General features: G+C 42.6%; 5 protein-coding genes across 5 annotated transcripts; 3 read left to right on the top strand and 2 right to left on the bottom strand.

Annotated features, from left to right (window-relative positions):
- The first annotated feature begins 3,534 nt into the window (after nt 1–3,534).
- On the top strand, nt 3,535–6,209 carry LOC149282127 (peroxiredoxin-1-like). Its single transcript, XM_089498548.1, has 5 exons — nt 3,535–3,640; nt 4,236–4,389; nt 4,584–4,706; nt 5,308–5,438; nt 6,124–6,209. The coding sequence occupies exons 1-5, from the start codon at nt 3,535–3,537 to the stop codon at nt 6,207–6,209; spliced, it is 600 nt and encodes a 199-aa protein (XP_089354674.1).
- A 10,080-nt stretch (nt 6,210–16,289) lies between these two features.
- Nucleotides 16,290–21,290, top strand: LOC149282126 (aldo-keto reductase family 1 member A1). Its single transcript, XM_089498561.1, has 8 exons — nt 16,290–16,379; nt 18,714–18,833; nt 19,071–19,222; nt 19,420–19,615; nt 19,821–20,020; nt 20,430–20,502; nt 20,679–20,765; nt 21,225–21,290. The coding sequence occupies exons 1-8, from the start codon at nt 16,290–16,292 to the stop codon at nt 21,288–21,290; spliced, it is 984 nt and encodes a 327-aa protein (XP_089354687.1).
- Nucleotides 21,291–23,957: 2,667 nt separating this feature from the next.
- On the top strand, nt 23,958–29,820 carry LOC149282125 (histone-binding protein N1/N2-like). Its single transcript, XM_089498574.1, has 15 exons — nt 23,958–23,998; nt 24,934–24,981; nt 25,122–25,232; nt 25,332–25,412; nt 25,650–25,756; nt 26,514–27,032; nt 27,380–27,435; nt 27,700–27,779; nt 28,141–28,214; nt 28,291–28,479; nt 28,699–28,850; nt 28,952–29,008; nt 29,316–29,399; nt 29,520–29,633; nt 29,776–29,820. The coding sequence occupies exons 1-15, from the start codon at nt 23,958–23,960 to the stop codon at nt 29,818–29,820; spliced, it is 1,758 nt and encodes a 585-aa protein (XP_089354700.1).
- Nucleotides 29,821–31,215: 1,395 nt separating this feature from the next.
- Nucleotides 31,216–50,507, bottom strand: LOC149282124 (uncharacterized). Its single transcript, XM_089498573.1, has 29 exons — nt 50,349–50,507; nt 49,420–49,551; nt 48,302–48,364; nt 47,720–47,840; nt 46,232–46,385; nt 45,830–45,949; nt 45,203–45,339; nt 44,486–44,608; nt 42,803–43,020; nt 42,443–42,528; nt 41,699–41,914; nt 40,649–40,871; nt 40,441–40,551; nt 39,335–39,492; nt 38,192–38,324; nt 37,901–37,993; nt 37,237–37,432; nt 36,768–36,871; nt 36,314–36,454; nt 35,983–36,137; nt 35,541–35,661; nt 35,199–35,315; nt 34,758–34,855; nt 33,954–34,134; nt 33,215–33,397; nt 32,350–32,418; nt 32,004–32,087; nt 31,788–31,922; nt 31,216–31,314 (listed from the first exon to the last, which is right to left on the bottom strand). The coding sequence occupies exons 1-29, from the start codon at nt 50,505–50,507 to the stop codon at nt 31,216–31,218; spliced, it is 3,930 nt and encodes a 1,309-aa protein (XP_089354699.1).
- Nucleotides 50,508–53,337: 2,830 nt separating this feature from the next.
- LOC149282123 (vasculin-like protein 1) lies at nt 53,338–58,728 on the bottom strand. Its single transcript, XM_089498615.1, has 10 exons — nt 58,669–58,728; nt 57,929–58,058; nt 57,517–57,806; nt 56,591–56,657; nt 56,188–56,381; nt 55,723–55,863; nt 55,132–55,309; nt 54,526–54,649; nt 54,087–54,189; nt 53,338–53,490 (listed from the first exon to the last, which is right to left on the bottom strand). The coding sequence occupies exons 1-10, from the start codon at nt 58,726–58,728 to the stop codon at nt 53,338–53,340; spliced, it is 1,440 nt and encodes a 479-aa protein (XP_089354741.1).
- Between the last annotated feature and the right edge of the window lie 2,220 nt (nt 58,729–60,948).

Below are 60,948 nucleotides of genomic sequence, written 5' to 3'. Positions count from 1 at the left end.
TCTATTAAACAGTATCTTCTTATACAGATCAGCCTATAGCATTCACCTCCTTGGCTTCTGTATTAAAACTCGGTCAAAGCAAAGCCATTGAGTGAGTTTTGTAGTTTGTAGCAGAGAAGTGGACAAAAGTCACATTGAGTTCTTATGATGGTCATTATTAATAATTGTGTAGATATTTCAGCAATGTTAGAACAGACACAGGGGATAAAATGTAACAGAGATGGATCTTCGTTATATTGAGGATTAACTATTTTTTCTTTTCAGGCTGGATGGTCAGCATTATTGCCGCTGTTTCATTACTAGTCCCTGGTTCTGCCGTCTGTATTTACTGCATCTTCCGCTCTGCCTGTGGGTAAGAAAATCCCTTTAATGGACATTCTTCCTTTTGGGATCTGGAGGGGTAAAGACGTCCCCGCTTTTAGGCGACACATAGTACCATTAGTTTAAGTCGAACACTCCTTAAGCACATTCTAGGATTATTGTCAAAGATCAAGAGGAGGTCACATAGGTTTTCAAGAAGTACGAGGTCTCTTCTATAGAACGATGCGGCATCAGAAATGTTGTTGGACTACGGCAGGTTGCATCACTTTGTTTGTGGGAGTATTTATAGGTCTGGTACCCGGGCATCACCCAGGATGACGGTGGTCGGGTGTTAGGTTTTTAATTGTTTTAATGGGTAGTAAATCGTAGAGTCAGATCACAACTTTACTGAATGTGTTATTTGGGTTACAGGAAATTAAAGGACAAATTGTGGCCGCCTCTGCCCAATCTACACCGCGTACTGGACACGTTCTTAATGGAGATTCAGAAACAGTATCAGGTAACCCACTGCAATTATTTTGGCCAAAATAAATTATTTTCCGGTAGAACGGTGCTGGACAATAGCTAATTTCAGCTCCTGATTTGCACCTGATTTGACCCTCCAGTGATCCATGTCTCTCTTCCCTTACTGTCACAGCCGAAAACGCTGCTTGAACACAAAATTACCATCTTTACCTCTATAGAAGTTGGGTTTTTTTGTAACGACAACCTTTGGTTGTCACCAATAGTGGGTTACTATAATAGATTCTTTGTGATGGACTATTAAAGGACTGATTCCACTTTATTACATATCATAATATCGTACATGTCACTGATTCTGGTGTTTTGTGACACTAGCCAAACTCGGTGCTTTACGAGAAGCCAATGGAGGAAGCCCTTCAGCCGTCGTGCCTGGAAATTTTAGGGGAAGAGGCCCTTTCCACCGAAATGCTCCAGATATCTCGGGATTATGTGCAGCTGTCTCCTCCATTATATCAGAACGAGGATTTCTGGCCACATCTCAACCTAACCCTCAGCTTGACCGGCGTCAACCAAACCACCAACGGCATCTCCAACCAGACGTACTTAACCACCACCTGGAACTTGTAACTCCTGGGACATTAACACGCTGGTTACCTGTCTCCTCCAGGTTTCGTTTTCTCTGTTTTAAGATGAATGAAGTGCCAAATGGGTTAAAGGGATATTAAATCCTATGAACTAGTGTAGCCCCCTTATGTAGCTCATGGACCAAAAATCACCAAATGCCACTTGGCTGTAAATAGCACCATAGACTTTTCCAGGTTTTATACAATAAATGTGTACAATATATTGTGTTACATTGACTGCTGTTCCTTTCACTGCCCTCCAAATAAATATAAAATAATTGTCTATATATTCTCCATGTTTGCAGTGTTATTATTATTATTTTTACCAAGGTCAGACAGAATGATCAAATGCATGGAAGTTCTTCAAGTGACGTTCTTCAATGGACCTTCAACCAAAGTCAATCTTGGCCAGATTATGGACAAAGTATCCAAGGGCAGGTATAGAGAGACACCTTAAGGGCAATGTCGTAGAGACCATCCAAAACTATCATCGTCGCGGCATTCACGAAGAGGCTTATCATGAGCTCCTCCAAAGAGACCACCATGGAGTTAGGTCCTTTTTCTAGATTGCACTCGAGTCTCCCAGGATATTGGATTCTTGACCAAGCATCTCAAATTTGAGGTTGAGTAAACAACAAGAAGGGAAGAGTTTACCCTGCATGATGCATACATAATATGAAAAATGTTTGCTCGCTGACTTAGCTATGAATTATATGGAGTCCTTGTCTATTTTATGTACACAGTGGTTGCACACGCACATCTTCCAGCAATCCTGTGATTTATGGCACAGGCGAGAACCTGGTTGGCGTGACTGTTGGCAGCTATAGGTCATGGGCTCAGTGTATCACTTAACTCACATTTTGCTATCAGAGTCTAGAAAAATATTTTTTTTTAATTTTATTGCCGATGATAAATAAATATCTGGCAAGAGACGCATGTTCCTGGTAAAGTCTCGGTGCAATTTCTACACCAGAGTATAACGCTCTGACTTCTTTATCTCCAGCAGGTGGCGCTGTTTACTCTAAAATAAACAACACTAATATTCACAGTTTTGGGGGTGTTTTTTTCTGTTTTCCATTTGTTTTCACAAAGAGGGATTGTTTAGAAGTAATATAAAAAGTTTTTTTTGGTGGATTCACAAAAAAAAAAAGAAAAAGCTGCCCTCATGGCCTCTGATTCCAAGCCTTCTATTGTACCTTAATTATAAATGGGGGGGGAAATGCTCTGAAGATACTGTTAAAAAAGGGAAGTGCCTACATGGAAGGGGTGACCAGCTGGACCCTTTAAACAGAGATACTTAAAGAAAATGTATGCTTAAGGGTGCGTTATAAAATCAGCACACGTGTAAAACATGCACACATCTGTAACACGTAAATTGTTGGCGCTATATAAATAAAAGATACTAATAATAAAAAAAATAATAATAATAATAAAGCCACACAGCGGCAAGATAGCAATTGGTCCAATTCATAACATGGAGGGCCACCGCAGTCCTGACCCCCCAACTCCCTGCAGCCCTGACGGGGGAAGGGAGGGCACAGGATGACGGAGAGACGCTTCTGTAAGGATTGGGGGAGGGCAGCAGGCGGTGCTCGCGATATTTGCCGCATATATAGCCCTTCCAAGGCTGAGATCTTCTCCTCCCGCCTCCTGTACTGATTCGGAGCCGTCTCGGAGTACCCAGAGCTGTGTAAGTGGAAACCCCCCTAATACCACCCCATCTCCCCACACTGCATGCGCTATGGACTGCTCATCCCACCTGCGCTGTATCAGGCCGTATGCTGGGGGGGCACAAGGGGGGTTATTTCATTTTGAGTCTATCTGAAACCCCACTCCCAAATCATCAGGTTATGTCTTTAAAAAACTTAAAATTTGTGTGTTCATATGAATTACAATATTTCTCTAAATCTCTATTTTTGGTAATAATCAAAAAATCAAACTGCGTAACTTTTTCCAAATATCCAGTTCCTTTTTAGTAGTAAGAGAAAGAAAAAGATGAGTTATTTTGTGTTTTCATGAAAAAAATACAAAGCTCAACAGGTCCTAATTTTCATACCATATATATGGTACATAATCCATAATAACAATGTATTTATTTTTTTGTTTGCTTGTCTTAATTCCAGATACAATGTCTGCCGGAAATGCAAAAATCGGGAAGCTTGCGCCTGACTTCACAGCCAATGCCGTGATGCCCGACGGACAGTTCAAGGATCTGAAGCTCTCCGACTACAGAGGTCGGTATTTTTGTCATCCCCTAGAATTTTCCAGCAGACCAGATCCATTCGGACCGTTTTCCCTGCTGTAAAGATCTTAATCAGTCGTTGGTCTCGTCTTCGATTCAGGAGCCGTATGTCTATCCCATACATGTTTAAATCCCCTCACTGTATCACCCTCTACCACTTCTGCTGGGAAGCTTTTCCACTTATCTACTACCCTCTCTGTAAAGTAAAACGTGCTTACATTCCATCTAAGCCTCTGACCCTCTAGTTTTCGAATAATGGTTTCTAGTTCTAACATTTCTCCTCCTTTAAAATAAATTCCCTCCTGTACTTTCTTAAGTCCCTTTAAGTGTTTAAATGTTTCTATCGCTTATAGATTGTAAGCTTGCGAGCCAGGCTCTCTTTACCTAATGTATGGATCCATCTTGGTCTCTCGGCTCTAATTGTATTTTAGACCCTTTGAATGTATGGACTGTAAGAAGCTCGGTGTGTATAAAAGATAATAATTGTAGTCAATTATCGTTCAAAATTGGGCAGTTATGACAGTATTTAATAATAAATAATTTCATTTTCTGTATAGACCCATACAGTATTTTATTTCAATCTATAGGAAAGTACGTTGTGTTCTTCTTCTACCCCTTGGACTTCACATTTGTCTGCCCGACCGAGATCATCTCTTTTAGCGACCGGGTCGAGGAGTTTAGGAAGCTGAACTGCGAAGTGATCGGCGCCTCCGTGGATTCTCACTTCTGTCACTTAGCTTGGTACGTCTTATCGACGCTGGATTTTTATTTTTTGACATAGTAGTTCTTGATCTGAATCCTTTTTCAATCACGATTGGTACGGCCCACCCTGGACAGCACGGAGATAGAACTGTAACAGCAACTAAACTTTAGATCAGGATCCGCTATATGAGAATAGTGTTATTTTCCAAAAATGTGCATTTTATCCCTTATAGGATCAACACTCCACGTAAAGAAGGTGGTCTGGGCGCCATGAAAATCCCTCTGGTGGCCGATACCCTGCGCACCATCTCTCAGGATTATGGTGTCCTCAAGGAGGATGAAGGGATCTCCTACAGGTAACTGTGAGGTTGCAGCGATGACCTTTTCCATTTATTATGGTTTTACATATTTATTATGTTGGGTTTTTTTGTTAATTAATTACTATCCATCAGGATCCCTCAGCTCAGACAATGTAAGTGAGACTGATAAGTCTTTGGAGATCTGTATGGAACATCCAGTCTGGAGGACCTTGGGTTGAGGAGAACTCGGTTTGGTTGCACATGTGCTTCGTTATATTATCTTTCATGGAAACATATTATACTTTCGCTTTTAAGTAGGATTTTATTAACTACAGAGTTTTCTTTATTCTGTGTTAATTGTTATTCTACAATAAATATAATTAAAGATAGCCAACTCTTCCTTATCCTTCTTGTATTGTATCTTCAATGTATTCCATCACTTCATAGAATGAGAAGATCTACCTAATGACATTGTTGCCTTTGATACACGTATGATCAGCTCTGGGTAATACGGAGTAATAGGAGCAATAAGAGCCATAGCTGGTTCCAATTTAGTTTATAAAATTAGTATGCAGGGCTCAACTTTCCATGAATTCCGAAAATACTTTGTTTGAATCATTTTGTTTAATAATGCTTCTGTCTTTTTGCTTTGTTGCAGAGGTCTCTTTATCATTGATCAGAAAGGAATCCTGCGCCAGATCACCATTAATGATCTGCCTGTCGGCCGCTCGGTAGATGAGACTCTTCGGCTCGTGCAGGCGTTCCAGCACACAGACAAATACGGAGAAGGTAGGCACAGAGGAGCACTAAGGCAGGTGACGTGCACCCAGGGGCCCCAATAACATTACGTGACCCCGCTGTAGGGTAAAGAGTGCAAGCTGCAGTGAAGACAGGGCTCAGCACAAGGTTAAAGTGAAAAGGAAAGCTGTACTGATGATGATGATGATGATGGGAGAGATTGTGTATGTATGTGTATGGTGTCTAAATGATTGTGTGTTAGTGCATGAGAATGTATGGTGTTAGCATATGTGACTGTATGCCGTCTGGTGTTACTGTCTGGTGTTAGCATGCGTGTGTGTCATCATATAATGTTATTGGGTCTGTGTATGATAGTGTATGGTGTTAGCATGAGTGTGTGTGTAAGCATATGGTTTTAAGAATGTGTGTATGGTGTTAGAGTGTCAATGCTGAAACTAGGGGTGGTGTGAGGGAGAGGAGGGAGAAGTTTGAGTGGCTGGGCATCAAAGAACTACTTCACCCCACACGACTAATCCTGTGATCACCCCTGGGTGGGTACTCATGTTGGCTCAGATGGTAAGAATGCTCCCCATTCAGCTGGGGGATTTGCTGCTCTGAAATCTATAAAACTTGGTGTATCATCTGCAGCAGAGGGGCAGCAACGTGTCCAAACACATAATATGTGTATATATCAGATATATCAGAATCATTGGTAATTATCTGCTCTTTCTTCCAGTCTGCCCCGCCGGCTGGAAACCGGGAAATGACGCCATCAAACCCGACGTCCAGAAAAGCAGAGAGTACTTCTCCAAGCAAAAGTAAAGGTCGAAAATGCCTGCAGTCCTAGCGAGACGCGGCCCTTGTCTCGTGTTATGGGGGGGGGGGTTAGTAAACCGTTTTATCTCTGCAGATACGGGTTCTGTTAGGAGATGGTAACGCTGTGTGTGTAGCCGAGAGATGTGCATTGCATGAGAGTTTTATTTGTCTCTTCTCCCAGACTGTTGTTTGCTACTAAAACAGGTTGTCTAAGCAAAGACTCCTCTGTGTGTAGTAACGTTCCTCACAACCTTAGCTACGTTATCATGTTTTGTACTGATTATTATCAGGGATGTATTTATTTATATACTTTTATTTATATTTTTTGTCATGAATGTAAACTCCTTAGAACGCAGTACACAAAATAAATTCCTGGAAAAAAAAATGCTTTTTCTATTTGGTGCTCTTTAAGCTGGTTTTTAACTTGGCTTCTCATAACAATGAAAATCCGCGCTAAGTGTCTACCAATGAGACCTTGCCTTACTGGGAGGTTGTGATGTTGGTTAAATCCAGAGCTTCTTGGCACCGCTGACCTGCAGTGGTGAGTAGATCACGCGTGGTGGTTCCTGCAGATACACGGTGTACATATCGGAGTTTAACTATAGTGAGTCTGTATCACCAACCCATGGTCATTGGTACTCATTGGTGTCCTTTTTTATTTTATACAGTATATTATTATTATTTATTGTTTTATATAGCGCCATCAAATTCTGTAGCGCTGTACAATGGGTAGACAGGACATAAGTAGTATGTAACATAACAAATTGACTAACAGAGACAACAGGTGAGGAGGGCCCTGCTCAGAGGAGCTTACAATCTAGAGTATATATTTATATATAAATATTTCTCTTCCATCTTGGTGACTTTGTGAGCTATCTCTGTTTCTGAACAAGCCTCCACATGATCCCGTAAAGGCACGCTGCGCCGTCACTACTTACAGCTCATGGATCCACATCTTATACACGTTTAAAAAAATGTATAACACCTGAATATTATTGATCGGAGTTCTTTCCGCTCCTTGATTAGCAAAGTCACTAAAACAACGGTTATTTTATGCTGCAACTACACATATTCACCTGTGAAGAAGCCAGTGTTGGCGAAACGCGTTAGGAATTTTTGATGTATTTGATTCCTTTTTATTGAAAGAATTCTGTTAAATATTGATTATTTAATTGACTTTTTATACTCCTACTGTCTAGTTGTTCCTATCAGCGCTCACCCCGAATACATTTTACTATAAAGAATACGTGCGCCACATTAACTGTAGGACTGCATTACTGCGGGCCGCAAGAATAATTTTCCCTTTAAACACTAAACAACAGGTTTTTTATCACAAAAAGGAAAATAATTAATTTAGTAAAAACAAGCTAGGCGCGGATCTTTGTACATGTGAATGTTAATGAAGGGTCCTTGATCAATGATGGAAAATACATTTTTTTTTTAAAAAATGTGTAAAAGGCACATAGGTCACGCACGCGTAAAGATTATGCCCCAATGGGAAATGTTCTTATGAGGTCTGTGCATTATCAGAGCCGCGAAGATAAAACCAGTAAGCAGATGTTGGCCTTTAATGGAGAATGTGAGATGGAACGTCGATAACATCAGAATTCTTATAAGAGTCACATTTTATGGGTTATCAGAACAGTCCGGTGGACACCAGGCCTCCATTCAACCTAAACCCCCATCAGATAAAAATGGGAATTTAATTTCCTTTTTTCTCATTTAAAAGGCATCTGTTTTTTTTTATCTTTCTTACCTTAATTTCAGCACACGTGACATAAAGATTAAAGGGAAACTGCTAAATTTTGGCATGACATGGACGTTTGATATATTTTATGGCACTACAGTAATTGTAGCCCAGTATTTAGAGACTTGGGGGGATTGCAGTCATAATAACTATAACACAATTTTCTTTTTATTGTTGTCCCGGAATATTTTGCAGTTTCTGTGGTTCATGTGTCCCTGTCCTAGATCTATGCTGGTCCTCTTACCAGCCTTACTACCAGAGGAACCAAGATGGCAACGTTCAGCAAGGAGAGATCGAGGACATGATGGCCATCAAGACATATAGGCAACGCCGGCCCTGAAGACCACTCTCTAAAGGGAGACATCGGATTTAGGAGTGCACTCAATAATGGTGTTACATATATTATTCCTCCCCTGATCCAAACCTGAATCTGACTCCATCCCAGGTTAAACCAAGGATAGGCAAAGTGTTGATACAAGGATACCAGTATCCGTGACAAGGATTGTGAAGGCCCATAGAACATCATTAGATTGTCCTCGGTCCACAAACCTCATTAAATATCCACCTTGAGCAATGTTGGTGTCCAACCCCCGGGTTAAACCCGCCAAAACTTACTCGGTAAAGGCAAGCGCTGATGTTCCTATACAGATTTCTGTGGCTTTTTAGGCCTGTAGAACCCTGAGAGACCCTCATACCCAGCAGACATTCTGACCTCCTAGAAAAAGAGTCCCAAAGAGGGTCTGGTCCTCTTAAGTAGGGACACTTGGGAAGTATGGATTCCCATGATAACATAATGCAGGTTTTGCGAATACATGGCCTGTATACCGTGACAGCGGGTGATATGTCTCATTAACGCCAAGCGTCGGTCTATCTGGCGTATTCAGCATCCTCACTTTACAGCAATTAATCTTAAGTGTGAAACGTTACAGGACTCGGAGAAAGCCCTAATGAGAGGGTTGTCGGCGGATAACGATGTTATGTTGCTTGTTGCGCATGCAGTAACATGTTGCCTTCCCCGGGGTATTATAGCAGTCAGGAGGCAGATTTTATTTCTACCAAGACATCTATTGCCCATCAGTGTGCACCATTTCACATACCCCCTGCAGGGCATCTGCCCCGGCCCCCGGTGCAGACCGTCTGTCTGATGCTTTATGTGCACGCGATACTGATATCCCGATCTAAATCCATGGAAATACATTATATTCTCTAATACTTTATCCAAATAAAAGTAATGTTTTTTCAATAATATTTTTTGCATTGGGGTTTTTTTTTTTATTTCTGTATAGATTTGAGACATCAAATACCCTGCAAGCATTAATATTATCTCTGCCCACGGTCTATACTCTACACCATTATATAGCACTGACTGAGCTGTATTCAAATATACGTTCACCGTGTATAGAATAACTTATGTATCTCGCCCAGGTAGAACTAACAGTATTATCCACCCAGTTTCCTCCCATCTCAAGTCCCGGTCTGAAGGCTGCCTGAACCAATCAACATCCATCAGCAACTCAGCCATGGGGAGAGAAGCTTTCACAGGGAGTAATAATCCCTAGAGCAGAAAGTCAAAAGAGCTGGTCCTATAGGATACCCAAAAGGAGGGATTTTTGATATATATTATTATTATTTTATCTTTTCTTTATACAGCACCAACAACTCAAGCACAGCTTCTTGCTGTCCATACATTCAAAACTAGAACCGACAAACCCATACATTATAGCTACATATATGTATATAAACGTATATAGCTAGACACATATATATATATATATGTATCATCTTTTATTTATATAGCGCTAACAGTTTACTGTATGTATGTATATATATATATATATATATACATACAGTATCTTTAGGGGAAGCGGCAGTGCAACACAACTTCTATGGTCTCCCTTTTGCACCGCTATTCATTGGTTGTAGCAGCAGAAAAGCATTCTTAATAAAGTGAATGGGAGAGCTTTATTTGGCCGGACACATCAGCACCGCAAATTATTATTATTATTATTTATTGTTTTATATAGCGCCATCAAATTCTGTAGCGCTGTACAATGGGTGCAAATAGCTGGTGGGTGGTAAAAGGGGCAAATGCGTACGGCCCTCTGCAGAATCCCCCCCCCCATGTATTTGCAAGAGAACTCCACAGAAATGTAAGATGACTTGTTTGGCTGTCGTATGTATGGCTGGATTGTCCCTTTAAATGGCCACACGGTGGGGAGGTAGATAAATGGAGCAGCCTCCCAGCAGAAGTGGTAGAGGCTTAATACAGCAAGAGGATTTAAACATGCACGGGATAGGCGTATGGCTCCTGAATCTAAGACGAGACCAAAGTCTGAGTCTTTATATTAGAAATAACATGCAGAGTAGACGGGCCAAATTCTGTGTTTAGTCCACGTTCACCTGGTCCAGATTACGATGAATCATCAACCCTGGATTTAGTTAACAGATCCCTAATTAACGCCGTTCCCCTGATCTGATACAAAAACACAACAGGGTGGAACATTTTGTCCGCTGGTCACGCAGGGATCCTTTTTGCAGAAGTGCCCTCTGATCTCTCCCTATTGTTCGCAACTTAACCCTTTGACTGCCAGTGATTAACAAGCACTTTTTTTTTTGCTGCTCTCAGCATGACAGCCGCAAAAACAAATAATACAAAGAGTTAAAATCCAGTCCCTGTTTCCTGAATAAGCTGACGGGCAGGATGAGATCTGGTTACAACGTTACACATTATGTGCCTGCGAGGCGCGGGACCTGCCCTCTCCACTCCCTCCGCAAAGCCCCACAAAACGACCGTGCCCAGCGGCAGGCGCCCTCAGAGCGAGAGGCGGAATCAGAAGCCTGCGCAGCCTGACTGATTGCCATAAATAGGGTGAGTTAGAGGGTGTTGTGATCCTCCTCCTCCTGTCGCTGGGTGTTCTGGGAGTTGCTGATTTCAGTTATGAGGGTCCTTGGTCTCCTGAGGTCCTGTGCGAGGCTGGGGAGAAGAACAGCCTCCTTTACTGTAAGGAAAGCAAGCAAGCAAGCAAGCAAGCAACAGGCAGGCAGGCGCAGGGATAGGCAGGGTTTGTGAAGGTCCATAGAACATCATTAAATTGTCCATCGCAGACCCCAGTAAAGGTCCACCATGCGCAATGCTGGTGCGGACCCCTGAGACAGACAGAGAGAGATATGAGGGGGAGACAGTTCCCTGCGTCACGTAGCTGCCTGCAGGAGATCTGGGCAGGCAGTAGTACCCCCCCCCCCCCCCCCCCCCCCCCCATAACCCGGCAGTTACTTTGTTACTGGGATGTCGGGGCTCCTTGGTTATGGTGGAGAGAAAGTTACGAGCTGAGGGTCGCGTTATAATGTTAATTTGGTGGAGTTCCCATGTGTTTCTTGTTACTGTCAGATTACTGCGTAATCTCTGATACATAATAACAGATAATCTGTGTAATGGTTCATCGGCGGGCCCCTCGTGCACCTACTAGACCTTTTTAAATAGGGTATTGTATTTGTTCTGCGCCTTTCAGGAAGGATGGCGTTTCGGTCCCCGTGTCTTCAGAGCTGCAAAGCTGCAGGTTGAATTAGACCGCGGCTGCTGCAGAAACTCTTTAGTGGCTCATGTCATGCAATTATGTGGCCAGCGATGAGCAGGGCAGACCCTCCGGCTTTCTTTATTGCTCAATATGACAAAACTCTAACATCACTGGTACTTACAGGGTTAACGCCTTGGGGAAACCATCACACCGTATAAAATAATTTATAGTATTAATAATAATTATTGCGTCGACCGTCCTTTGCTGTATCCGTTACATAAGTTAGCTCCGGTGTGTAAAGGGTTACGTTGGAATATAGCCTCTGCCAAAGGGTGTAAAACATCAGAGGCTGTTTACTCCATGCTAATGACTGGTCCTTTCTTACTACTGGCTTCGGTTAAACCGCGCATGTTCCTTTTATTCAAAATGTATAACGGGTAGAATCCAATAGCGACTCGGCTACGCCGAAGCCTGATCATTATGTTACGGATTAATGTTATATATATTTATTTTTTAAATATCCTTTTGGATGTATCCTGTCCTAATTTGGGGATTTATTCACTAAATAGCAAGCAGTAGGTCAGCCAAGATGGAATCTCGCAGACGTGGGGCAGTTTATATATACACTACTCGTTATGTCTCGTTGCCCCACTGTACAACACTGCAGAATATGATGGTGCTATATATTTTTTTTACACCAACCACCCTTATATGAAAATTAAGGGTAGCTTGTGTAATAATTAAAAATAAAGTTTATTATTATTACTATATACTGTATATAGCGCCATCATATTCTGCGGCGCTGTACAATAGGTCAACGAGATGTAACGCGTAGCGCATCATATAACAGATTCCTGCCCCTTGGAGTTAATTTAAAGGGCCAGTGCGTTAATATATACTTAAACTCTTCATCTCGTTGATTGAGTTCAGTTCGCCGTTTAGTGAATAACCCCCACTTGAGCGTTTTGAAAATACCAAATATACCATAATATCTATAATTTATTTACAGAAACCTCCTCGTGGGGGGGGGGGCAAAATTATAAAAATGCTAGGTATTGGGAAACAAATTCCGATGGGATTGGGTAACGTTAATCATTACACGTTTTACTCTCTTTTACATGTTTTTAGTTATTAAGTGATGATTGTGCGGAATCCTAAAGTGTTTTTGGAAATCATTGACTGCGAACAACGATGACAAATCCCTCCTATCAAAAAAAGTTCATTATGGGCACAAAAACATATTTTGTTATTAAATGTTATTCATATCTAAACTATAGCTGCGGGAAACGGGGCCGATCGGTTTCCTAAACGACAGAATATGTGTAAATGAGGGTCTCTATGTATTATAATTAGGGTGGGACGCATTTATATTGGAGTCACAAAGTTAGATTAAAGAGGAAGCCCCCCCCCCACGCTCTATACAGCAGGGGCGTCCAACCTGCGGCCCTCCCATAATGTTCTTTCAGGGGCTGGCAGAGGAGTATGGGATATGTAGTCCTGCAGCAGCTGGAGGGCCACAGGTTGGACACCCTTGCTATAGGGTAACGTGTCTCGGCATTAACAAAAACCTGGCTTTTTTTATCTCATTTTGCTCCAACAAACTCCCTTTATCTGCAGACCTGGAGGCGGCCATTGCTGTCAGTCATGTGATATTTTGGGTGACTTTCCCGGCTCAAACACCGCACTGAGCTGATGCTTTACGGCAATGCTAACATAGTCCATTCCTCCATGGACTTTGCTTAGTCAGGGTGTCCAGCTGGTGATTAAGACTGAGGCACTCTACGGTTTATTAGAAGGCAGTATGATAAGGAGTCGGCGTGTGTTTGGGCAGAGCTAGAAGGAGTTAAAATGCCTAATATGCATGAATGGAGATTTTATCGCAAAATAACCCGAATCGTTTCCACCCGGCCGTACTGCGCGGGCGGCTGATCCTGCGTGACGCGGCAAATTCATGAAAAAGGACTAAAATTTCCCGGAATCCGCCCGCACCTGATAATTACTTCATGGGATAACAGCCTAACGGGATCAAGACAGAAACGTTTAATCCAAACAAACGCAAGAATTTCGGGAGCGCTGCCAAGACGGGCATAAAACTTCACTGTTCCCAAACCGAGCAAAACGATTTTTTCCTTCTTCTTTCAAACTTGAAATGTTTTGCCTCGGGGGGTTTGGAGCTGGAAGTAAAAATATAACAGATATGGATTTTATTACAGAAGATTTTAAATATACACCTAAAAGAGGCAGCAAAATGCATATTTAATGCTTAACGGGGGGGGGAATAAGTTTACCTTTACAAAAATGTTTGCAAACTTGTAATATTTAGTGTTTTGTAAAAAAAAATATATATATATAAAAAAATACCGCCGGTATGAGATAACGGGCAGCAGGTAACGATCGGAGGTGGGTAAAGTTTCTAAAATGTCTCTTTAAAACCATAATGTAAAGCAGTCTATGGAAGTGCTTGAGCGCATGTCCGGGATCTCCGAGGGTTTGACCCCGAGTCTCTGGGAGAAGCGCGACTTCTCTGGGTAGACAACTGAATCCCCCGGGTTGCGGGGGCAGGCTCCTGACACGCCCCACTCCCCACCCATTTCCCGCCTTTAAAAAGGGTGTGCCCCCCATGACGTTGGCGGCTAGTCCTGGCGGCATCACGCATGGTATCTTTAAGGCGGTGCAGCGCCCCTGTCGCGGTTTTGGGTGCTCGAAGAAGCCAATCGTGGCAGGAAAGCGCTCCCATGGAAACCAATGTAAGTGTTTTTTTGCTCGGGGGGGGGGGGGTCCTGTTGGTGGGACTCTCACCCAACCTAAAGCTAGCTGGCGGTAAGTATAAGTATACCTTGGCAAGCAGGAGAATGGGATGGGGGGGCGGTTATTCCTTCCCATTATCTTCCACTCCCATTCAGGATTATAAAATATATCTTGTAGTGACTTGTCTTCTTTGTCAAGGAAGCCGGCGGAAACCTGATCTCCACGTCAACAAATTCAACATGGGGTTTGGTGACGCAGAAGGTCAAATGAGGACCAATTTATTTGGCCAAAAACAAGTTCTGCGCACTGACTAGCTGGGGGGGGTTAAAGGAGCAAATACATTATGGGGGTTCTGCAGAATCCCCCCCATGACTCGCCCCACTCCCTACCCATTTCCCCTTTTTGATGGGGGTGTTTCCCGCAATGTCAGGGACCGCCCATCAGCGTCAGTGGGCGGTCCAGGCCCCGTCCTGCAAGGGTAGCCTTCAGGTAGAGGGAGCCAAGAAGTTCCCAGGTATGCGGATTGGTGGCTTCAAGCAGCCAAAAGTGGCACAAAAACCAACTGCTGAAGGTAAATACGAAGAAATAACTTTTAGATATTTGTCGATGGGCCTGTATTTATGTAGTTTTTTAACTAAAGTACACCGTTGCAGCATATGATGGCGCTATATAAAGCAATAAATATTATTATTATTATTTATTCAGTTCCTGATTGGTTCAAGCAGCGTCTGTAAGCGACGAGACTTCAGGGCAGGAAATTGATTGGATAATCCCGGTTTGGTGTATCGGGTGTGAAAGCGTTAAAGGGTTACGGCCGCACAGTATTCAACCTAATAATATCTTTACGTTCCGCCGCGTCTGATTATACAGCATCGCGTGCGCGCCGCCGGGAAGTGAAACCGCACCGGACCGCGGCTGTCTAAAGCCTCAGGGTATGAGGGTAGAGGTTTCAGAAAAGAACATGCGCAGCCAAAGCATTTATGTTTGTCGTACAGTTCTTTTGCATGGTGTATACGTGTGTGTGTGTGTGTGTGTGTGTGTGTCTATATAGTGTATATACTAGCTTGAATGCTTGTGGTTCTTTTATCTGTCAGGAGTATTAGACTTGTGCATTCAGATTTTAATAAATTTTGTTAATTTCTGCGACTGACCGTAAAATCAAAGTTAAAACGAAGGCAAAAGCTCTGAAATTTCTCATTCTTTCCCAACCTTCTCCATCGACGGCTTCTGTGTCTTCAGAGCCCTTCGGCCACGGACCAGAGCGTCCGCGCACGAGGGCAGCCTTTTCCTCCATTCCTCCCAAGTGATTGAAGGAATGGGGAAAGCGGCATTATTTACCTCTAGGTGGGGGAAAAAAAGGCACTTCCCTTCAGCAGAAGCTGCAGCTCCAGAGTTGAAGCCTGGTTTTATGTAATGGTTAGCACTTGTGATTACTCTGGCATCCTCCCAGTAGCTGACTGTACTCCGGAGCTGCTGCCAGGGAAATAAATACCGTGCCCCAAGTCACTTTGTGGCTAACACACGCAGCTGGGCTCATAGGTCAGTTCTTTACCATAATCTAAGCCCTAGCTGTTGCATAAAGGCGTTTTACTGAGGGTGGTAGATAAGTGGGACAGGCTCCCAGCAGAAGTGGTAGAGGGTAATACAGTGAGAGTATTAAACATGTATGGGATAGACATACGGCTCCTGAATCTAAGACGAGACCAACGACTGATTTACAGCAGGAGAAACAGGCGCCTAGAAGGGGGCCAAATGGGGCCGATCTGCTGTCTGACTCCGTTTCTGTATGTAAAGCCAAGGTGGGAATAATGTGAAATCGTTTACATACTTAATTGGTCGATACAAACCCGTTAACGGAATAAAAATATGAAATTCTGGATGCTGTATTGAGAAGGCTGCTGTCGCCGGACTCGGGATCAGATCCCTGGCTGATCTGAATGAAAGTTTATATAAACTGTTTATAACGAATCCGAATCCGTGTCGATGGAGTGACGTCGTTCCTTAACGGCTGTTAGGATTAAAATGATCATAATAATAACCAATCACACTTTTTCCTCCCCACAGTGCAGAGCAGACATGGCCACCGCCGTTCAATGTGTGACCTTAAACACCGGGCAGAAAATGCCCCTCGTTGGTCTGGGTACCTGGAAGAGTGCCCCGGGTCAGGTAAGCGCGGGGTCTCGGGGGCTATCCTAGGTGACGAAAAGTCCGTACATTTACATTTGGAAATATATGAATATGCCATGCCATACCTCCCAAGTGTCCCGCATTTGACAAGACAGTCCCTCTGAGTTCAAAATGCTTGGTTGGTAGAAGTGTAATTACCTTTTTTTGGTTTCATATGAAAGCAGTTACAAAAAGTATCAGTAAACCCCACTAACTGCACCCCATTAACAGAACGTGCCCCTCCCTTTGGCCATTTGAAATGTTGGTTTCAGGCTGGATGGCTGAGGGTGACCAGAGCTGTAGTCTTTTTCCGTATGGTAATGATTCTTGATTGTATATTAACGCCAGGGCAGGAAATATGTTTCCACTTTAGGTTCTATTGTTGCGAACGTGAATATATCCAATTATTTTGCCGAATAGACCCCCGCTCTGTGAAGCTGCCGCTCAGAAGAGGCTCTTCAAAAGCAGAATGATTTGCATTTAAACCACACAGAAAATACGTGAATATTAGAGCGGCCCCTTTATAATAACCGTCCTCTCTCATCACGCCGCCGCGTCCCAACGAGCACCAAGGATTATAGATAATGTAATTATATATAATATAATCTACCACTTCTGCTTGGAGACTGCTCCACTTATCTACCACCCTCTCAGTAAAGTAAAATGTCCTTGCGTTCCATCTAAGCCCCTGGCCATGTACTTTTAGTTTATGATCTCTATCTTTGTTAAATCCCTTTTATGAAGTTAAATGTTTCATGGTATAGTAAGCAGTGGAATATTCCAGAAGAAACCACTTTTACTTCTATAGATCTTTAATTCAGAAACCCGCAGGTAACGCTAGTCAGGTGAATAGATTAACGCCATCTGAAAAAGAGGCCTTTGAGCTCTATGAACGCAGTAAGCGTCCGTTCCCTCGTGTCCATGCGCAGAATCCTGAATAGATCCTGCATCTGCAGCTGGCGGATCCTATTATCAGACCCTTGAAACCGGCATCGGGTCTTCAAAGCGAAAATGAAGTTAGAATAAAAGTGCCGTGAATGAGGAATAGAAAATCACAATTAATCATAAATGGGGGGGGGGGGGTTGTGGCAGACTTTTCCCAGAATACATAAAAGCCAGAAATTTGTATTCCCCCCCCCCTGCGCTGTTGTAATGTAAATATACAGCAGGTCGGAGGAGCATCCCCTAAGGGGTCATCCGGTACCCTAAGTGTAGAAGGAGAATGGATTACCCGGCAACACAGCCTTAAGAATCTTACTCCCTGTTCCAGTATTCTCTGTTCTGTTAAAATCGGGGGCTTATTCCGTAATGTATACCAATAATTCCATGCTTTTAGAAAACAGAGACATAGCATTACGATAATATTACAACATCGGGGGTAAACCCTGTCTGTAAGTAACATTCTTCAGGATGCCTCCGAGGATCAAACTTACTTGAATTTGTTAGGATCGGCCCGTATTCAGTGTAAAGCTTCGTCTCCTATCTATCTAGCCTCTTTATGAAGGTTTTTTTACCTATTAATGTTTATTAACAGATGTCGGCATTACTGGTTTTATGCCCCACTTTCCGATATAACTGTAAAGAGGTTTTTTTTAAAGACTTTTTTTATTGCTCTATTGATTAATGTTAAGTTCTTATCAAACTGAGACTTATTCTATACCATAAGGCAGTATGATGGGTTTACCTATTGTGTAATACACCCTAAATCCCTCTAGATTGAGCCAGGCCCTCCTCGCCTGTTGTCTCTGTAAATCAATTTGTTACATACTACTTGTGTCCTGTCTACCCATTGTACAGCGCTACGGAATTTGGCGCTATATAATAATAATAATAATAATAATATAATATGCATAATACACAGCACTTGCCTATAGCCAATATACAGCTGTCTAAATACAGAAGGTGATAACAGCGCCCTCTAGTGGTCACTATTCATAGCGCTTGCAAACTTCCACTCAGTCTCAGTGGGGAAATCCTGATGAAGATATGGTGGTGCACAGCAATAAAAAACAAACTAAAGGGTCATATATGGGAAACCTCAATACCATGCACACCGAAGATTAAATATATAGAAAAAATGCAGTATTTATTTAGTTTGCCAACGTTTCAGCCACACAGGGCCTTCGTCAGGGTAGTAGTAAACCACACATCTTAACTTTTTGCCGTTAAATAATTTCGTATCTATTGACTGAGTGATTATTCGCAGCCTTAAGTGTTGTCCACCATCCCGCCAACTCCGTATTCTGCAAGGGACTGACCCCAGCTATCTGGGCAAAAGGCATTCATTTCTTGTCTCTCAGCGTTCTGAACCTGTATACCGCCCTCTCCTGGCAGGTGAGGGACGCCGTGAAATCCGCCCTCAGCGTCGGGTATCGGCACATTGACTGCGCATCTGTTTACGGCAATGAAACCGAAGTGGGCCAAGCCATCAAAGAAAGCACCGGACCAGAAAAGGTAAAATTCATTGTTACATGAAACATGACATTACTGTCAGAATAATTTGGGGTTATCGGTTTTTTTTTACACTAAAATAGAAACAAAGGTATTTTGCACTAATTTTTAAAACCCACCGACGAGGCCAAGATTAAACTTGACTGCAGATAAAAGTATGGTTCATTTTTATCTTGTTTTGTTTTATTGTGCTAAAAAGCTAGAAATATAAAATCTGTGTATTATGTAATTGTTTTCAAGGGCTTGAGAAGAGAAGAAATATTTGTTACCTCCAAACTATGGAATAATAAACACCATCCTGACGATGTGGAGGGAGCTTTAAGGAAGACTCTTCTGGATCTCCAGCTGGATTACCTGGACCTGTATCTCATGCACTGGCCGTACGCCTTCAAGTACGTTTTCTTTCATCAAAATCAACCCTGTTATTTTATTTATTAAAACATTCCATTGTGTTTGTTAAAATATAGTTTATTTTCTTCAAGTTGGGGGGGGGGGGGCTGACACTGAAGCCGGTGTAGGACAATTAAGAGAGAACCTTTTTGGGGGGTTCTAGCGCCCCTTTTTATAATAAATATCATGCTTGTTTTAGGAGAGGAGATAGCACCTTCCCACAAAATCCTGACGGATCCGTGCAGTACGACCTAACGGATTACAAGGACACCTGGAAGGCGATGGAGAAACTGGTGGAGAAAGGCTTGACGAAGGCCATCGGTCTGTCCAACTTTAACAAGCGGCAGATGGACGATATCCTTAGCGTTGCTGCTGTAAAGCCGGCTGTGCTTCAGGTTGGAAAATCCTCAAAATGTATAGATATTTATATTTTTTACGTCCATCGTATTTTATACAGAGAAGGGAACTTGGGGATAAATAACTTTGGCATTCCTGGTCTGTAGCTTTTTTTTTTTTTTTTCCCGAACCCTAATTCAGATTCTCTGTGAATAACCCTCGTCAGTACGCTGTGTATATATATATTATCCTCTCCTCGCGCAGGCAGAGTGTCACCCGTATCTCGCACAGAATGAACTGATAGCCCATTGCCACGCAAACGGCCTGGTATTTACCGGGTACAGCCCCCTGGGATCACCCGACAGAAGCTGGAGAAAACCCGAAGACCCCGTTCTGCTGGAAGAACCCGGCGTTCTCTCAATGGCAAAGAAATACGGCAAATCGGAGGCGCAGATCCTGCTTCGGTAGGTTGGCCAAGCAATAAATGGCTGTGTAAGGTCAGGTGGAACTCCAGTTATTTCATTATATGGTGCCATGGAGATCATTCATACAACTAGGATAGGACTTAGAAGCTCGGGTTCTTGACCAGATGTGGCTGGAGCTTAATACATGGGATAGACATACGGCTCCTGAATCTAAGACGAGTCTGAGTCTTTACAGCAGGAGAAATGGACGACTAGACGGGCCGACTATGTCTGATCTGCCGCCACAAATCATCACGTTTGTTTCGTGTGAGATTCCTATAAACCGCATTGTAGGAGTTTGTGAAATGTAACACGGATCACACATGGCTGTAAACGTCTATCGTTGGGTCCGACAGCATATTAGGTGAACGCGTCTGTGTTCTTATTCAAACATCGTTTCATGTACTAGGTGGCAGGTCCAGCGGAACGTCGTCACCATTCCAAAAAGTGTCACCCCTTCCCGGATTCTACAGAACCTTCAGGTAAGCGCTTAAGATTCGGGGAGCGAGCGGACGTCCCGGCAGGGACCTGCTGGTGAATTGCTTCCTTATTAACTGCCAAATAATAAGCTATATTGTATCTGTATTTCGCAATAACCCGCAAATAAGCAAGTTCCGAAAAATCCAAGATCTAAACCTCGTTTGTATCCGCTGCGTAGGTGTTTGATTTCTCTCTGAGCGAAGAAGAGATGAAGGAAATAGGAGCTCTGAACAAGAACTGGAGATATATCATTCCGCTGATCACCGTAAGCAAATGGTCGCGACGTGATAAACTGCATAAAACATTCTAAGACATAAGACATGTATAAGACATACAGGGATAGAATAAGTAGAATGCAAACGGATGGGAACGTTTCCTAAGCCCTATGTTTTACAGTAGTTTGTAGTAGACGGTAGCGCCAAAAACAAGTAGGATTTCTATACAATGTATAAGTTCAAAGTTACAATTTATTACTGAAACAGAAACAATTGTTATAAAATACAGTTACGGTTAAAGCTTGATATTGAATTCAGGGTTTTTGGCGCCGATTGCAGATAACCCAACGCATTTCACTTATAAGATATATTATATATATATAATATAATGTGTAAAATATATATGTTAGGTTAAATTGTTGCTACTTTTGCCCCAAGATCTTCTCTTCCCTTAACGTGGCTCCTCGCTTTAAAACCAAATATGTTAAAGATCTTTGTTTCTCTCGTAGGTGAGCGGAAAGTCTGTTGCCAGAGACGCCGGGCACCCCTTTTATCCATTCAACGATCCGTACTAAATAGACGCGATTATTATTCTGTGCAGTACATTTCTTTTTATAATGCAGAGGGGTTTTTTTTGTTATCTTAGTACTGTCAAGCCAATAAACTCTTTGCTGGGGTGATTGTGCTTTTTTTTTTTTTTTTTGTGGGTTTTTTTTTTATTATAAAGAAATAAAAACGCAACTGTAAATTATTTAGGATACAACCAATCCAGCAACGCTGACATTACAATATGAAACACTTTGATGCCATACGGTTCCAACTATATCGAATATAAGTGGGTTTCAGACATTTATAGCCCCTTTCCCAACATCTAAAAAGTATCCTTTAGGAGAAAATGAAAATATTGCTGCTTTTGTCTTTGAAAATAGCTTTGTGATTTCAAGGATATATATATACATTATAATTATAATATACAGTGTGTATCTATATTATATATATATATTATATTATATACATGATTACAGGTATATTATACACCAGCCGTGTGAATATTGCAAATGTGTCAATGGGAATTGAGCGTTTGGCTATAGCTTCGTTATTTTGCAAAATTCTGCCTTTTTCCACCGTTTTATTTATATATACATTTATAGAATTCGGGCAGATTCTATAATGTTATTACAATAAGGGTATAAACCCGTAGAACCTGGTAATTTAGGTTTAAAAGGAAAAAAAGGAAAGAAAAAAACACAACCTTGGGAGAAAACAAGAATGTTGTAGAAAAAAACTTTTTGAATCTATAAATCCCGTCTAAAGTGCATCTTATTCTGGTGACTAAATGTGGAACTCGATGTAACCTGCGGAACCAAAATATGTTCATCAGATCAACCTCTTCCTGGCCCCCGAGTATAAAGGGGATATATGTATACAGTAATAACACCCCCCAGTGCTGTATACAGTAATATAACCCCCAGCGCTGTATACAGTAATATAACCCCCCAGCGCTGTATACAGTAATATAACCCCCAGCGCTGTATACAGTAATAACCCCCAGCGCTGTATACAGTAATAACCCCCAGCGCTGTATACAGTAATAACCCCCCAGTATATACAGTAATGTCGGTGACAAAAACCTGCTTTTAGCTATTTTTTTTGAGCTGATGCTTTATGTCAATGCTAATGAAAGTCTATAGAGGAACCAACCTCATTAGTGTCCAGTGTGGTGATTAAGACTGAGTCATTCTATTGTTCCCCACAGGCAGTATGATAAGGAGTCGGGGGGGGGGGTTGTCTAGTAGATTGTATGAGTTGTATGCAGCTGCCTGAAAACATTAAAACTAGAATATTCCGGAAAAGGTATTTTGTTACTGATAATAGCTATATTTTGGGAGAGGGGTCCCCATTAAATTCTTTAGGGGTGCCACGACCTGTTTGTGTGATCCGGGGCAACAATCTTAGAAATCGATTGCTTCAAATCTAAATAAAATAGACGTGTGCGCGATAACGGCGAGTCCTGTAACATATTATGCCTATAAACTGCTCTAAAACCCCCAACGCTCAGGGTCCAGTCCTGAGGCACTAATACACAGAGTGAAATCCCCAGCTTCCTTCAATTCCTTTACTGCCTTTGCTACTTCCACCGTTCATCTACTGCAGGTATCTACTACTACTACTACTTGTCCCACACATTGTAATACATGATGTCACCACAAGGGGGCCACTTATCATCCGACACGTCAATAAACGGCCAGTTAGTTTCCCGGACGCAGACAGGGGCTAAAAACCGTCCGTCACGCAAATACACCGTGTACTGATCCTAGCGGCGATGCCTCTGCTGATGGCGGAGCAGCAAATCCACGAGAAAATAACACGGGGATTATTATTGATTTTCTTATACTTATATCGTCATATTCTGTAGCGCTGTACAACGGGAAGGGTGATCTAAAAACATGTGTGTGCATGGAGAAATAAGTAAAATTATATATTATCCTATCCTATATCATCCTATTAGATGTAATGTTTTACTATGCTTAAGGGAGGGTGAATAAGCGGGACAGCCTCCCAGCAGAAGTGGGAGAGGGTAATACAGTGAGGAGATTTAAACATACACGGGATAGGGGTATGGCTTAATCTGACAGCGCCAACAATTCCCGCAGCGCTCTTTACAGTCCCTACAGTCAAAGGCTCTGACAGAACTAGAACTGACGGATTTAGAGGAGCCGATGCATTAGCTTAGGATTTTATTATTAAATGAAGCCATTTTTTTAGTGCTGATTTAATACATTATTATTAATAATTATTGTATGTTTTATTAATTAGGCTCTTTTGATGAAGCAATAATGCGAAGCTGCTACATCCCAATACAGGCCTCGGGGGGGGGGAGTAGCTATCAAAATGACAGCGATTGATGCCCCACTGTGACGGCCGGACCCGCGTGGGATTTTGTATACGGTTCAGCGTGTCGGTGATGCGCTCCCTGTCTGCAGATTCCACACTGACCGCACAGCCGTCTGGCGCTGCGGGGGTTAAAGCCCTAGCCACGTGGTGCAGCGCCCAGACAATAGCAGCGAGCGCGGGAAGCCAGGCGGGGTGAGAGGTCACGGGAAGCAAGTGGGCGTGGCCCTGGAAGGGGGCGTATCTCCCGTAGACGGGTATAAGAGTTGTTCCCGGCGCGGGGGGAGATACGAGCTGCCATTTTATTTTTTTCCTTTTAGCCATCGAACCCTGTTACCGAGCTAGTAGTCATGGCAGAGGATACCGCGGCCGTCCCGCCTGAAACTAACAAGTAAGGGAATTGGTGGGGTAGTAAGGTATCGATACTACTTGAGTCCACTTGCCGCCGGGAGACGGCAAGCAGCCGCTTGGGCTGCATCTCTGTGGCGCCTGTACGGTGTGGATGTCGGCTGCGCCCGGAGCTTCCTTCCTCCTGTTAGTGATGTGGTACAAGTTGGCCCATTTCGGGCACTATGGCTAGGGCCACAGCAACAGGGCCGTGCATCGCCTGTGAGGCGGCTGTGGCTTGAGCCGAGTTCCTGATTGGCTGCTTCCCTGCGAGCCTCTGTCCCGATTGGCTGTTTCCTCATTAAGTTGCGGCGCTTTGTGTTTCTGCAGGTGACAGGGATTTTGGCGCCAAAGATCCTCTCGTTTAACCAACGAGTGGCTTTTATCTGCCCTCAAACCACGTGGTCACTTAACTCCTGCGCTTCACCTAAACTTAACTAGCATTTTAGGAAAGAATATTTGCGCCTTTTTCTGAAAACCCTTCTAGTGTTTGCAGTTTACTTTCAGACCATCTGTATGAGTTATAGCTCTGCTATCGTAGCCCAAATGTCCTGACTTCTAATGCTGCCTGTGGCCAATAATAGAATTGCTCGGTCTCGGCAACCAAGATGGACACTGATAAATGTAATGCTGATATACAGCTCTGTTTTGCTGGAGAACAAGTTTCTCATTGGACTTTAAAAGTCTTTGCATCCGGACCTGCGTAGAGTTATTTCTGTAGCCTGTGTGATGACCGGCGTCCGTGTATCCCAATTCTCATCAAGAGGTTTAAAGCCAATAAAACTGATCTTTTGACCCAAATCTCTCTGCCCCTTGTTTCTCCTGTCAGAATGTCTGCAGATTAGGAGTCTGTCGGTCCTCCTTACGGGCACAATGTGTCTATATAGAAGCTCTGCTCTATTAAACGGCTGTTAAGCAGGTGCTGTTCTTTATTTGCAGGGTAGAAGATACTCCGGCGCCTTCCACATCGGCCGACAAAGTTGAGGGGTGAGTTCTGTGCGCAGTGAATATTTAAAATTTTATCAAATACACAGGCGGTTTTAAAGAAAATGATTCCGAGAGCTAAAATCTTCAGCGGGGGCTCATTTCAGACAAATACTATAATTTGTGATTTATTTAACCTGTAGAGATGATGCGGATTGTGAAGCAAAGAAACTTATGGGCGCAGGTCACAGGCATCTGGTGATGAAGGATATACGTTCTGCGGTGGCTGCGTTTCAGGAAGCCAGTGGCCTTTTGTGAGTATTCTATGGATTTGATGTATTGTTGTCGTAATATTTTTCTTTTGTCTTTTTTTTTTTTTTTTTGACAAGTGGGCTTTTTATCGGCTTCTCTAGAGCAAAAAAATATGGCGATACAGCTGATGAATGTGCCGATGCCTTCTTTTCTTATGGAATAAGTCTCCTTGAATTGGCGCGGTAAGCATTACTTTGTTTTATATATTTGTAACGAACATGAGCCGATAAAATACACGCTACTGTTACCATAGGGCATGGTGGTTCCGTCACGAATTGTGTGGCATGTTAGGATAATCATGGGACCCACTGTCACTGGCTGCAAGAACTGTCTTCATTGAGTTATTGACTGCAGCTACTTTGTGATGATAAACTTCACGTAATGCAAACTTCGTTACAATAACAAATGTTTTTATTCAGCATGGAGAATGGAGTGTTGGGTAACGCCTTGGAAGGAATGCCAGAAGAGGAGGATGGAGATGGTGAGAAGGAGGATCCTAATATCCCTAGTGCCGCTAACCTGGATGGTATGTGTTTTAAAACCGCATGAAGGGGTTAGATATGCGTAAACAAGATTCTCGGGGATATTGTGCATTGGAGTGACGGGCTCACGGTAGCTTAACTGAAGCTTTACTGAAATCAAATGCAAGATAATGATCTATAACACTTTAATCAGTTACTACCTCCAAAGCTTTAATCCGTGACATGTTTGCAGTTAGAACAATTGATGATGCTAATGGAAAGCCCGTCTTTAAATGCCACTTTCAGCAGCTGCTTTGTTCTGCCTGCCCTTCTAAGGTTGTTGGGTGGATTACATAATAATTATATGCAGATTAATATGCTATCTGTGCCACATGTTATCACATCAGCATTTCAGGTATAATTGCTGGTGTCATTTGCCTTGCTTTAGAATAGCCAAAAGTTCTAAAGGCAGTTTTACAGACTTGGTCTCACTCCGAAGCCATTCTGATAAATCTGTTTTGTTAGTGTTACACTTGGCGCGTCTTGATCGTAATTTAGTGTCCATGAGAAACGCAAACTAGGATGTCTTAAGTGCCGACGCCTTTCCTTGGTCTGCTTAACAAGTCGCCGATTTGTATTGGGATGTACGCATTCACCCGAAAGGAACTGCGTGATTTTTGTGTATTGCGAGAAGTTGCGTTAAATAACCTGCTCCCAAGTGGAGGCGGCTATTGGAAGGCCACTCAATGTGTATAGATGAATATTTTAAAATGTACCGGTCACTAAAATGGAAGAATTTTTCTTAATTCCTTAAACATCTAGAGAAAGAAAGGGATGAGTTGAGAGAGCAGGTATATGATGCTATGGCAGAAGATGAAAAGCCTTCAAGTGAAACAAAAGGCGAAGGGGAGAGTGACCTGAAAACTGAAGGAAATGGGAAATGTGACACCAAAACTGAAGAAAAGGCTGCCAAAGGTGATGTTGAAATGGAAGTGTCTGAGAAGGAAGCTGAAGAACCCAGTGCGGAAAAGGAAAAAGCAGAAAAGCCTGCGGATGCTGAGAGTGAAAAGGCTGAGGCGCCCAAGGTGGCCGAGGCTAAAGATGAGTGCGTGGATGAGAAAGTGGATAAGCCCAAGGAAGGTAAAGTGTCAGATGGGAAAAGTGAAGTGGCGGAGGCTGACTCGACAGAAATAAAAGAGAAATCTGAAGACAAAAGCACGGATGAAGCGTCAGCCAAGCCTGCAGAAACTTCTCCTTCAAAAGAAAAATCAGATGGTCAAGAGAAGGAGAAACCTTGTGAAGAGCAAACTGAGGACCAAGAACAGATGGAAGGTGAAGAAGGTAACTATGCAGTTTGAATACTAAATGCAGCTTCATCTTAAAACACCAATGTGACTCTTCTATTACACTGTTCCAGATGAACACTGAGTCTTAAAAGCAACAAAGCCTTAAGCTGTATCTAAATTGGACGACTTCTCGTGCACCTGGGTCAGAGGCGCTTTCAGGCACTTATTCTGCGGCACTTCAACAAAAGCCTGGTGTTGGTGGCACAATCTTTACATCTTACATGTGGTTTTTAGAACTTTCCACTTGGTGACTAAAATTTGTTGGAAACAAACTCGCCTGAATTGTCTAGCATGTTTTTTTTGTGTGACAATGTGTATAGTGACCTTTTCCTCCTCCCCCAGATGATGGTGATGACTCTGGTGATGATGGTGAAGACAACGAGGAAGCAGAAGAAAAGGTAATTGTGGGGGAGACATTGGACTAGTAATAGAACTGCTAGATGTTGGATCCGACTTGCACTGGTTAAAGGTCTTTATGTAAATGTTGGCAATGGTCTCAAACTAAATGTCAGACCTCCAGTGCTTTGTGCTGAATGTGTAAACTCCAGGCCTAGATGGCTACTAATTAAGACAGGTCTGGCTCTGTCATCAAACTTTTAGGGTTCTGTCTTAAAGTTTGGCTCTTAAGTTCCACATGTTAAAAATTCTCTAATGTTTCATAGGAGACTGAAGATGATGAGGATGTCGGGAATCTGCAGCTGGCCTGGGAGATGCTGGATTTGTCAAAGGTCATCTTTAAAAGGTAACTCCTAGTGTCTTCAGCTTTAACAGAGGAATCCCCTGCCACCATGGAATGTCTATTAGAATAACAAGTTCATGGCTGGTGGTCTAACCACATGTTCTCTTGTAGCAAAAGCCAAAGAAATGATTTCTCACCACATGCTGTATCTGGCAGTTAAATGCATCTTATAAATGTTCTATTAGTGTCACAGGTGACTTCCGAAGACATAGTTAATAGAACTACTTCTGACATGTTCTGTAACAGATTTGTGCAGGGAGAATCTTTCGGCAATACCAGCCCCATTCCTGCAGTAATTGCTATTTTAGGGCTGGGATTCTAATTTGAATATTACAGAATTTACATAACTCTTCTCTTCTATCAGGAAAGATACCAAGGAAGCTCAGTTGAAGGCAGCTCAAGCACATCTAAAACTTGGAGAAGTTAGTGTCGAGTCAGGTAAGTTGTTCTACATAGTCATGTGTTGACCATCCACTCGCTTGCTTGAGTGCTCTGCATAATTATACTCTTACAGAGAACTACTCCCAGGCGGTGGAAGACTTCTTGGCATGCTTAAACATACAGAAAGAACATCTAGAGGCACACGATCGACTTCTTGCAGAGACTCTCTACCAGCTGGGCTTGGCCTATCAGTACAATGGCAGACATGAGGATGCCATCTCTCACTTCACTCAATCCACGGAGGTGATAGAGAAGAGAATGGGTGAGTGACTCGCCTGTGTAACGACCTGCTTAATCTCAATTTGGTTCAGTAGGCCTTAGCTTTTGCTAAGCAGTACCTGCTGTTGGCAATCTTTCAACTTTCTAAAATAAGAAGCCATGCAATCTTTTTGGCTGATTCCATTAACCTAATTTATAACTCGGAACTCTACTTACAGATCACGTTTAAAACACTAATGTCACATGTATCTTTCCCTGCCAGCTTTTCTTTCAGAGCAAAAAGAAAAGGCTGAGGAGGTCCAGAAGGAGATGGATGAGTTGAAAGGCTTACTTCCTGATATCCGAGAGAAGATTGAGGATTCAAAAGAAGCTCAGAAATCTCCCCTAACAGAAATTGCACTTAAGGAGACTCTGGTTAGTGTATGTGTAAAAATAAATGTGTAATCTATCCTAGCTTTAATTATGTGAATGCTACTAGATACTAAACTGTCCATTTGGGTTTTTTCTCTTCCTAGGCTGCAGGGTCTTCAGGCTTTTCCAAGGAAAATGGAAGCACTTCTGATGTAAGTTCAGTGGGTTATTGGAGAAGGATATTTAACACCCCCCCCCATTAGAATATAAGTAAACATCTGTAGTTGCATATCATCTGCCCTCCTGTATCAGACAATTCTAATGTATAACGTGCTGCTGGGTGGATTTTTGCAGTAGTCTACTGCGTGCTAAACGGCCTAGGCGGACTCCCTGATGGCAGCCCGATATGCATATCTATTACTGTTGTGCCCCAAATATCTGAGACTGGTCCTGCATAGTATGGTTCTTGGTCAGGTTTCTGGATTGTTTCACACAAGTGACATTTTTATTTTACTGCAATGTTTCCAGGCCCCTGTTGAAAAGAGCAGTGGTGACTGCACCGTACCGGTTACAAACTGCGTCTCTGACATCTCTCATCTTGTGAGGAAAAAGGTAATTCATCACGTTAATACCAGAAGCTCTCTGTTTGGGATAACTTACTCTTGCGTCTAGTCTCTGAAAGAATTGCGTGCTCTGGTGCTAATAACACCTTGTGGCTTTTTTCCCTTCAAGAGAAAACCTGAAGAGAGTCCCCTGAAGGACAGCGAAGCCAAGAAATCTAAGCAGGAGGCTGTTGAAAATGGAGATGCAGTAGTACCTACAAACGAAGAGGCAGATAAAGCTGAGGTACAAATGAAGAGGGTAGATGGTGGTCCTTCAGGCATTTAAATGGCCCGCGTGCCGACTTACTCTGCACAGAATCTTCGATCGTCTTTCTCAGATTTAACAATGGTGTCTTGTGCTAACCTGTTCTGTCTTCCAGGCGGAGAAACCAACACCAATGGAGACGGCGGCAGTGGAGACCACAGCATAATCAAATCTAGTTACTTATTCTTGTATATAAATGTATTTTCTGCTTTTTGTTGGAAGTGTCTTTTTGTAAAAGAAATAAAGTTGAAACGTAAAAAGTGGCATTTGTGTCGTGATACAACTCCAAAATCAGTTGGCGTTTGTTACTTAATGGGATTAACGGCTGTAAATGCACTCTAATCAGAAATGCCAGCACTTCCGTAACTGTCTTCTCTGGTTCTCTGCCTTTTGGACACTCAAGCCTACAGTCCATGCAACATGCGTTTTGTGGAAAATAACTTTTTTTTTTTTTGTAACAAACCATTGAAATCTGGATGGGCTTTTCCATTTGTAGACTTGTCATTTGCACTCAATTCACTCTACCTTCTCCACCATCCACTTGTGTCCTCGTGTTCTGCTCAGCTGCCTCTAGAGTCCTTATCCGCTTCTTGGTGTTTCTGAGAAGGGGTGGAGCCTCTGCACACGCCTTCTCTCTGGATTGGAGGAACAGGTGATTCTGTCCATGGGGGTGCACTGACTCCACCCTTCAGCTCGAAGTACCCCCCAAGTGGTCAGACAGATCTGTGGCTCAGTCTGCTTCTTGGTGCATGTCTGGATGGGGGTGGAGCCATGGACAGCCTCTCCCCTGTTCCTCCAATCAGTGCACATGGAGGCTCCACCTTCTTAGAGAAGCTCTCTTGGCAGTCTTAACTGCTGATAGAAAGACATGGATGAAGACCAAGGAGTGGAGCTCTGAGACTGGCCCATGAGGGGGGCTTCCCTTGTGGGGCTTTCTATTACATTTGTACAAATTAATTAAATTGGGACATTTTTGTTAACTTGTAGATTTGTACAGATTTTTTAATTTATAGACATTTATATGACGCGCTCTGATGCATGCGGGAGTCTGCGTGTTCTGGCCGTCACACAGGGCATGCTGGTGTCTGCCGGTGGTTTGTATTGATAGGTGGGGCGGTTTTACTCTGTAGTTGAGTTTCTTGGAGGTATTAAAAACGAGGCTCAGGCAGCTTCAGCTTGCGGTTTAAATTCTGGTTTGCTGGTTCCTGAAGGGGATCTGTAGGGCCGGACTGGGTGAGGTACTGAAAAAAAGGCATTTAGTCTCACATTATTATTATTATTATTATTATTATTATCTTTTATTTATATAGCGCCAACAGTTTACGCAGCGCTTAATACAATACATAAATTCAAGGGATATGACAAGACAAGAATTGACAGACTAAGACAAACCGATACATTTGGTGGAGAGAGCCCTGCTCGCAAGCTTACAATCTAGAGGGAAAATGGGGTGATAAACAATATCCCATAAAGCCTGACCCTGCCTCATCTGAGATCATCAATCAGCGACATGATCGCCACGATCTCCCTTTGATGCAGAGTTTGGAGTAATTTCTACCTCCTACTCGCTTAATTTATTCATTTTCCGTACCCTGCTTGCAGTCTGGAGCTTTTGAGTTTCAATCTCTGCCGTTAATACTTCATCAGCTTGAGTGCGGCTCTAGAGGTGTCAACATTTACAGTGGGGACTTTTTGCTCCAAAAACATGGCATCCTATAAGTAAACCATTTTATTTATATTTTTTGTTGAATGCTGCAGACCCCGGCGCACCCAGCCTTTCTTTTAATCCCCTGCTTATTTTGAGGATTAAAGGTGCTGTTCCACCTGCGCTGCTGAATGTAATACATAATGAAGCCGCTTTCCTACACCATGTCCAATGTCAGGAATGATTCTTCTTATAAACAAATTTGTCCAATAACTTTCACCAGGAACACTTGTTGGGTGACAAAGCAAGTGCTGACAGGGTGTTACCGTGGAAACCGAAAAACCTTTACATTTTTTTGTGTGTAAACACTCACATGGATGAAGAAAAGGGCAGCTGTGATGAGACATCTTTGCGTAACAATGTAACGGAGCTCAATGCATTCTCTAAACAGAACGGCACCGTAAGTATAAATGTTTCAGATACTATACCGTTCGGAACCAGCGCGCCAGGTTACTTTTAAAGTCTTCCTGTCCATCTGGGATCAATGAAGATATTTTTTGTCCGTCGATTGTCGTTGCGTAGGAGCCCAGATCATCTTCCGGAAGGTAACTCTGATCTATATCCTACGGGATACACGGCAGCGTTACCAGGACAGAGCACAAGTTACGGGGAAGCTTTAATGTTCTTGCGTACTCGGTACTTACCTGTTGGTCGTAGATTGTGAGCTCCTCGTGCCTCCTTCCGTCTGCTATCCGAACGGTCAAGGAGGCGCCTGGTACCAGTTTAATCTAACGGGGAAGAAATATTTTAAATCAGGTGGGGAAGGTTATGTCCAAGTATCCCGTGTTTTGGGGGCAAACCTCTATAAGTTGGATTTGATGACAATGACATGGAAACCGTGCCCGTCTCCTGATTTATTTTTTCCTGGGAAGAAGACCTTGGGGTATTTTTAGTATATTATATATGCGGACGCTGAAACTTTATCCATCATCTTTTGCAGGTATGATGGTATATGGTCTTGTTCTGCTGGGGGGGGGAATAATTTCTCACCACTTGTTTCTGCTCCATATTCTTCAATGCCACGCGGCAATCTTCTGTACCCAGTGCTCGTAACGCTTCCTTGGGAGGGGGAATATGTGGAAAACACTTTTAGATGTTTTTCAAAAGGATTATCCAGAACATAACGTTTTTAATTGAGTTATTACAGGAAAAAAAACCTTAATTCTAATAGTATACTCCTTGCGCTTATGTTTGTCTTTGTTTAATGTTATTTATCTGAAGAGTTGTTTGTTTTATCTAAAATAACAATGAAAAATAAATAAAAATAATAAATTGTTGAAAAGTAGTTTGTGTCAACCAAAACATACAGATATTCTAGAAGCCACAAAACAATCATATGAATGCGAACAGCTGCTGCCCCAACTACTGTATGTAATATATAATTCAGTAATTAGTTTAGCTAAATTAAAAGCTAAATGAATTGTTAAATTTGTCAAAAGGAAAGCTTTACTTACCGGACTCGGCGCTCCTTGGTAGAGGGGAAGCCGATAAGCCCCCGTGTTACAGTAATGTTTGTAAAATACTCGCAGGGCAGTCCATGCCTGAGTTCCCCGCGCTAGAACCGGTGAAGCTCCTTCTACCTGCTTAGTGGGTTCGGGGCCCGATCTCGTATTTTCTTTCTCTTTTTGCAGCAGAATCTCATGCAGTTGGAAAATGACCGTCAAATGCTCATTAAACATTCTCCACGTAAAGGTCTGAAATGGGGAAAAAACATTATATATATATAAAAATATTGTCTGAATATGTGAATATTGAGTATATGTTATATATATTATGATGTATGATGTATTACTTTATATATATATTATGATGCATTATTTAGTTTCCTATCTGTACGATGGATAAACTATTGTACCTTGAAGCCATCGTTCCACGCAGGACAGTTCTGATTGCTGTTTAGATCGATGTCCTCCACCGGGACGGGACGGTCGTACGTCACCCATGGATGTCCAAAGTAAAAGGCACCGGGAGGGTTAAGACAAACGTGACCCAAAGTAAAACCAGACCAGGGCAAATTCTGGGCTCTGTCTACTGAAACCTGCGCATCAAATATAGAAAAAGGAATTGTACGGCATTCAGCGATCCAGGAATTAAGGGTAGTAGGAATTAACGCTGAATACCCCATAACAAGCTGACTGTTAAGGAAGAAGGAGCAGATAAAGGTTCTAGTGCTGTTTTAATCATAATACCAACAATCAAATACAATTAAGCTTTGAAGCCAGATGCAAACTGTTCCTAACTTACTGAAAATCCATCTTCTTTACAAAAGTTTACTGCTGACTTCATCAGTAACTTTCTGATCGATATCTTATTTGCTAAAAACCAGATCGGTCTGGGGTGAAATAATTTGCTGGTAATTAAAAGAAGAATTACTATTCCTATGATGGGTGCTGATGGACAATGAGTATGCATCAAAGTGGTTTCGGGGGAGCCTGTGTGCTCTATGGGCTTTCGTTTGCCGCCTTCCCATGCTTGATATTCCTTTTAACCTGGACCCTAATAGTATGCCCTACAGAAACGATGACACACATTATAGTGAATATAAAGACGATATGGATATTATAGCGGAGATAAGGCCATGATTCCCCCCTCACCCTCACTCCAGACATCAGGCGATAACGGGAGACACAACAGAGCATGAATGGAGGTGGCATCTGATCTTTCTTCTGAGCAAATATCTTCTGAGCCCATTGAGAGAGCTCTCTGTTTGACATCAATCCACCGCGGGAGCTTCCAGTGAGTAGAAGGATCACGTCTTCCACCATAACCGCCGACCTGCACAGATAAAGGTCACTGCATGATAAAGGGCCATTGGAACCCAGGAGTGATGGGAGTGATAAAGGGCCATTGGAACCGAGGAGTGATGGGAGTGATAAAGGGCCATTGGAACACAGGAGTGATGGGAGTGATAAACGGCCTCTGTACGCCTAAGAAGACATTCCATTAAAAATCAGCCGTTTAATTGGCTCCTCTTCCATCGTGAACGAAGCTGTCCCGCATGGTGATATTTGTTCATGTAGTCTACCTGTTTATCATTGATCGGTAGAGTTCGATTTCTCCTTTGGTGGGCTGAGCAGAGTCCGAGAAATAAACCCTGTGAGAGTATTCTGGACGGGGTATCGTATGCGTAATATTTTCACCCTTCTGTGCAGGTTGTCGGTTATTCCCGTCGGACGCCCTCATCACGCGTACCAGTAACGTGGCACATGGCACAATCCTACAGAAACACGGTTTGTGAATAAATATTCATACGGAGAGATCCAACTCACGATGCTCAGCTTGCATGTAATATCAGATAACTGTTATATGTATACGGTAACAATTGTTTCAATGAGGTTACGTTTAATATCTTGGGGTTACCAGTAAAGAACCAGAATACCAGCGAACCAGAGTCTTACCGTCCAGAGGATGCCAAGGATGCCGCTGAGAAGGGCCGGTCGGTAGGCGGGGGTTTTCGGTAAACGCGGATTTGGTGAGCGCCTTTATTTAACAAGATCTGGAATGCAGAATTAATTATTGAGTGAAGACTTCTTACTTCTTAGTTTGCAGCTAATGCGTTTCATTGATATGTCGATGTTGGCTCAAGTCAGGCTCAAGCCCAATATGTGACCCGGTCCAGCTTATCACGTAAGTGAGTGCGGGTGGAGGAGAAGCTCCTGTATCTCAATCTCCTGCTCTCGTTTTTTGGTCCTCGTCAGCATCCCTATGGTTGGGTCGTGGATGAGTCTACTTTGGCTCATGCGTGGCGCAGAGCTCCACGGGCCACCTCGCCTTCACAGATGAAGCACACGGTCAACACTCCATGCAAGTGCCCTTATACCCCAAATACAGAGACCTACCTTAACCTCTTCTGAGTTTGACGTGGGTGCTTTTTGGGATCCAGACTCCACAAAGAGATCGAGAGCTGCCCATCCAATCAGAGACAGTCCTTTAGTAAACCTATCGATAGTATAAACCTAAAACAGATGATTTCGTGATTATAGGGGTCAACGGGGGCAACAATGTCTGGATAAGGGGGTAACTATCAAGGCAAAAGTCAGCCAACACTTCTGCTGGATGTGTGTGTCTTCCACACAAGGGTTCTTCATTAAAGATGATGTATGGTTAATACTACGTACAACTTGAATTGTGTCCATCAATAACACCCAACTTCCCCGACAAATGCCCTTGCCTTCACTTACCTTTAGTAACAGGGTGGCTGTAGGTGGTAAGTTCAGTGAGCGGATCTGGAGTAAGTAGTTATAGAAAGGGTGGAAGATGTCGCTGTCTAAGTCAGCATCACATGAGATGTCAGGTCCAAACCTTCAATAAAACGTAAATAAAAATCTCCTTTTTTTTTAAAATATCTCCTGAAAAATTGTGTTTTTTTGGCAATATCTGTGTCATATACGAGTCACACTTTTACCGGTTCCAATCTTGCCTAGCAATTTCCAATCGTTCTCTTCCACCGTTTTGTCTACAACTATGGTTAAAATATACAAAATAACAAAACTATGTATATAAATAAAATAGCACCGGCGATACATACGGCCTTCGAAAGACTACAGAGCAAGGAATGTTTGAGGGACTATGAATGACACCATCTCCATATAACAGACGCCAAAAAGAATCACTCGACCTTACTGCTCAAAGTTCTTATCAAATATCCTTCCGGTGACTTGAGTGACGGTGACCGCGTCAGGCAGGAATCGAGCTCCGTCGATGTAGAGGTCAATGGCGTCCTTAGAAGAGTATGGCTCGGAAACCGGCACGGCCCGGGAGAGAGGGATGTACGCTGCCTAGGGGTAAGGAGAAGGTAAGGATGGCAATAAACAATATATAACATTCAAATAAAGCTGAACAGATTTAAGTTTTAGGTAAGAGGCCATTTGCCGTTTATCATGGATATTTTGACACTGTTGGTTAGCATAAAGGGTTAACTTGTCGTCAGGATCTACTCCAAGGAAGCACTCACCTCTGGAGCCTCTTGGGTCTGTGTTTCGATTGTTGGAGACTCCGGAGGGAAAGGGAACTCTGGCCTTGATCCACCGAACACGCAAAGTCTTACCCTGGCACCGCCATATTGTTCGAACATCTTCCCGTAATGTTCCGGCAGCTGGAAAGAAACACGCTGATCTCTAACACATGGAAATAGCAACTGTGTATCTGGTTTGGAATCTGGTTTATCCAGGAAAATACATGAATAAAATAATACAAATATTATATCCTCCTTATATCCAGCGGCAACTTGTAATTTTGTCAATGGCCTACTAGAAGGACCAAATGCCCAAAGACCAAAAGTCCTTAGGACCACATGTCCAATGACCAATAATTATGGATTCGATGCAATTATTACATCCTTGTGGTTTAAGATTAAATGTAATCTGGATTAAAACCCGTAGCCTGAGGCTTTTATGGGTGGAACTTACAATGGCGGAGAGGTTTTGCACCGGTGGGGCAGGGCAGTGGTACAGGGCCAGGTCGTGTGTCCCCGCGTTCCATTCCAGAGTGTTGCTTTCAGGATCTGATGGACCTGGGGACGGTAACTTGGATTACATATAAAACAAGACATCCTTATTCCTCCTCTGACTTTATGTATAAATATTTATATATAATATCTCACGATATTTTAACCGGCCAAAGAAGGACACTTTTGTTTTAGAAGCAAGGGCTGGTGGAGAGGCTTTATGTAACTTCTTACATAGTCTTCATAGATGAAGAAAGAATGATCTAGCTGGTCCTAAAACTGATATCTAAGATATAATTTTTGGTCCAGAGTCTAGAGCCAACGTCTGAAAGTGGTGATCCCACCTGGCAGCGGTTACGAAAGCCCTTGGCTTAAGGTGGCCATCTTTATCAAAGACGTCTGGTCCTCCTGGTGGGTCGCAGACCTCTTACCTGTTCTGGCCTTAGAAGAAGCCGGCTTTGTGAGCCTCAGTACAGTCCATGCGGCTGCCCATTCCTCGCTGGCCAGTAAAGGCTCCAGATTCCTCCGGTGGTGCCAAGGAGACGACGCGGTGCTTCCCCCAGGCCAGTGATAGAAACGTACTATGAGAATCATGTCTTCTCTAGGGTTGACGTCCTTGAAGGTCACCTGAAGGTCATGATCAGAAATGACCATAGAAATATACCCATTCATTTTAAAACAGAAAACTTTCTACTGAAATATGCAAATCTCAGTGGTTTTTTATGGCACTTGTTGAGTTTCCAAGTGGAAAACCCACACTTCATGTAAATCTATCCCATTGTATTGATTTTCGTGCCCTTATCACGGGAAGAATCTTGACCACCTTTCCATAATGCCCACCCGTTTCAGCACTTACCTTCATAGGCCGCATTATGTTTTTTACAGGTTTGACTCACAATGTGGCACCAGAACAACCCATCTGAAGAAGAGACCTCTGAGGTCCTGAAATCTTTATCTTTTTCTCTTTTGACTCAAGGAAAGGTATCAGCTCTAAAGACTGTTTTCCATATTATTTTGTCTTACCAATGCGTCAAACCAGCTATTGGTTCTTATTTAAGTTATTTATTAACTTAAGTTGTTAAAATATCGCCATACCTCTTGTTCCCCGAATATAAAATATCCGTGCTTGACACTGGAGCTCACAGCAGATAAAACGGCCATCATTCCGGTCCCCCTTGTGTGTATAACCTTTCGGGGAGTGGGAGAATAAGGAGTAGGTGGTAAATTCCATATCGGTGCTGCCATAACGTAACAAATGTATAATGTACACAGATGTCGGGCGATGGATGTATCATCTATATATTCTAGAACATTCCGTGGAGCCATGAGTGTCCTCTCCACCGCTAAAAGTATCATTTACGGACCCTGGTGCTAAAACCAACATACTTGGCCAGTTTCCAGGTGATATCCGGTGAGCCTTAGGGTTCCATCGCCAAGAGGTGCGTCGTTTACCCTATCTATAATAAAGCCCACCGTGTCCTCGGCGTCCTGTGCTCCTCGCGCTGCGGTCTTGTGATGTCTGAAAGACACAGAAAAACCCACCAGATGTTTCCACGGATTCAACACGTAACATAGTACTGAATAAAAAACATATGAGCTCCACAGGCAAAGCTCAAGATGCTTTTGTAAGTTTAATTTCTTTAGCACACTAACCAACTGTCCTGATTTTGGCAGGACTGTCCAGGTTTGGGACCGAATTCCCGCAATGCTCCCCTATTTTGTAGGGGCTCAGAATGTTTGCTGGGTATGAGGGTATCGCAGGGTTCTACAGCCCTAAAAGCCACAATAATGTGTCCAACCACACGACCATTAGAAATGGTGGCAGCTATGTGAATATGCTCAGCATCATCGGCCAGAGGCGGATTGCGCGACACTGGTGCGCAAAAGGTTAATAGTCGGGCACATTACTGGTGATTTCTATCACCTGTTTTTATTGTAGGTCCCGTAAAAAATTTAACGCCCCCCCACCCCAGCCTCCTCCCCTCCCAATGAGAGACTTAGTCTGTTATTTGGTTGAAAAACTTTGTTTTATTGGAAGATTTGATCGATTGCGATATTTGGGAAATTAACAGTGGTTGGAAGAGCGCAAGCATGAAAACACATTCATTTACTGGAACTAGTTAATATGCAGAATGGCAACTAACAGGGCATTATTACCTAAACAGTATTTCATTCACTGGCCACCTATGTCTTGTTTGCCAATGTAATGGCCTGAAGCTCAGCCTAAAGTGCCAAGAAGATCCGGCTAGATCCCTAATGATGACATCACAAAACGGGGGACAAGAACGGATCATTCCTGCCGTCCGTGTAATAATACCCCAAGAGCTGCCCCTCTAAACCTGATGCTCCCCCTATCTTGCAAGGTTCCTCTAGTCTAAAGCCTATGTAAGAATGGAACTGACACAAAAAATTAGACTTCTCTATTCTCTAGATTGTGCTGAAACCGCCCGGAAATATCTTTTTAGTGGGCCCGTTTCTGTAATCAGCGCTCCGTCGCGGGGCAGCGGAGGTAGGACAGCTCCCTCTCACCTCTGGCTGGTTTTCTGCTGGTTAGGAAGCTCCTGGACTGGGGGTGGATCGACATAGTCAGTATAAGGGGAAAGAGATACGTTAAACGCGTGGGGGGGATGGTGGAACACTGGCCGGTGAGTCGGGTCCTCTGTTACAGTAGCATTCGGACCGGCCATCTGCAAGAAGACGGAGAGAGAGTTAAATCCAGACAATTACATCCAATTACAACCACTTAATATGATGAAAAGAGGCTTTTTAAACTCAATTCTGGGGCAAAGATTTAACGCGGAGCTGTCACCATGAATGCCAACGAAACGTTCGTCCGGATTTTTCGACAAATAGCTCTTTGCACCTGAATTGGGCATTATTATTTATTCCGTGCACCTTGTGCTCCCTTTTTATTGGTGGATGACCTGATCTAGGTTATCCCTACTAAAATTGTTGAATGATTTACTAAAGCCTACACTGATCTCATGTCGACGGCCTCCACTGGGCCAACACCGGCAGACATTTATCCCACCTCGTGCTCCTGTACAGATAAGATGGTAGCCCTCTTCTTGAACAAGACTTATTCACTAAAGAAGAAATCCTTTGTGATATATACATACAACCTCAAGTCTTTAAATTGTAATTTTAACTCAATATGGAATTAGAATAATGAGCTGCTTATGGGAACCCCTCTACTAATTTATCCACCCGTTCTTCTCCCCCGGAGAGAAAGTCTGCCGATGCGGAGATGAATGCTGACGCTGAGATAAAATGTCTAAATATATGAGATATGAACATTAATCAAGGACCCCATCCAAGTACGGGCAGCACAGAAATATATATATGCGTCTTGAGAAACGCCATCATTCCGATCGGTCCAATAAGTTTAAATGTGATCCAGAAGCACAATAACAATGTTCATATACAGCCGTACTTTACCGAAAGTGTTTTCAGTGTTTTTTGATGGAAAAAAACAAACAATTCAACAACCAGAGCTATACAAAACAGCAAATTAAGATTCTAGGATTGATCTATACACTATAGGGACAGAAGTATTGGGACACCTGACCATTACACCTTTCTTGATAACTGATCCATTGCATGACATTCATCAGTGTCACGTGACTGTTACTCACCAATGGTGGATACTGATAAAGTGAGGCATTCCTCGGATCAATCTCTGCCAGCGATTGGATTTCGGCATCTCTGGCATTCATGACACGTAGAAAAAGTTCTGCTTTTCCAACCTGTGAAGATATTACTCGGTCACGTTCGGAGCCACCAGCAGTCCTCGGGTTCGGGTTTCTCATTAGGTGGGACCGGTAATTAGTCTTTACACATTACCTGTGGGACGGTGTTCAGCTGTCCCGTGCTCAGTCCCGGCCTCAGCGGTAGGGCTCTCACCGGCAGCTTCCATCGACCACTCAGAACCTGGTTGTGCTGGTCAAACAAGTCCAACTTCGTCCAGCCGCGAGAGGACATGTGAGGGACCTCTTGCCCATAGGCGTTGAATCCTCCTGATGCTTGTAGCTCGACAACTAAAGCAATGGAAGATCCAGGCCTTACCCTAAATGTAAAGATAACATGACCATTGAGAAAAGACTGGTTCACGGCAAGTGTTTACATTATTTGGTTAGTAGGTGTGTGCAGCAATCTTCAAATTTATGAATTTATCATAATTTTATCAGAATTAAATAAGGACAAGAAGATATGGAGAAAAATGGAGTCAAGAGGTTCAATATATCTCAGTCTCATCATCACTGAGTAAGAATACGTCTTTCTATTTGACCATTCTTGATAAAGAAGAACAAGGGATAGGATAAAATTATATATTTTCTACTTAAAGGAACTAGTGCCCCAATTTTTTTGGTTACTCAAGTTAGAAAACAGGACTTTTGCATCATTTTCCTCCTCCCATAGCTGCCGCTACTGAAACAAAACATATTAATTATTATTGTTATTATCATTATTATTATCATATTATTATCATCATATATGAACTTATTGTACATGCTCAGTAGCACATGAAACAACAGCCAATCACATGTATGCCACCAAACCTTTTGTGCTCATATAGCATACATGTGATTGGCTGGTTGATTTCACCTCCCATTGACTAGACTTGTAGTTCTACTGAGCATGTGCAAGGGGCATACTGGGGTATGCTCCCTGCTTTCAGTGGAGGCAGCTGGAGGACGGGATAAATGAGAATGAAGTCTGATTTTCTAACTCCAATAACTAAAAGATGGCTGCACCGATTTCCACGCGGTAAAATGCACAGGAGCAATGCTCCTTTAATACACAAAGCTATCCAATACATGATTTCTAAGGTGAAAAAAGCGTGTTAGGTTACATTGGTATCATGTGTTTTCAGTATAACAGATCTGGAGGCACCTGGGTATTGGCTGCTTGGCCGATAACAGCGCGGTGTTTCCCCTTGAGGTATTAGCAAGGTACTGAGGATGCTGCCACATCTCACAAAGCGCGTCGGGGAGGGAAGCGGTCTGCCCCATCCTGTGGCCATTGCTGTACAGTCCCGAGAGCAGCCGTACCTTCTGAAACGTCGGTTCCAAACCCAGCAGAAAGTCATAAAATATCACAAATCCAGCCCTGCGGATAATAACGAGAGCAGAAACGTGATTGGTCGATACCCAGGGCAGAGATCCTGACGAAGCATCCCTTCCGCTAACACATTTCTACAGCCGCCAATGACGGTTCACGGTTGGGTGACCCTACACATTGTTTATATTTAGTATCATTAAAGGAAATCATTGTCCAAAGTGTCTATTATCGGAAAAGGGGAATTAAACGGAGATAAGATTCTAGAAAAAAGACTAGAACCTTTTATTTTAAGAGACAATGGGAGTTATCTATCACTATAGCAACCGCTTCCATTCCATCGGCTACTATGGTGATATAATCAGTATTTGTTGTTATCAAGATTGAATGGACAATAAAGCTTGGGGAGATCAGAGACAAAAGTGTGCCCAGTGCAAAGAAGAGATAGAGAAGGACCTTCTGGAAGATAGGTCAGGTCCCGGGGGCATAGCCCTGGGTCAGGTTTAGGCCACTGCCCCCCCCCCCCCCAAATTAAGGGGCATTGGGCTACCTACGGCCACTATAAATTCTAATACTTACACTGGATCATATGGCGCTGGTCCCAGAGCATCTAGGGGCTCCAGTATGTGTCTGTTTGTTGATGGACTGGGAGGACGCATCGAACCCTACAACATATACACATGGCAGAGTGAAACCTATTCATTGTTTTATTAGGAAAGGCATTTAGCAAAATAAAATGGCATTTAACGTATAATAAATGTCTTGTTTCTATGCACATTATTGGGGGTTTTAGGGCGGTAGAGCCCTGCGATACCCTCATACCCAGCAAACATTCTGAGCTCTTAGAAAACAGGGGCATCAGTGGAGGAACGAGGGTCTTTGAAGGAGATTGTCCCCCTTATAGAGGGGCAATTGGGAGGTACGCATATATCAACTCACCAGCTCCCCCATTGCAATGGCGGGTTCTGGTTTCCCTGGGAATTGCCTCGTAGCGTGCAAGGGTGGTGGGACCACAGGGGGAGGTAAGAAGGGTGGGGGTCCGTGACTGACTCGAGGAGGCATTCTGCTCACATCCCGTCTGAGCATCTCCATGTCAGCCTGGAGCTGAGCCATTTGCTGGAGATGTTCCCTCTGCATTTCAAACATCTCGGACTCTCCTGTAAAGACAGACCAGCGAAGACTACGTCAGAGGTGGCGGCAAAACGCGTAGGAAACCTGCCTGCTCTGGATCGTTATCCCGGTTAAAAAAAACAATACATAATAATAATAAAGAACTTTAACTCATGATGCTGCTGAGAAAGCCCTGGGCAAGCTGACGCTAAACATCTAGGAGGTCCATGTTGGCCATCAGCTGGAGACATGCGTTCATTCATGGAGGAGCTTTTATTATAACGTAATGCGTTAATTAAATAAAAAATTATACCAATGTATTTTTAATCAGTGTTATTTGGTTTAAAAGTAAGGAGCTTCTTTATTTAGTTCAGAGAAACTAAGATCAATGGCATTAAGGAGAAAAAGTTTATTAATTAGTTGTCCATTCTGAGGTTCTGTCCCTTCTCCTTACCACCCGCTAAAAAGGCTGCCTGACCCAAATTCACAAAAGTATAATGAGGTTAATAAAAAATCAATCAAATCTCAAGAGCAAGATTTTTATTCTATATAAAAATAATAATAATAATAATAATAATGAAATGGCTGCAGATATGATGGCTGATGCTGCTTACATTAATTTATGATCATCGTTACATTCATAAATTTTAATATTAAAATTGTAAAATGTGAAATAAAAAAAACCCAACAGATCAGCTTTAAAGGTGAATTTTCAATGCTGACACATAAACGAGTTCAACAAGTTTTAAGAAATAACTTATTTAATAAGCAAATAAAAAAAAACAAAATATGTCCATAAGCCATTGTTTTGATTAGAAAATACTAAAAAAAACAAACATTGAGATTATTTATTGGTGATTTTTTTTATTTGGTGGGTAAAATATTTGGTAATGTGAGCAGTCAAGTCTAGTTATGAGCATTAAATGTTCTTCTTATATAGGAGGTTGTGAGGGGTGGGAGATGAGATGTATTGGGATCTTGTCACATCTTCCACCTGCTGGGGTCCATTAAAAGGGAGGCAGACGAAGCAAGCCTGCAATAAGATAAGGACATTTTATTTGGAATTTATTCACCTAAATTTATCTTTGCTACAGATTTAAGGGCACAAAATGATATTTGGGTAATCTGATTAATGAACCCATGCAGAGTTTATGTGGAGCGAGAATTAATTAAATGTCCTTAGCTTGCTTCTCTTCATTGGGGAACAACAAGATCCATTAGAAGTTTAAAAGGTATTGGCTCAATTTAAGAAGGGTGTTTCTTTATATATTTAGGTCAAACATAAGCCATAACGTGCTATATACCCCAGATGACCTCTTAGAAGCCATCTTGGGTCTTGTAGGGGTCCAACCATTATACCGTCAGTTGGCATGGGAGGTCAATGGATCTCCGCAAACTGACTTGCCACCATTAGGTCCGTATGTTATGATGCACCTACCATGAAACATTGGATACACATCACCTTATATGTTGCTTTTTGTTTATTTACAGTCTATCGTGTGTGACACCTACCCTTCTCTGTCTTTTTCTTGTTCCTGTGTAGTTTTAAGTTAAAGATTTCTTCTTCCAGGCGCTGATTCTCCAGTTCTACCGCCATCAGCTCAACGTCTAGTACCCGAGAAGAGCCTTCATGCCCTGTAACCATAAAGCCTGTCATTGAGCGTTGTGTAGATAACCTCCCAGGCTGGTAAATTAGGAATATTTAAGAGTATTATAGAGTTGCTGGATGATAAAAATGATCTTTAAATCAGTAGGAGAACTATCATCAGAAGAGCCCATGGTGTCCTATATTGGTCCATTGCCTGGAATTTCCTGCCAACAACAAACCCCTTTTTATTAAGAATATTTATGTCTCTTGAATGCCTAGCGGTGTCTATGATGTAAAGTTAGCAATGGACAGTTGGCCCCTGTATCTGCCCCTTTAAAAGCCACTAAAGGCAGGTAACAACACAGTTAGGAGGGTGTAGATCTCTTACACTCTCTCTCCCTGCATGCTGAAAATGTAGAAAAGTAACATCACAACCATGCTGGATCAGTCTGGACAGAGATACAGGTAAGCTGTTTGGGGGCTAAGATGGCACAGACAAGCTGTTTGGGGACAGACTTGGCCTTGTGGGACATGTCACTTGGTGAATTCGGTGGAGGGCCCTTTGGTATCTAGTTAGGCTCCTGGTTGTCCATATATCCGCTCATTTGCTTATTTCTCAGTAAACGTGGCACCTCTCATACTTTTCTTTTTCTTCTCTTTCCGTTCCTGCTTGTGAGCCATCTCTTCAAATGCCATTGCCTCTGCTTGTAGGTCCCGCATTTGAGCCAAGACGGCTGGATCGCTTCCACCGCTCTGGACGTATGCCAACTGAAGGGCACTGGGGAGGAATCGATGTGTTACGCCTGAACTTTGCATCCGTTCCATGTTTTTATTTATTTATTTATTTGTTGTAGTAAATAAAAAAAATAAAATAACAGAAAAATAAGACCCAAAAGAATAAAAATGGAAGAACAGCTCATTCTTTCACCACTAGTTTCATGGTCTAGATTGTAGTTTTGCATGGAGCATGGATCTTCTTGGCCCCTTATAGGCATAATTTATTAATGAGCCCTGAGACCCTTTAAATATTAACCCCTCAATGGCACATCCTGCAGATTCTATATAATGACTCTGATACATGTCTTAACGGAAACCTTGACCTGCCATTATGTAAAGATACACTTGACTGAGTCACCTGCATTCAGACAGGGATAACAACCACGAGTTGCCCCTTTACCCCGAGAGTTCCCAGGTGTGCTCATAGGCAATCGGTGTAACTATCACACCATGTGACGAAGCGCCATTAAAGCCCACAATCAAATCTGTACCTGATTTCAGAGGAAAGGGGGCTGCCGTGGGAGGGGAAGGTTATAAAGTGCAGAGGGGGCTTCTCCTTCTTGGCTGTGGGGCTCGCTGTCCTTTCCTGGTTGGATCTTTCCGATTTGGTTCTGTATTGAGAAAAAAGTTCATATTATTATACCTGGGAACTTGCAGGACGCGGCCTGGACTGCCCGCCGATGTGCGGGGAAACACCCCCATTTAGAGGGGAAATGGGCAGGGAGTGGGGCGTGTCACGGAGAATTCCCAGGTATGTGTATTTTCTATTATAATAAACACTCAGGCTTTTTTTTTTAACCAAATACTGAATTATATCTCTCGGAATCATTTCAGCCCCAGGCCAATGAAATTTATAGACACTGTCCCGTAGGGGAAGCCGCGACCAGCCATACCTGCTTTCAGACTGGATGAGTCCAACCTGGTTCCGTAAATCATCCAAGGCCAGCTGGTTCTTCTCCTCCTGGGCTTGCAATTCCAGCAGCATCTGCTCGATGTGGCTGGTAGAGGATCCGGCGTTGGCCACTTCTGAAAGACGCTGCCGGATTTCTGATAACAAAGCCATAAAAAGAAATATTATATGGGAGAACGAGCGTGTGGCAAAAAAACTCAAGGCAACGACGTGATGTAATACTTCACGATGTAATAATTAAACACGAAAAATAGAATCTAAATCTCCTGCTTTAATATATAATTTTACCGTTCCTATTCATCAAATCTAAAAGCATTCATGCACAGGAGGAGGAGATTGTCTGCTTCTTTGTAAGTCAATAGTATGAACTCACATTGAACATGTGATGCAATTCTGAGCGCCGGGGCCTTAAAAGAGACATTATGGAACTAGTAAAGGTGGCAAGGAGGGCAGCAAAATTAATAAGAGTTAGCAAAAAAGTTTGATCGATATACGCTACTGTCACGGATCTGGCTAGTCCGACCGACTACCTCCCCTGTCTTGTGCTCCCTTAGCCTGGGACACCACACTTTCCCCGGTCCCCCAGTCACTCGCCGAGACTCAGTGTCGGGTAAAACCAAACGAAGACTGATTTATTTCTCACACACAGGACTGGATATATCCAGCAAAACACACATTTACATTAAACAAGATATTGGGACACAAACCGCCCCCTTAATCTGCCTCCCAGAGACAACAGGGGCAGTAACGGGATTAACAATAGGGGGGGGGACCGATTTATATAACATTAAACTGACAGAATGGCGGCCTCTCCCTGGTGGCAGATCCTGGCTGTCTGCCGGAGATAATCCCCTCAGCCAATGATGAGATGATACTGCTGGGGGTAGCCACAGAAGTCTTTACAAACCCAGGGCCCATAGTCAATAGGGAGGAGGCTGGCAGTCAGGCCTCTCCAGTGGTCCCAGTGATGGAGGCTTCCGTCACAGCTACAAAGACGGCGTCATAGAGAGGATATTATGTGCGGGGTCGACATAAAGAGCGCTCCGGTGACCGGTTCATTAACAGAAATGGGAAGAGCGAATATTTCATACACAACGAAAGAAGGGATTCTTTACAGTAAAGGTACAGAATCCACTGCTGAGAGAGGGGGTTCTATCAGAGACGTCGGACTTTACTGAGAGGGTGTTAGATAAGTGGAACAGCCTCCCAGTAGAAGAAGTATAGGCTAATCCAATGGGGTAATTTAAACACACATGGGATACGGCTCCTGAATCTAAGACGAGACCAACGACTGATTACGGTCTTAACAGCAGAAACCAGACGGGGGCCGACGTGGCCTGATCTTCCAGCAGATTCCAGTCTATGTAACGGTTGTTCCGTTCATGGGTTGCTGATGAATGAAGTGCGAGGAAGGACATTCTAACCTCGGGAGCTGCTGTTGGGTTTACTGAACATTTTGCACACAACTTGCCTTCTCTCTGAAGCTCCAGCGCCTGGTTTCGGGTCTGGAGGTCGGCGAGGTGGCGTTCATGAGCTTCTGCCATTTCCTGCATTCGCTCGCGGTACTCCCTGTCCCAGGGGCTGGCTTCCTCCTGGAGTTCAAATCGAAATGATTATGAATTACAAGAGATATGAAGTATCCGTCACAGCCTTATTCATCGACATTAAAGGTGCTGTTCCACCTGGAATGCAGCATTAGGAACACTCGTACCGCTGGAGTAACTTTATTAATGCATCTCTATCAACTACAGAGGGTGGTAGATAAGTGGAACAGCCTCCCGGCAGAAGTGGTAGAGCATTATACAGTGAGGGGATTTAAACACGCATGGGATAGACATACGGCTCCTGAATCTAAGATGAGACCAACGACTGATTAAGGTCTTTACAGCAGGAGAAATGGACAACCAGAGTCTGATCTGTCGTCAAGATTGGCATTTCTGCATTAATGTTATACCGCCGGGGCAGATAATGGACGTCGGGGGAGGGGGGGGGGGTTAGTGCTATTATCCTGTATCCCAAATGGATCTTTTCTGGAAAATAATTCTATGGTTACCTGAAACTGAATGGATCTCAGCGACGGGACGGTGACCTCCAGTGACTGCCGCAGCTTGTGGAACTAGAAAAAGACAAGCATGGTGAACGATCTCCCAGATTTACCATCAGCAGAGAAATCAAGACTTTACAACCACAATAAATACTATTTGAAAGATATGCTGAGCTTTTATGTTTAAACCTCTGTCAAAGAAATAAGTATAAGGAAAAAGTTAAATGCTGGTATAAGGGCGACTCGTCCAAGGCGCTATGTACTAAGTGGGTGACTGATCACACTGTTAACTACTTAGGTTCCATATATTAATAGGATGTTTCATGGGTTTTATGTTACTTTACATCTTCACCTTCAGCCGTATGTCTATCCCATAGATTTATCCCCTCACTTTATTAGCCTCTACCACTTCTGCTGGGAGGCTGTTCCACTTATCTAGCCCCTCTAGTTTTTAGATTATGATCTCTTGTTCTAACATTTCTCCTCCTTTGAAATAATCTTCCCTCCCGTACTCTGTTACTTTCTAACCCCTCTCCTTCCACCCGGACATATTGCGATCCCGTAGCCCTTCTTGATAATTTATATCCTGCGAACTTAGAATTTGCACCCAAACATCTCGCTCACAATAACTGTGCTGAACTCACCGAAGTCTGAGTTTTCAGGGCAGTCGTAAGTCCCCACTCACTCTCATTACCATATTTGTAGCTTGAAACCCAAATCTTACAAGAACGCCCCGCGCAAGAACGGCGGCCCGGTCTCATGTAAAGCATAACGCGGGGAGAATTCTCACTGGTTTAGCTATTATATATATATATATATATATATATATATATCGCCATCATATTCCATAGCGCTGTACAAAACGATACATATAGCATGGGCCAGCTCAGGTCTTATCGCAGATTGGGTCATTTTATCATAACGGGATAAACTTTAAGTTATCTAATAAACTCCCGTCTTAGGGAATAAACCCATCGTTGCAGTTTGTACGCTGTTTCATCCAGCGGGTCTCTATGGCTGACATGTCTGCACGTAGACGCGTATCTGCCCCGTCCCCGTATGCCGTGTATAATGTGGACGGATCCTGCCCCCGTAGCCGGAGTTTTGCCCCCTCTGCCGTCTCTCACCTCTTCAGTTAAGTGTTTCAGCGCCTTGCTGTCTGACGCGGCGTCCGGGCGTCCGTATCCATCCAGCAGATGCTGCTCCCGCTCGCTCAGCAGGCTCTCGGCGACTCTCAGGCGCGCAACGCTTTCCCTCGTCTAGATTTAAAAAAAAAAAAAAAAACGTTTAACCCCTTAAGGACAATGTGTTGTCCTTAAACCCATTAAAAACAATGCATTGTGAGCCCGTACACATAAGGGCTTTATCATGAAGGGGTTAAAGGAATGACACAAGTTTATGAGAACTGCAGAGCCAAAGAGCATCAGACGTTACAAAGCAATCAGTCCCATAAAGGGTTAAAAAAAAAGTGTTTGCTAGAGATCCAGGCAGATTCCCTGCTCTACATGTAAAGAGGTCGGGTTCAAGTGTTACAACAAGAGGGTCATAGATGGAATGTAAGGAAGTTGTACTTTACTAAGAGGGTGGTAGATACGTGGAACAGCCTCCCAGCCACAGTGGTATCATGGGATAGGCGTGCGGCTCCTGAATCTAAGACAAGGCAAACTCTATGTTTATGCGACCAAGATTCAGCCGGGACGAGTCGCGGGATGCTCTGTTTGTTACGTTTAACCACGTAAAGGCCATCTTATATTGCGGCGCGATGTACAAAGGCACGGAGAGGGGTTGGTTACTGAAGAGTTAAATTGCTCATCTCCTATTGGTTACTCAGTGGTCTCCCAGATCTGTATATAGAGGAGATGATTTGACCCGGAAGTGGTCGGTGGTTCGAGCGAGACCTCCGACTGGGATGTTTCCATCCATATACCTGTATTCATAGTGAATACAGAAACTCCCAGTATCCTAAGCCGGCCTGATCCTATAACAAGTGCTGGAATAGGTTGTAGAAAGAAAACTGATGGGAGGACAGAAGTGCCGGACGAGGCTTTCTCCTTACTCTGTAATCAGGGGTCTCTGTCATCCTGGGAAGCCCTCGGCCAGGCAGATCTCCGCCCCGGCCCCCAATACAGAACTTTTCCTTGTGTTTCTCCAGGAGGGCGTAGCTCCGGAACGCCATGTTACAGTAACGGCAGCGATGGCTCCCCAGATCCGCCATGACGATAGCCGAAGAAATACCTGGGTGTCCGGGGGGGGGGGGAATGAACAACACAATGACATTAATCATCAGAAAAAGATCCGATGCCAGCGTTAGAACTCAGGAAGCAACTTCTTGTTACCCCCTCACCAGACCCCAAATGCCTGTCCCATGTATGTTTAAACTCCCTCACTGTATGAACATCTACCACTTCTGCTGGGAGGCTGTTCCACTTATCTACCTCCCTCTCAGTAAAGTAAAACTCACTACATCTAAACCTCTGGGTTTTTTCCACTCTACTGCATGGAATCCGAAATGTGTTTCTTGTCTCCCCGCCCCCAACAATACCCACTTTACTAAAATATTGTTAGAACAAGGGGTCATTATTAAAAAAACAACAAAAGCGTCAGAAGCTTAGAAGGAATGGAAGGTTCTACTTTATTAAGCGGAAGATAGATAAGTGGAACCGCCACCCAGCAGAAGTGGTAGCGGGTAATACAGCGAGGGTATTTACACTTGCATGTTGTAGGCATACGGCTCCTGAATCTATGACGAGACCAACGACTGATTAATGTCTAATTCTATGTTTCTATGTTAAGTAGCTGGAAAAAAACCTAGCACACAATATCAATTCAATGTATCCCGGTCTGACCGGTGAAATCCCGTTATCACGTCGCAGAGACAGGACCAGTAATAATTCTCTCAGCGCAATTCAACACCTGATATTTTCGTAAAAAGCTGCCTAAAAAAGTACAGCGTTTCATAGAATTGCCATTTTTGGGAAATGTGTCATTGGTATAATAGACTGTCAGCTCAGAGGATCAGGTTGTCTGAACAAGTGTTAATGTTGTTAAATTGTCTCTGTTAAATAAGCTGGCGCTATACAAGTAAAGGTGCTGTGACTCATCCCTGGAGTCCCGTCCATCGATCTACAAATTAAATATTTAATTTTACTTTTTTTTCCCTTTTTTCTTATTTTAAACATAAAAACACTCTAGAATTCTCAGATCACCTGGGAAATCCACGGTAACACGCAGTAACACACACCTCCCAGTCCCGGTTCCTTACCAGCTCTCCTACTGTATGGCTGAAGTTTGCAAGTCAATCTGCGGCGGTTGCCATGGAGACCCCGGGAGCGTCGTTGGGGCGGAGCGTAACATGAAGCTTCTCCAATGAGAAAGTCACTCTGATACTGTATCAACAAGAGGGTGTTTAACACTCTCCCTACCGGGATCCAGGATGCACTGGGAGTTTTAACGTCGAAGAGACTTGACTTCTATTTGTTAACGGCAAATTGTGTTAAATCCACTTTGTACGGTTAAAAGGTCAATTTTAAGGGGCATGTCTACAAATCTTAAAACATCCCATTGTACAACTCTATGGATTATGATGGTGCTATATAAACAGTAAAAAAATAAAAAAAAATAAATAAAAATACAGCAATGTGTAGCCTAGCATCTGAATCCTACCTACAGCCAATGCAATTTACTTTAATTATCTAATATACTTTTGCTTTTTTTAAATGGATGACCTCATTTACAGCCCTGCAGAATCTTGATGATGTCATAAATAAAATATATGGTGGTACAGAAGGAACGTTGTCTGTATAATATGTAACTATTAACTGGCTTGTGTCCTAATTTCCCACAAGCCCATAATGTGTTTGTAAAGCTTATAACAGATATTTATATAAGAGTATATAATTTAATCATATCTACAGAAAGTACAGCATCAAACCCAAAAAAAAAAAAAAAGGCAGGTTCTCACTCAAACAGGAAAAAAATCCCACATCACATAGTTTGTTGATGATATAATCAATGACATCACCGCACTGCTATTTATTTAAATTAAAAAAAAAAGCCTGTTACTTGCAGGTTAAGCGCCCCTTGTCTCCCCAAATTAATGTAATAAATGTAGGATGCACTCATCCCCAGCAAACAGTCCAAATAACGAGGGAATATATAATTTATATAATAAAAGAAAAAAACTCACACAAGTGTTTGGCAAACTGATGCAAAATATTTATTCCAAGTAATTAGCTGCTGTGGTGACATCGCCCTCACATACAGATAACCAGTTTTTTTTTTAATCTGTAAATAATGTTATCAAAATAATCTTCTGAAATCTTCCCCAAGAATGGTAATTTATTTTACCCAAATCTTGTTTTTATTTTACAATCCACCCTGAATGTCAAGGCTGTGAAAAAAAAAAAACAGAAAAAAACAAAAAACAAAAGAATCCTCAATATTTTACAATTGCAAATTTTTTCCCTTAAAAAAAGAAAAAGAAATATGGATGAACAATTCGAACTTCTCAGTAATGAGACAAAGCATGATAGCGAGATATACCTGTGTTATCAACATAAATCAATCACAATTAAGAGCAGAAGGGTTGGAGATTTTCTGAATGGCGATTGCTTTAGCGTGTTAGGGATTTTCTCAATTCAGTCAACAGGCGTTACAAGCTTCTCGTCTCATTGCAAAAATTGGAAAGCCAGGAGTTTGAGATATGCAGCAACGGGGAGGAAAAACCAAAAACAAAAAAAAAAAAAAAAACACAACCCATCTCTTTCCACGCAACATCACAAACCAGTCTTGGGTTTAGGAAGCATAGAGAGACGACAAAGTAAAGACCGCAGGCGTGGTAACAGATTAAAAAAAAAAAAAATACATCTGAAACATTCAACACCTACTCTCTGGAAGCGAGTCAGGGCACCCTGGCAGCAAAGGGCTTAAAACTGTGTCTTGCTTCCCCCCCCCCATAAAGACTAACTTATGCAAGCAAAATGCGATGCTATGAACAGAGTTCTGGTTAGGAAGGGGGGTGCCTTGCTGCTTGCTTCATGTGAGGATCAGGACTCATCATCTGAAGTGTCTGTGCTGCTTGTGTCCGTGTCCGAGCACTCGCTGGGGTCCGGGGTCAGAGGGCCACGCCACGCGAAGAGCAAAGCGCACCGACGTGGCTGTCTCAGGAAGCCATTTTGCCCCACGCCATTTCTCCTGAGCTGTAATGATAAATAGAAAGCAAATGCTTTGTGTCACTTGAATGCATGCGGCTACTACAGTCACGGCCTGCTGGTCCTAGTACAAGTTGCCAGAGTTTGCAAGTGTTGTGATTTAACTACTTGATTATATCAGGATGAAGGGCCCATCGTAAGTGGGCTTCCGCTAGTGTTTGTCTTTTATAATGAATAGTTAAGTATGGCGGTTGAAAACACGTCCCTCTTTCCTAATCTCCCTTTAGCGAATAAACCCCATTATGTCTTAAGACGTAACAGGATATCTTAAGGTAGCAAAGGGGTGAAACAGAACGAGAGACGGACACGAGAACATTGTTTGGTTTGGTCTAGTCTGTTCAGGATAGCCACACACCCGTCACATCACTGCTGACGGAGTCACACTCAGGGTTTATGTCATCAGATGTTCGAGGATTGTAGTCATGCTGTATAATCTAGAGGTATTCTATTTGGAACAGGAACACAGCCGGCAAACCAAATGTCAGCTCAGACTTCTATACATCCTTAAAGGTCTCACTTTTTTTTTTTTTGGAGAAGGAAAATTTGTACCAGAGCTATGTATTAATCAATTATCAAGCACTCACCTGCTGAGATTTGACTTGAAACTCCTGTAATTCTGCTTCTGTTAAAGGCAGACAGTCCTCGTCATTCTCAGGGGACTCCTGCCATCCCATCTCTTTCAGTAATCTGATGGAAAAAAAACAACATACCCAGATTTACCTAGCAGAATCTCCAAAGAGACCCTTTGCCGTGACGTGGTGTAATCTTCTTGCTGGTTACTCTTCAAGGCAAAATACATTTGGTGTCAATCCTTTAGGGTACAACTAGGACTGTCGAACAGCCACCCCACACACCCTGCATGTGCACCCCTCAATATACAACAGAGATCTGGAGAGGCATTCAAGCAATGCAAAGATCACCAAACTCCATAAGAAAGTGTCTCTAGATAACTAGTTTGTGAGCAGTCGACCTAATAATCGAAAATAGGTCTTCTAGATGAATGGAGGAAACCCAGCACGTTACCTGTGCTCTGCTTCCAGTGAATAAGACAGCTTCTCTCTTCTTTCTTCCTGAGAACCGGTGATGCCATTGTGATGGAAGCTCTCCTCGCTATGCTCTCCTTCCAGACCATTCAGGTCAGAAGGGCCTCGTACCTAAGAAAGAGGATATTTCTGCATTGAAAAATTCATTAAATACAAGACAAGTCTGCCTGCTTCTAGGTCTGCCGATCTCAACAGATAAGTTGAAGACGGGTAGCACTTTTGGTTTTTACTATGGATCGCATGGCCGCGTAAGCCTGCCTGTCTTGTGTACCAAGCCATTAGGCAGCAATCTAGTTTGGTTTTCATGATCTCCAGGTTACTGACTGATCAGCAGTACAATCATGCAATACCTCCTGCGGACCTCTTGTGTGAGAAACTCCCCTTGGGACTTAAAGTGATTAATTTCCCCCAAGATAATAATAAATCATCAAGTGGGGAATTTTCTTTTAATCGCCCAGAGGGACCCTCTGATTATTTAAGGCCAATGGTGAAGGGAACTTCAGTAACATTGCTTTAAAGAATCAGCTCAGTTTGCCATTACAGTTTGACATAGTAACCAAAATATCACATTTTCCAATATTTTCACTTCTCCTTAGAAATCTTACTTCTTCCAGTTTGTCGCTATCTCTGTCCTCCGTTTGGTCGGCATCTTGTTCATCTTTTAGAGTCCTGAGGAATTCGCTCTTCTTATCGGGGACCCGTCGAGTCATTCTGCTAAGTCTTGAGATGCTGAGCTCGAGGGGTGGTGTGACGCTGGCTGTTCCCTGCAGCAAATAAAAACCGCATGCATCCACAACTTTTCCAAACACGATCTAACCACAGTATGTTACTGAGCCCTGTAACTTCTGCAGTCACAATTAAGCATCATCTACATTTGGTGCATCTAGTCCATCCATTTTTTTCCTGCTGTAAAAAAATCTCAAACTTTATTTGGTCCCAAATATCCAGCATGCTTAAAAACCATCACAGCTTTTATCATGACTACAGTGAGGCTGTTCCTTACATTACATCCTTTTGCCTCCTTTGAAATCAAACTCTATACATAGAGATTTTAGTCTTTCATTATAGTTGTATGTGCATAAACTTGGTTCCAAACTACAACAACATGTGACCCTGGTCTTAAGGTTATTAAATAATCGAGGAGAGAGAGAATGGCTCTTTGCACTGGGCACCTTACCTCTTTGGGGGCAGAGAACAGGGGTGTTGGGGCTTGTACTAATGGCTTTGTGGCCAACACTGGGCTAGTGAAAGCAGAATCTCTGTTGGAAAATAGCGAGCCAGGTTTGGAATCGCGGCCATTGGACTTCCATGCACCAGGCTGTAAGAAAGAAGTGATGACCTTATTGAAGAACCAACACAAACTATGGTGTAACAAAAATGCATTCGATTTAGACGATTAAAACTGTGGGTAATGCCACTATCAAAGATGAGCTGTCCAGAAACACAGCTTCCCAGAAACAATGTAACGTCTTCTTACAACTTTGAGCACTTTGACACCCAATTAATTGTTTCTCCAGACTTACAGAGCATAGATTCCTGTCAACAGATGCTGCAAACTAAACAGGACATTTGCACCACATAGGGATTAGACAACATAATTCTGTGGTTCACCGGTCACCTTAATGTCTCCCCCTGACAGTACCTTGGCTGAAGAGAGTGCGGATTTAGGGACCAGATTCTTGTACACAATAGGCCCAGATGGGCTGGTCTTGGTGCCACCATTAGAAAGATGAGGTACTGGAGATGCAAATGCTGCAGAGAAGGCAGACGGGTCCTCCTTTGAGATCTTTTTGATGACCAGCATCTTTGTTGGCTGCTTGGCAGTGGGAGGATTTTCTGTATAATAATAAAATGTCATCAGAATACATGATTGCAATTCTGAAAATATTTCATATTAACCAAATGCATCTTCAGTGAACTACCAAAGTTTTGCGTTGTGCTTACGGCTACAGAGGGTATAAAGCATTAAAACTGAGTTGCCCTCATAAAACGTGAAATATTGAACACTAGCGCTTGTCGCATGTACTGGCAAAGTTTTCACATACCCCAAACGCCTGTCCCAGTTTGTTTACTCTGGATAACATGCTTGCTGGTCTCAGGATTTAAAGATGGCTGGGGAAAAAAAAAAAAAAAAGATTGAGAATAGATTTGTAAAGAAGCCTATGGCTCACCAAAAGTTTAGGTAAAAAATAAATAAAAAATACATAAGTCATCATGCAAATGTATAAGATGTATTTGCATTATGCACAGTTCCTGTTAATGAGGTCTGTATACGCTCCATTTATTTAAGTATTGGACACCAACTAAAAGGGAAGGATGAGTCACAGATTGGCAGCCATACTATCTATATGTTAAATTCCTTAGATTCCTCTAATATAGCAGAGCCAAGAAACCGTATTGAGTCTTTGTTTCACCTAGACACATAAAGCAGGCCAACAGAGGGACACTATGAGCAACATTGGAGAATTCTCCGCTTGCCATATTAGCAAAGTTTCCAATATCAGACCAGATTCCTGTTCAACCAGCAATTTGGAATATGTGCTAGAAAACAGAAAAAAGGTGAGATTCCAAGCTACACCAATTCAGGGAATTTTCAGGGTGGCGGCAAGGTTCAAATGTTTTTTATTTTTACCCTATAGTTGGCATTTCTGCCTTGTTTGTGAGGGTATTGATTAATCCTTAAGCAAGGAGATAAATCACATGTGTGAGGCCATAATACCAGAAATACAACTTGAAAGCTACCAGCTTTCTGCCAGTAAGCTTAAGACTCTCTAAAGAGTGAATTGTTGGTGAAGCTCTTCTCCTACAAGCAGGGCTGAGCTGGCTCTGCCAAAGTCTTTAAGTTTACCTGTACATTACGTAGGGTCAACTCACCCCTTCTACCATAACTAAAGGGAATTGTTTGATGTACACTATTTAAAGTTAACACAGTTTGTAAATGCAGATTATTTTTTTTTAGCACTCAACATACAAAGTCCTCCTCTTCAAACTGGGGTTTTTTTCTTTCCGCGTTCTTTTCCTCTCTGGCCTCTGGCGTCTGCTTTTCCTGCAAGGAGGTGTTTTTACGAGACAGGGCAGTGCCATTGCGATGACGATGGCCCGGGTTCCCTGCACCGCTGCCATTTCCTCCTCCACGTGGCACAGAACCTTCCTGCCCGCGGGGCCCTCCATGCCAACTGGATTGTGTACTGACGTTGAAGCCTTTCGAGACCCCAGAGTCCACTGAATCATGTCGCATAAAGGATGGCTGGTGCCAAGAATCTATAAGAAAACCGTTAAAACAAATGTCAGGAAATTGCAAGAAATGGAAAAAAAAAGCAACATCCAGGGTTCCCATTCTGTATGAACTGGTTGTATTGTTAGGTTATATTTCAGATTATTACCTCCCGTAGTCCGGAGAGTCCCATTGTTGAAGAAGCCATCTGAAGAGTTATGCCTTCTGCGACTCACTCCCAAACGGCCCTCTCCCCTGGGTAGATGCTCTCCATGTTTCTCAACAATACCAGATGAGGGCTATGAGAACATCAAGAAAAATTAAAGTTATGAAGTTGTACAATGGAGAGTTAAATAAAAATATTACCAGGAACATTTAACAAGAATTTTAACGCACGGCATTTATGGCAGAGTATAAAGCCCATGTTGGCTTCAGAAGAAACACTGACATGTTTGATAACAAGGTCTTAAAAAAAATAATGCATGTTCTGTTTTTATTTTCTACTAGGTCTGTATTAGGAGTGGAGAAATCAACGTAGCCAGACAGACCAGTTTAAGAATTAGCTGGGAATTTCGATAAGCCCGGAAGGGACACATCGTTGGTGTTCAATTCGAGATGGCCCAACTGTAAAATACTAAAAGCTTTAGCTACTCCTAAGGTTTTATCAGACCTGCCTATGAATATTAGAACATTGAGAATCCACCGATATTCAGCTTGTTTGACTTGGTCAAACATCAGAGCAGCTCTCCAAGAGCTGAAGGTGTGTAGCATTACGCTGTTCCCCAGCTGATGCTATTTATAAGCGGTATGCTTCTCAGATGTCCCTGCTCATACCATAAAATGAGAAAGCAGATGGCAACGTACACTTTCTTTACAGCACAGAGTCCAGCGTCATGGTTGGCATCATACCTTGGTGGACTGTGGTGTGGAGAAGTTAAGCCAAGCAGGAACAAAGTCATGCTGCGCCATTTAGGTCCTGAGTCTTCTGTCAATGAATTGAGGCATTAATCCTCATGGCCAAGGCAGGACCTGCTGGGGGGAAAAGAAACAGGAAGTTCTACTTACCGAGAGCTTCTTTTCCCTGTCAATCCCTGGTGACAAGAGGAGTCTATCCTAGTGTCACCTGGGATGGCAGGGAAAAACACCTCAAGTATTAGAGTAAAGTATTTATTTTGGTAAATAAACCATTTTGCAGTAAGAAAAATCACTTGCTTGCTCTACCAGCGGCTGTGGCCTTTACTGCCCCTGTAGTCTTTTACACCATGCAAGCTGGTAGAATGCCTTCAAAAATACACGTTGATCATTTGTTATTGAACAAAAGGCAAGTGAACTAAAGAAAAATCTAAAATCATATCAACATTTGGTGTGACCACCCTTTGCCAGCATCTATGTACACCTGCAAACAGTTTAAGGAACTCGGCATGAAAGTTGTTCCATCTTGGAGAACTAGCACCGTTCTTCTGTGGTTTTAGGCAGCCTCCGTTGCTTCTCTCTCTTCATGTTATCCCAAACAGACTTGATGATGTTAAGATCAATCCATTCTATCACAGCCAGAACTCCTCCTTTATGTTAATGACTTTAGCTGTATGTTTGGCGGCGTCACCATGCTGCAGAATACATTTGGGGGCCAACCTGATGCCTCCCCGATGGCCTTGGATGATGGACGACTATGCGCCTATACTCAGTATCGAGTGTTTGGCTGTTCCTGTTTCAGTTAATGATTGTGTTTCAACCGATATGTTCAATCGATGACTATTAGCACCTGTTTGGTGTAAAGTCATACACCATTATCTGACTACAAAATCCCAGACTCTATGCAAACGTACGTAGAAGAATCGATGTGGTTTTGAATGGAAAGGGTGGTCAAATATTTGATATTTCTTCTGTTCACTGTGCATTTTTGTTAAACGATAAACTATTAACATGTCTATATTTCAAAGCATTCGTTCACCTAAAACGTTTGCACAGAACTTATGATGACCTCAACGTACAGGACCACCAATAAAAAAAATGTATAAGTTAAAAATAAAATGTAAAAGTACTTACCCCCTACTCTGAATAACACTGGCAGCTCCTTCCAGTTTTGCGTGACGGGTCTTTAGATGGGTATTAAAAATTCCCAGCAAAATAGGAAATAAAGACAGCCCAGCAGGAAGCCTGGCAGGGTAACTACCCTTATTCCTACATGCCAGCTTGCCTCCTTTCGAACACACCCCACGTTAAGCACTCATCTTATTTTAAATGGCGAGCAAAAAAAAAAAAAAAAAAAAAAAGTTAAATATATGGATATTTAAAAAAAAAAAAAAAAAAAAAATATCTTTGGGAAAAGACTGCGCTCACATGAGTCAAATAGGAGGGTAATGTTGAAACAGAAGAAAAGCCAAAAATCCACACATAAAAAAAAAATAAATTATACTACCGTGTTCACCTCATTAAACAGGTGTGTGTCCTTGTCAAGTCAATGTGGCATTTTATTACTGTCATATTAGTCTCTTTACAAAAAAAATAATCACGACTTTCAGGAACAAAGAATAATAAAAGTCCAAGCATGCACTGATTCTTCTGTAAGTCTACTTGGGGCCCTCATTAATTTAAAACACGAATACTAAAGGCAAGCCAAGAAAATAAGTCATGCATGTCTCTAGGCATCTGGTCACGTAAGAAAAGACTGTCATTATCATAAATTCAGTCAAAAATGTGGTAGACAGGACTTAGAAATAAGTGTCCATCATCCTTGGTCAATATTGGCATAGTCTGCAAAAAAAAAAAAAAAAACTTCCACTGACAGATTTGGAAAAAAAATTATGGAAAGGAACAAATTCCAAACAAAGGGTTTATGGGGCCGAGATGATTAGAATGTTTTCCGTATGGCACTTTCACTGGGCATCCAACACTGCAAAAAAAAGAAATAAAAAAAGATATAATAAAGTGGTACGTTATGCGTAAACAGACTTTTTTTTTTTATTATTTTTTTTTTTTTTAAGAAGCCAAGAGTGCCATTAAGGACGCATCGTAAACAGAAAAAGTGCAAATTTAATACCAAGATCAGGCTTAAAATTAAACTATTCAAGAAAATAATAAACTTCATTTATATGAAAAATGGGTACACTTGATATGCTGTTTTTATGGACAGAAAGTCATAATTACGGTAAAGCAAAAACAAACAAACAAAAAAATCCACATAGGTGA

Source organism: Sceloporus occidentalis, unplaced genomic scaffold (assembly GCF_023333645.1).
Source record: "Sceloporus occidentalis isolate IW3139 unplaced genomic scaffold, rSceOcc1.0.p SCAF_122, whole genome shotgun sequence".
NCBI lineage: Eukaryota > Metazoa > Chordata > Lepidosauria > Squamata > Phrynosomatidae > Sceloporus > Sceloporus occidentalis.
This window is presented reverse-complemented; position numbering and strand designations above follow the sequence as displayed.

Excerpts from the sequence above, each read along its gene's own strand:
- LOC149282127 (XM_089498548.1), top strand. The coding sequence starts at position 3,535 with ATGTCTGCCGGAAATGCAAAAATCGGGAAGCTTGCGCCTGACTTCACA. Across the intron at positions 4,390-4,583 it reads CACTTCTGTCACTTAGCTTG|GATCAACACTCCACGTAAAG; the intron begins GTACGTCTTATC and ends TATCCCTTATAG. Across the intron at positions 5,439-6,123 it reads CACAGACAAATACGGAGAAG|TCTGCCCCGCCGGCTGGAAA; the intron begins GTAGGCACAGAG and ends TCTTTCTTCCAG.
- LOC149282126 (XM_089498561.1), top strand. The coding sequence starts at position 16,290 with ATGGCCACCGCCGTTCAATGTGTGACCTTAAACACCGGGCAGAAAATG. Across the intron at positions 18,834-19,070 it reads AAAGCACCGGACCAGAAAAG|GGCTTGAGAAGAGAAGAAAT; the intron begins GTAAAATTCATT and ends ATTGTTTTCAAG. Across the intron at positions 20,503-20,678 it reads GGATTCTACAGAACCTTCAG|GTGTTTGATTTCTCTCTGAG; the intron begins GTAAGCGCTTAA and ends TCCGCTGCGTAG.
- LOC149282125 (XM_089498574.1), top strand. The coding sequence starts at position 23,958 with ATGGCAGAGGATACCGCGGCCGTCCCGCCTGAAACTAACAA. Across the intron at positions 27,033-27,379 it reads ACAGATGGAAGGTGAAGAAG|ATGATGGTGATGACTCTGGT; the intron begins GTAACTATGCAG and ends CTCCTCCCCCAG. Across the intron at positions 29,634-29,775 it reads AAGAGGCAGATAAAGCTGAG|AAACCAACACCAATGGAGAC; the intron begins GTACAAATGAAG and ends TTCCAGGCGGAG.
- LOC149282124 (XM_089498573.1), bottom strand. The coding sequence starts at position 50,507 with ATGGCGGATCTGGGGAGCCATCGCTGCCGTTACTGTAACATGGCGTTC. Across the intron at positions 34,135-34,757 it reads TCCTTGGCATCCTCTGGACG|GTCGGCGGTTATGGTGGAAG; the intron begins GTAAGACTCTGG and ends TTATCTGTGCAG. Across the intron at positions 31,315-31,787 it reads TGGCGCGCTGGTTCCGAACG|AGCCGCACTCAAGCTGATGA; the intron begins GTATAGTATCTG and ends TGACACCTCTAG.
- LOC149282123 (XM_089498615.1), bottom strand. The coding sequence starts at position 58,728 with ATGGCGCAGCATGACTTTGTTCCTGCTTGGCTTAACTTCTCCACACCA. Across the intron at positions 58,059-58,668 it reads CCACACCACAGTCCACCAAG|CCCTCATCTGGTATTGTTGA; the intron begins GTATGATGCCAA and ends ATGTTCTCATAG. Across the intron at positions 54,190-54,525 it reads TCACTGGAAGCAGAGCACAG|ATTACTGAAAGAGATGGGAT; the intron begins GTAACGTGCTGG and ends TTTTTCCATCAG.